Raw genomic sequence first — 72,089 nt, 5'->3', positions numbered from 1 at the left:
ACCCCATTTTTGACCGACCTTGAGACTCAGACGTCACCAATTGAGCGCTTGGTGATATTGCATAATGTGCTCGTTCAGAAGTTTCAGAGTCTTGGCCGTGAGCCCTGCCTCCGGATTTCCGAACCCTCTTCTGTGCCTTGCCTCGGTTTGCGAACCAGGCTCGGTTTTCTTTGTTTCTTTTCTTGAGGGGAGGGAGAAGTCCCGTAGACCATCTCTCAGTGGCCATGGGCTACATTTTTTGGCTGTAGGCCATTTTTTCCATTTCGGAGCCCGGTTCCCGATTTTCGGAGCTGTCAGGCCGTGTGCCTCGGTTCGGGACCGCTTAACCATCTCCTATTGCTCCGGTTTTTGGCGTACTTCTTATTTGCTCCCTTTTGAGGGACGCTGAGGTCTGAGAGACCCACTTCATGGCCGAATGCCACTTTCGGTGCTTAACAGGCAATTTTCGGGGCCCCGAACTGCGTGTTCTGGCCCCCAAACATTTGTTTTGCATCGGTTTTCGCTCATTTTTGGCAGGTACCTCTGTTTCATCACCAGGAAGGCCGTAGAAGGGTGGGAGGCCAGCAATTGTTTCAGCAACCAGTTATATTCCTCCGGCGCCCTCCGACGCCCGTTTTTCTCACTTCCGAGCCAATGTTGAACACCCTTGGACCATTTTCTTGAACTTCTAACCACATATTTGTGTTGTACACACATGGGAGGACACCAAAAGTTGGTGGCCGGCCAGTAATTCCACCTGACCCTTTTGAACCCTTCCTAAAATTGGCCTATTCTCTCTCCTGTTTTACAGTTGACAATTTTGAACCACAAGGTTGTGTTGAGGGCACCTGGGAGGACACTAATCTGTGGTGGCCGGCCATTAATCTCACCTGACCTTTTTGACCCTTGGCCGGCCGGCCATGGGAGGTGGCCGGCCGGCCACCTGAAGCTCCAAAAACTAGCCGGCCATTATCCTAAGGGTGTGTATATTCCAGCTGTACATTTTTTCCCCCAAAAAACCTGTATCCGGGGGGACAACTTTTGGGGGGAAACTTGGCTTGTTTTCCCCCCATTTCTTTCCCTCCTTTTCCCCCCTCTTTGGTCCATATACTTGGCTGGCCAGCTCTGTCCTAAGGGTTAGAAAATTTCCCTTCAAACCCTTTGCATTATATTTCTCTCCCTCTCCATCTCCAAGCTTCCATTCTTCAAACCCTACACCATTTTACACTACACCACCAAGCCCTACCCTTCCATCCTCCACTCCAGCAGTTTGAGGGTGTTCTCCAGAGCTTAGGGGTGCTGCAAATTCAAGCCAAGAGTTGCTAAAGACTTGTCTTCAAGGGTAAGTTCTATTTCCCCTCTTTTGAGCTTATTTTTGTATCATTTCTTAGCCACACATGCTTACTGTTTTGAGCTCCGGCCCTGACTGAAAGTGGCATTTTTTTTGAGCTCCTTTTCACTTTTGCTTAAGGGCCTTTCACTGTTTAAGGCCCCCTTGATGCACTTGCTTTATTATCCTTCTTAAATGCCATTATCTTGCATAGTATTTTTAGCCTATGTGTGTTCTTTTTTGGAGCATGATGTAAACTGTAGATAAGCTTATTTTGAGCCCTTCTTCAACATTGAAGAAGGGCTCATCACCATTTGGGACCTCCATGTGCCACTTGTCATTATACCCCTCTTTGGTCCCCATTCTTGCATGATTTGGCAGCCCATTGTGCTTCTATTTTTGGGTTATTTTCAGAACTGAAAATAGTCTTATTTTGGCCCATTCTTCATGTTTCATTAAGGGCCTTTCATGGTTTGAGGCATCTTTTATACACTTCATGTTATATCTCTCTTTTGGGCCTCATTTTGCATAGCATTTTGGACATATTTGCATACTGTTTTGGGTCCAGCCATCAACTGTAAAATGCTTTATTTTTGGTCCTTCTTCAACATTGTTGAAGGGCCCCTTTATGTTTAAGACCAGCAACCACTACTTGCTTCTTTGGCCATCTTTTGACCCATTTCTTGCATGAGAGTCTAGCCATACCTGTGCTGGTTTTTGTGGTTTTCCATAAACTGTAAAAGATCATATTTTGGGCCCCTCTTCAACTTTGTTGAAGGGTCCTAATCTGTTTGGGGTCAGCAGCTACGAGTTGTTTCATTATCTCACATTTAGGGCCATTTTTGCATGCCATTTTTTCCCTATTTGTGTTTTCTGTTTGGCCATGCTTTGAACTGTAAAAATGCTTATCTAGGGGCTTCCTTGCTTCTTTCTTTTCATCTCATGTTCAAATTATGCATGCATTGCATAGCTATAGGCCATTTCATGCGCCAAAATCCATGTTTCAGGGCTCGTTCCATGCATCGGGTTTCATTTTACCGGGTTTTGGGGCTGTTTTGCATCTCATTTTACCTCTGATTTTTGCATTATAGTGTGCCATATTCCATGTCTTTGCCATGTCTCATTAGAGTGGCATTTCGGCGCCTGAGGGTCGGTCCTCGGTTTGCGTGCACGCATGCACGCATTTCGAGTTGTCTTGTTTTCATCTGATGGCCTCCTATGTGAGTGTGGCTGAGGCTCTCTCAAGTTGGTGTAAGCCCATTATTGCATTGCGTATGCCATTTCATCCATAGCATTGTGTATGCTCGGTTGTGTATTACCTTATTGCATTGTGTATGCCATTCCATAACATTGTGTATGTTAGGATTGTATCTTAGTTGCATTTCATGCATGTCATGCATATTGCATCGTGTTCGGGATAGGAGTTAGCCCGGGCACGGGAAACGAGGTACGTTTCGTACTCCGAGTGACGGAACGTGTCTCAATTTCCAGTCACCGACACTCCGGATTATTCATGATGGAGTTAGGTTCTTGTTGTGTTTATATGTGCATTCATTCTACATTGAATTGCACAATTCGACCCCTCGGCCATCATGCATCGATATGCGTGATTGGTGGCACGAGGATCGAGGCATGCATATATCTGTGAAAATACATTGCCATGCCCCTTTCCTGCTCTCTATTGCAGTAAAATGAAGAATCAGCAACTTTTCAGAGCTTGGCACGCATTTCAAGAATAGGTGCAAACAGAGGCTAATTGGGGCATCGTCATGGATTTCCGCGCAAAGGCAACCCGGGTATGCATCATTCATCATCCGGAATTGAATCAAGGTAGTCCCTGGCTTGCATGCCAGTTTATTTATTTTCTTAGTTAATTTGTTAATTAATTAGGAATTTGTACATTATTTGGACTGTATTATTTACCTGCTTATGATGGTTAGATTAGGGCATATTTCAATTAGCATACAGTATGACAGCATGTTTGCATCATTCATCTGTTTTGCATGCACCGGGCTCAGCGCATCATACTAACTGCATTTGTATTTCAATTCCAAGTTGAATACATGTTAGCTGTAGCATTCCATATGCCATGTTTAGAATAGCCGAGCCTGCTATAGTTTGCATTCTTGCATGTGTTGCATTAGGCATTTCTGTATACTTAGGATTCATGCATGATTTCTAATGAGTTTTTGTTTTGGCTTGGAGTACTCGGTGAGTTTTATGCTTTAGCATCCTTGCATGCGTGTGAGTGACTGCCATGATAGCATGCTTACCATGAGGCTAATTGCTTATGTGATATAACTGCCTGAATGCCTGTGGGTGAAGGTTGGGTTACTTGGATTGGAATAAATCATCAACTGTTTGTTTTATGCCCACTAGATAGTGGCAAAACCATCTTTTCTAAGCCCACCCGAGGGTGGCAAAATCTGCATTTTAAGCCTACTTGCGAGTAGCAAACCATTTTTCAAAAAACAAACATGAAATGTTTTCTTCCAATTCGGGCGATCCAGTCTATACTTGTATGCTGTGCCCATCACATAATAACCTAGGCTAATAACCGGAATAAGGACACACAATGTTTTCAAAACTTGATATCACGGTTAGTAGAGGCCGATCTTTGATCGGGCGAGCGGGGGTGCTCATGAAGTGACCTTCCCTAATCGTACCCAAGTTCCCGAGCCGAGGCAACTTTGGTGATGACGGACACGTGGCCTTTGGCACCGAGTTAGGGTTTCCTAAATTTCCCCAAAATAAAATATTTAGGTGGCGACTCTGTATCTGGCAAAGCAGTCCATGTTTGGCACTTCTTTCAAAAATCAGTTTTCTCAAAATGATTTGCCGGATTTGGACTCTTTGGTTCAGACTTAGAACCATGACAAATTTGAGAGTCCTGAGCTGTAGTGACCCCAAATGAACAGAACGGGAGCTCAACCCTCCCGGGGCGTTCGGGGACGTCTACACCTTGTTTGCCACATTTGAAACAGGCTCCTGATGCACGGTAACAGACTCCACAGTGCCTTTTGCTGCAAATGTTGCACATGGGAGCTATGTCTCGGGAAGAACTTGAAGTAGTTGAGGAGCCCATGTTTTGTTTTTTCAGAAATTTCTTCTTCGAAAAGAAGCCTTGCCTTTTGTTGCATTTCTATTCTGTTGTTAGCTTAGCTTGTTTAGCTATGTTAGCCTCTGATATGATGGCCCTGTCAAGCACCCCAATGTAGGTCTCCAAATTCACTCTCTCTAAGATGTCACTTCGGAGCCCACCCTCAAAATGTCTTGCCTTCTTATAATCAGTGTCAATTACATGTGGTGCAAACCTACCTGGCCAATTCAGTGAATTTGGCCTCATACTCAGCTACAGTCATGCTGTCTTGCTTGAGTTCCATGAACTCGGCTACCTTCCTATCCCAAACATATTGCGAGAAGTACTTGTCATAAAAGATCTCCAGAAATTTTACCCAGTCCACCTCTTTATGATTCTCATGCATTAGCATCCACCATCTTCGAGCCTCATCTTCTAGCATAAAAATGGCTAGAAGCACCTTCTATGTCTCTGAACAGGGGAACACTTCAAATAATTTCTCAATGCCGAGGACCCATGCTTCGGCTTTCAACGGATCTAATCCCCTGTGGAACTGTGGTGGTTTCATTTTCTTGAATTCCTTGGTGAGAGCTATTATCCGGTCATCATTTTGATTATCTAGCACGGGTGGTGTCGGAGGTGGAGGTGGCGGGTGTGGTTGCTGCCACTGTTGTTGCCACTCCTGTTACTGTCTCAAAACCTCTGCCATTTCCTGAATCAGTCTTTCCATTCTATCCAGTCTGGCAGTAGAAGATTCTTCTATCTCGTCACATCTGGTTCTCACCATCTGATTAAACTTGCATTATATTTCATACAAAAGGTACATAAGTATGCATACATTAAGAAGCACATATTTCCAGATAATTTGCAATGCAAGTAGTTCACAACTTACACATATAATTGTTCATATCAAAACATTTAAGCATATAATCAACGCTTCCTAATTCATATTTATCACATGAATGCATCCTAGATCTTTTCTAGACGCTTATTGCTCTTTTTGGACAAGTGTGTGAGTTATTAACTCGTGCTCTAATACCACTCTATCATGACCCGAACCCGCCCCTATGGGTTAAGGACATAACCAGCCAGTAATCCTGAGATTACCTACGGCCTCAAACCAAAATCAGACATAACTCAACAGAGTAAAGGGGCCCAACGAAAGCAATAATTAAAAACTTTGTCCACAAAGCCGTGCTTATATGCACTTTAAAACAAATCATACATATGTACGTTAATAACCCACATCAAAATACATTACCATAAAATCCTTAACAGACAGGATCATCCAAACCGAGTCAACCCATAACAAAACCATTTACAGATATACACAAAGTCCTTGTCAACAAGACAAAATATAAATACATAACAAAGTGGCAGTGATGGGTCTCGTGCGTGAAACACAAGGGCTGACCCTCCAAAAATTTTGTTGTTCCTGACAGACTTCACTGGAGCTGGGTTTGGACTTCTCTTGGCTCACCTACAAACACATGAATGAGCGTGAGCGATAGCCCAGTGAATAATATCAAATACAGAGGTTACATAATAATATGTAGAACAACATGCTCCAAACGGCCTTGGGCCCAATTCATACTTTTATTTAACAAATATATAACTATACAAAATTCAAATCAAGTGACTGTAGTTCCAAACATTCTGGCCTTTGGCCCATTCAGATTTCCATTCATGACAAAACGGCCTTTGGCCCATTCACTTATGTCAAAATGGCCTTCGGCCCACTCATTTCTGTCAAAATGGCCTTCGGCCCATTCATTTATGTCAAAACAGACTTTGGCCCACTCGTTCATGTCAAAACGGCCTTCGGCCCACTCATTCATGTCAAAACGACCTTAGGTCCATTCATATATGTCAAAACGACCTTCAGTCCATTCATTTCTATCAAAACGACCTTCGGTCCATTCATTTCTGTCAAAACGACCGTCAGTCCATTCATTTCTATCAAAACGACCTTCGGTCCATTCATTTCTGTCAAAACGACCTTCGGTCCATTCATTTATTCATGTCAGACTTTTGTCCACAATCCTAATTAGCAACTCATAAAGTTTATAAGGGAATAAACAATTGGACATTGACAAGCTTTCGAATATTGATATTACTCACAGTGATCGGCTTGCGGATTTGCCCTGGAGCTTAACCCTACACATTTCATAAACACAAAAGGGTCACTAATAGTTCAATCCATTCTTTAATTCACATATTCCTCTTTAGGCTTTGTTTTTATCTCATTAACTCATTTACAATGTTTAACACATGCCTAAGAATGCTTACAAGTGAAAGAGAACGGAAAATGAAACACAGAACGAGCATACAAAATTTCAGAAAATAGGGTCCCTGCTCGAGCGTGGACTTCGCCGCTCGAGCGGACCCAAGAGGCCTGCAAAAGTACTGGTTACTTCAAAATTACGCTCGAGCGTGATTTAGGGCACTCAAGCGGAAGGCCTGTCTACAAAAGCTCCCCGCTCGAGCGTGAAATATCCCGCTCGAGCGGACATCCAACTCTGCAAAAAGTGCTGGGAGCACGATTTTCTCGCTCAAGCGGCAGTCACCCCGCTCGAGCGGACATAAAAAATCTGGGTTTTCCAGATTAAGTTCTTGAGCTCCAATTCGATTTTTAATCAACAAATCATGCATGTTATGGCCCAATTCTCAAATATAATCATACTAACATGATGTAAACCCCAAATCACAACCCAATGGAGCTCAATTCACAAATAATTCACATGCATGCCCCAGTCTCCCATCAAACTCATTCTAACATAACAAATTCATACATTCAAGTTCATATCTTCATAAATTGTACATGCATGTGATGAATTGCCACATTCTCAACTTAGACAACACAAATGGTGATCAAAACATGAGTTTCAACCAAAACTCTACATAAATCATGTGTTTCAAGCTCAAACATGCAAATCCAAGGTAATTTCTTACATGTATGAGTTCTAAGACTTCAAATTTAACAAAATCAACTCATTGCATGCTTTTGATCACAAACAACCCTTGAACTTACAAGATCACAATTTCAAACTTATGAATTCAAGACCAAATGCTTACCTAGAGGCTCAATCTTCCAAACTATAGCAATTTCTTGAGTTTAATCCTCCAATTCTTCACAAATTTGAGCCAAACACCCAATTCTCCTCTTTTCCCTCTCTCTAGTCGACTTCATTCTCTATTTCTTGAGTTTAATTCAGCCAAGAAGAATAACAAAGAGGGTATTTGAGTGTATAATGCCCCACTAAGTCATACTATAAATAATATAGAGTAATTGGACATTAATTCATCGATTTAATCAGCTTAATCTGGTCCGAATCAATTTTTCAATTAAACTTCACCGTAGGCTCTAAAATTTACGCTATTCACAATGGCATAATCAATTTCGGGTTCCATGGCCGATAAGGCCTTCAATTTAATTTCTAAAGCAGATTATTCAGACAGATATTCCTACGGTGAACAGATAGAAACTCAAAATCACATACATTCACATAATGGCATACAAAATCATGTTAAACACATAATCATATTCAAATTAAGGACCAATTAGCATATTACGGAATAGGGGTATCACAACACAAGTATAGACTAAGTCACCCACTTTGAAATGCTTTGATTTCATGTTTGTTTGCAAAGAGTTTTGGATATGTGCCACTTAAAAAAGTAAACTCATATGTCCATTAATCAAAGTCATCCCAATTTAAGTAAAGTAGCTTTCATCCACCGGCATTCAAAGAGATATATCAAATAAGCACTTAGCCTCATTGTAAATATGCTTGATATGACAACACAGACATTCATGTAATATGCTAAAGAAAGAAATGCTCAGCTAGTACTCAACCGAGATAAGTCAAAATAGAAGATAATAGTTAGAAAAATGCATGCTCTAATAATGCAACCACTAGGTTCAGTTTATGAACATGACATATGGCTCAACTCAAAGCATGCGATAGCGCACGTATTCAAGTAAGTAGGAAATGACAAAGATGTTAGAATAATGAACCGAACCCGATGTATGCAAAAATGGATATTTACACATGGTAATGATACGAAACCAAAATATGATACTACATGCAACCATCGTAAGCAAGTAAATAAAAGGGAGAAACAATGGAGGTTGGAAGACATACACAATATTACAAGTGTGCCCTCATACAAGAAGGTCCGAATGAATGTCCTAATTAAACTAAATATTACAACACCAAAATTAACTAAACTAACTAATTATTATAAATTCAAATGGAGCAAACTAGTTAATTACAACACATTAATATTAAAGCACTAAATTAAAGGATGAGAGACGAGGAGCCACATACACGCAACTGAGAACATCCTCTCGAAAACCTCTCTATTTGCTGCCAGATTCTATTTTGTTCGCAGTCAGAAATTTTTTTTTTTTTTGACTCAATTTTTGCTCTGTTCTGTCACAAAAATGCCACTGCATGTACAAAAAAATGTGGTCTGCTGGCCTTGAAAAGTGGTCAGCCGGATAGAAAAGTGGCCGGTCGGCCACTGTTTTTGGAGATTACCCTGCTGTAACAGATCTGAAACATAGCAAAACAGAGTGTTTCCAGGAGATGTTTATCCTCTCTACCATTCCCTATCATGAAGATGATCAAGAAGGAGTAGATTCGGTTCACAGATCATCAATATTTGCTCGTTTGTTGCTTAATGATCCTAGAACCGATAGGACAAAAGTTTAATAAAAAAAATAAAAAACCAACAACACCTTCTCCCTATCATGGAGTTACCTCAAGGAAAGGGGTGGGCATTGCTTCTTGAATCACTAAACATCACTAAAAAGTATGTAATGATTCAAAACGCAATGGGTTCAATATAACGTCCGATTGAACCCAACTTAATTTTATTACCTTTTTTATATTACCTTTCCATTTCCTTATTTTTTTCTTCATTTTGTCCAAAAGTGATAATTACGTCCACTAAGTACAAAAAGCGATAAAGAGTAGTGTCAAACAAGAGGTTGTGCTTAGCATGAGAGAGATGTAATGCCTTGGTAATGAACCTTCGAAGAGACTAAACCATTAAGCATGGAAAGTCTATTTCGTATGCTTTGAGCAACAATCTAGTGTTGGACACAACTCTTAATCAAAGAAAGCAAAGAAATAAGGGAAATTGCAGAAGTGATTATACAAAGGTGATTACTTACAAGTGAGACTATATGTATGAAAACTATGTAGAGAAAGCTATCAACTCAAATAGATTAGTGTCTATGGCCTAAACAACCAAATCTATGAGGACTTACAACAATACAAGCATAGTATTCAAAGCATAAATTAAATAAATACATTAAAAAGCCCCTAAATAGCACAAAACGATGTAGAAAGTCAATTTGAAAATGGGAGAAAACATGAACAAAATAGAATGAAAGAAGCCTAGTAAACAAACCAAAGAAAGGGTGGCTGACCCCTTCTCATTTTAGGACTTAAAATCACATTTTTAAGCTTAAAAACACTCTGAAAAACAGTGGCTAAAAAGCAAAGAAACAAGTGGAAAGAACAAGAATATAAGCTATGGGATAAGGTTCAAGAAAGGGTGGTTAATCCCTCCACCTTTGGTAGCTTTATATCACAAGTTTCAACCCTTAAAACCAGTCCAAAACAGTGTATATACGACAAGAAAAAGAGAAGAGAAGTGTAGTGTAAACAAGGCAAAAGATAGCAAACGTTATACCTCTTGAAGAGAAGATACTCTTGGTTAAGCAAACCACAAGGTGAACACTCTCAAGAGCTTAAATTTAGGGTCAAGAATCTCAGCAAGAAGCCTCAAGTTTTGTATGAAGTGTATGGATAGTGTATGTGTAATGCAAGAGTGAGAGGAAGTGTGTTGGACAAGTTTTTGGTTTTGGCCAAAATTTTCTAACCCCAAAGCATGAGGGGTGGTCATCTATTTATAGAAAAACATTAGCTCACGTCAGAAATATTTGTAATAAGCCAGTTGGTGCAAGACATGCACTGGGGGGGATAGCTGGCTGCAAAATATCTGTCTGACACTAAATATGGCTAGCCAGCCATGGAGAGGGACGATCGGCCAACCAAAAATGGCCTGCCAGCCACTTGTTGCCCAACAGTTTTTGGTTCAAAGGGGGTGCAAAGTTTAAGTTCTGAAGCTTGAAAACCAAAGCTTTTTGTTGAAGAATTTGAATGATTTGTACAGTGTAACATTTCATTATCGAGTGTTCAACATGACGCACCCAAGTCTTAAGGGCAATCAAAATAAGGTGTCTACAGAGGGTCATCTTGAAGGGCTTCAAAAGATAAATGAGAAAATGTAGCAAGCAGGGTCTAGGCTTTATACTGCTAATAAGAAATTAGAGGAACTGAAACCTGATAGAGAGCAAAATGCTGGCTTTCGAAGAGGGTAAGTTTCAATTCCTCTATTCAATTAGGATTGGGAGGAAGAGAAAGAGCAGTGGGGTCCTTTCCAAAAGAAGGTGGAAACTAAGGTTCATTCACACACTCTAGCCAGTTAGAAAAACAAAATTTTGATCTTTTAGCCAAAAGTGAGGGGCTCATTCCCAAAGCCTCAATGGGGTAAGGGGTCTTTCGCACTATTTTGGTTGACAAGGAAGTAGTATACCATGCCGAAAGCAAGTTGTCTTCGAGACAGCAAAGACGGTCGAATAGGATAGAGGGATATACCACAGAGCTACGCGAAGAGGGAGGAATTGCAGTGGGGTCATCAAATTCAACAAATTTGTGACGAATTCGCTCCCTTGTTTGAGGTTAGGTTGGTGTTGGCCAAGCATTCCAACCACTATTTCTAGTAGAAGATAAGACAGCTTTATCCCATGTAAAAGGTTTTTGAGCAGATGAAGAACTTCCAAGATCCACTTGGGCAAGTTTTTGGTCTAAAGGCTCATATTTTGCGAAAGCCTCCATAACTTGTATAAATGGAGGAGGATAAATATGGCTAATAAATACATGGAAGTTCTTTCGAGATTGATCATCATTGTCCAAAACCTCTTCATATGCTTGATCAATGAAAGAGAGGGTTTGATTAGCCATTAGCCATCAGAGATGTATCAGTCCCTTTGTTTACATAGATAGTGGAGGTAGTGTTCAAGCACAAGGGAGAATTTAATGAAGTTCAGTGTTTCATTGCTTGGAGACAGTCACACTTCCAAGATAAATAAATTCCATGCATGTCCTAGGACGTGGTCAAAGCGCATTGATCCACTAATATTACCAAGTATTGGCTATATTAGTGCGAGGGGTAATGTTGGCTGTATATTTCGTGCAAACCTATCACAGCTTGACACGTGGATCATAAAGGGCAATTTGGAGAATAAGTAATGGTCTCCAATCATCAACAGACGTGTGGCAACTTATAGTAGTGGCAATGGATTCGCAACATATGGGAACAGTCAGGATACTTAATGTGACGTGGTCAAATGGTTGCTTATAGTTTAAATTCAAATTCATGAGGGAAACGCAACCATGAGAGTGGAAGAGTAGAAGCAAACTGTTCAAGGCCCCACTCAGTGATCATGGAGATCATTTTGACAGTTATCACCTACTTCGAGGGCTATCTTCAGAGCCTATAAATAGAAGGACTGTTGATAAACACTTCAAATTTCTAGGAGTAATTCTAAGTTAGTCTGTTACTATAATCCCCTTTGAAGCTGTGAAAGTGTAGAGGTACAATTGTAAACTTTTGTTTACTTAATGAAAGATTGATTTCTGACACTGTTGTTCTCTCTTTCTTTTATTTCACTTAGTCTTCTTAATTTTCTCCTAAAAACTAAGCCACCAATGAAGTCCTCTTCATTGAGGCTGAAAGAACTTCAAAGTAATCGCCTGACTAATTGGTTGGCATTTATTAATTTTTGTAAGGACTTATTGATCCTTGCTAGCAAGCTCAAATTACAATTCTAACCTTCGAAAGCCAAAAAAACCAACAGATGCATAACCAATACTAGAACTACTGAATATTTACCCTTGAGAGCAAAGGCAATCAAGGCCAACTTAAAAGTTGTTTGTTGGAGATTCGGAAAATAGAACTTGGTGAAGATGTACAATTTACAACCCCAATTCTTTTATTAGTAGAAGTCCTTGTTCTTTTTCTTTCTTCATCCTTTGGTGTTTTCTAAGTCTACATGATGTTCATGTTCTGTCATTGGGAGTTTTTCCCTTTGGATTAGCCAAAGATCTAGTAAATATATGCCAAGATGGAACATTGTACCATCAATCTTCAACTCTCAATTCTTTTATCCATGGAAGTCTGTTATTTCTGCACATGATTTCTTTTCTAGTTGCATCTTGTTGAGATACTCCTTTAAATTATGCAAAGATTGAAAGTTGTGTTTGGATCATGAATTTTGATAAAGATTTGGAAATTTCCTACTTTTTTTTTTTGTCTTTTTTTGTTCAAATTCATGATCTAGCCTTAATAGTGTTTGTCCAAACTACAAAAATCTTTTCCTCAATAGGTTCAACTAATTGGTAGTGACATGCTTAATTGTCTCAAGGTATGTACTGGAATCCTTATGAATATTGCTAATCTATTAATAGTACCCATCCTCAATTCTTGATAAAATCAAAACATTTTAATTTTGTGTGAACTTGTTCCATTTCTTTAGTGACATTTCTACGAATATGCTACATAGAAGATGTGTGTGGCCATAAGAAATGTCTCGAAATGGAATTTATCAAAGCCAACTGTCTGTTGTAACAATGATTTCCGTAAAAGGACTCTCATCCATAGTAGTATACAATATACCTAAAGCTTGTGCATAGTTATCCTCTCGCTCATACACTTTGATGTATAAAAGCAATTGAAAGTTCAAGTCAGTGGGTGTCACTCTAAGAGAAGCAAGCAATACTTGTTGATCTTGTAGAGCAATCCATGATCAACACATGTGAAAATACATGTAACAAGTCCAAACTAAAAAGTTATGCCCAAAACAAGCCAGTGACAGTCTCTCCGTATGATTGCACTTGTATTAATATACTTATATACACCAACAATTGCTCCAAAAGTTGTGGCATATTTGATCTCACAGTTTTCTATACCACTTTGTACGAATGATGAGTGTTATAGATTGTCTTCGTTGTCATTAAATTTAAGGCATTTCTTTATTTCAAAATAACAAATATCTTTTTTGGTTGCGCTATATTCTTTGACATATCAACTGACAACGATATTTTCTCCTAAGATTTCAAAATGTCGGATAATTGTGCACTCTACACAAGACATGTAATATTTAATCATCATTTGTGGGCAATTTTTTGCCTCTTAATACACAAATGGGCATCGACACTTTTTAAAATTGGTATGACTTTCAATTATTTTCTCTTGTTCTTCTATTGCCTTTATAGTAACCAACCCTTTTACAATTACGATTAAGCCTTGATTTTTACAATCACAAACTCATTTTTCTTTCCAACCATGCAGGTACATTTGATTAAGAACCAAATATTGAGGCTCGGTTTATTTTTATCTTATTCAATAGAATATAATTTGTCGTATCAAAATTGACCAAAAAATCACTTAGATCATCTCTAATCCAGACTCAAATCTTTCATCAAATTTAAATTTGATAAAAATTTGGTGAAAACGATGTTCCAACCATTTCACCAAATTGGTATTAAATAAATGGAGTCCAACTTTTTTCATCAAATTAAATGAGCGTTTAACCTTTCATCAAATCTCGTAGGTGACTGTTGGTAGAAAAATAAATTAAATTTTTTTTTTTTTATTAAACCAAACCAAATCAAGCCTTAAGTCTCATAAAATGGGGGTTGGCAACAAGAATCATTCTTCTCTACTCGACTCTATCTAAGGCTATTTCGTTAGTCAAATTAAGAATATTTATATCTCTATTTACTACACTAATCCACGTCAATCTAGGTCTACTTCTTCTTCTAACACGACCATCTACCATCACTGTATCGTATCTTTTCATTACTGCTTCTGTTGGTCTTTATTGTATATGACTAAACCATCACAATCTATTCTCTCTCAACTTGTCTTCTATCAATATTATTTCTATCTATTCCCAAATATATTCATTCTTAAGGTATGTGTTTGTATTTTACCCAAAAAAAAAAAAATGAAATTGGTTCACTATGATTTAAGTGTCCATTGCACAATATTTATTTATTTATTTTCAGGTAATTTGGAAATGTTCAAAACAGTAAAAAGAAAAACTAAATACTGTATTTAGGCCTCGTTTGGGGAGTGACTATTTTAGCTAAAAAGTCAAAAAATTACTAAAAGTTGTCACATCACCTCTCTACTTTTCTGCACATCTTTTCGTAAAAAGTCAAAAAATTACTAAAATAACATGTTCCCAAACGAGGCCTTAGTTGAAAATTTTGAAAAAAAAATTGAAAAAATATAATAAATAAATAAATAAAATATAAATAAAATATATTCACATTTTAACTAATTTAACACTTCTTCTCGTTTTTTCCTTATTAAGGATTGGTTTGGCATAAACTAAATAATACAAAAAGTCAAAAAGTCACTATCCTATTTAAGTCGCATCATCTTATTTAAATCACATCACCTCTCTAACACATCACATCAAATCCAACCCAAATCCATTCCATATAAGCCAATAAATCAAAAAATACACTTTTTTAAAACATCCCAAACCAATCCTTAGGCCAAGTTTGGGTACTTCCAAAAAAGTCAAAAAGTCAAAAAGTTACTCAAAAAGTTAAAAAGCTAACACTATTCACCAAAAGTCAACAATTACGGCTGCACAACTCCCAATTCAAATTTTTCCTTACAAATCAATTTTTACAATTTTTTATTACACATTTTTCAATAAAAAGTCAAAAAATTAACCCAAATATCCATATTTTCAACCTCAATTTTTTAGTCCAAAAAGATAAAAAGTACACTTTTTTAATCTTCCCAAACTTGACCTAAATCGCCTAGCCAACCGTGACTTAAAAAAAACAACAAACAAATAATAACGGTGCAATCCGAGGGGTTTAGACCCTCACCTCTCATCTGAGCCATCTAATTACATCAGGGGGTTACTTATTTTTGTACGAGGAAGAAAGAAGATTCACACATGGACGGTCGTGGTGTAGCTGTCATAATCCCAAAGACTGATGGTTGCTGTGAGATTAGCCTAACGGACCATTAGAAAATTCAAACTTTTTTTATTTTTATAGCCGTTACAAATCCAACTCCAACATTTCAAGCAGATCATAGTAAGTCTGTTGATTTCATTCGAAAAAGAAAGGGCAAATTACATATACACCCCTCCAGGTTTGGTTAAATTACAGATACTCTTGAGATTTCGGAAATTACATTCCGCCCCCTGAGGTTTGTATTTTCATAACAATTTACCCCCTGAGGTTTATATTTCATAACAAATTACCCCCTAATTTCTTATGCAAATATAGCATTCAGGGGGGAATTCGTAATTTCTCAAACCTCAGGGGTATCTGTAATTTTGTCAAACCTGGAGGGGTGTATATGTAATTTGCCCAAAAAGAAACAATGGGAAGGCTTAAATCAAAGAACCACTATGAAGCCATCAGAACTGCTCAAATTCTCCACAACCAAGTCCCTCTCTCTCTCTCTCTCTCTCTCTCTCTCTCTCTATATATATATATATATAGATATATATCACTTTTTTGGGGTTTCTCTGCATTTTGATTGTGCGATTGTTGATATGAAATGAAGAACAGGCTCGATTGGCATCGATGGGATCGCGAAAGACGATCTCAGAGCTTCGATCCATGAAGAAGAGTCATGTCAGGAAATACCAAAAAGTCGATTATGGAAGCACTCCTCAGCGCCGTTCTGCTCGGTTGAATCGATTAATCGATGACTCAATCGCAACATCTGATCACATTCGATTTCGACGATCCAATCGGTTAAGAGGAACACATGGTGAACCAATTTCACCCCACAAAGGTATACATACATGTATATTTTGATTTGAACTGAGAGATGGGTTGTGTTGATTTCAAAATTGTTTTTTAGGCTCATTTCTTCTTGTTTTTGATTTGTGGGTTAGGTAAATTGGGGCTTTTTGGTAAGAGTGAAGAAATGCCGAGTAGTGAAAGGGAAGAGAAGAGGCCGGAGGTGTTGGATCGGCCTTGCGCAAGCGAAACCAGGATCAGTGTCTACCCCTCTGTTTCCAGGTTATGCTCCTTCTCTTATGTGGGTTTCAAGGTACTCTTAATTTGGTCATGCCATGTCCACTACTCTCTCTCTCTCTCTCTCTCTCTCTCTCGGTCAAATTTGAGTGAAACTTTGGTTAAAAAAGTTTAAGATCTTTTGAAAAATTCAAGAGCTCATCACAAAATGACCTGTTAACCAATCATTGCTCCTTGTAAAATTTCATCAGATTTGAGTAAAAAATATGACCTTTGTAAATTTGATTTATCATTTATTTGATTTGATGAAGGATTTGGGGCTCATTTTTAGCCCCTTTTCATTTGATGAAGGCTTTGAGATTTTCTTCTATAGTCTAGTTGAAGGTTGTAAACATCAGATAACTGTTCATTTTTAGCCCCTTTTCACTTCTTTTTTCCTTTGTCTTTGCTCTCTCTCTCTCTCTCTCTCTCTTTTGGGTTTGGGTTTGGGGGTGAGATCCAAAAGGAAATGACTGTTCATTTCTTGATTTATAAAAGTTTGAACATATTGTTTTGGATGATTAGAAATGGCCACCTTGAATCAGTTAAGCATCTCTGTCTTTCTCTTTTTAATGAATTAATTAGTTATAGTTTTCTTGTTTACAAGTTGTACTGGATCATTTATCTTTTATGTTTTGTCTCTTTTCTTTTAATTGTTTTATAATGAGCTATGTGTGTGTTCAAGGTGTTACTATTTTTGACTTCATTGTAGTGCGGTCATATGACCTGGTTTCTGGTAAATCTCTCGGTTTGCAAAGATGCAACATCTATGATTGCAGATATATTATAGGTGAAGAAATGAGAGGTGATCGCACCATAATTTGGTGGACCCTCTCAAACCCTTGGGGTGGTAGGAACCTTCCTGTAACATTGATGGGAAGGGCTGGGGATGGTTTGAAATAAAACAAACTTCACATGACACAACTCCTGTTTCTAGCACTAGGACAAAATTTTACATTCCTTAATGAGCTAAGATTAGCTCTAATATCACCCATTTCTATCTTCTTGACTCCTTTCCCTTCCAAACATGATACATAGTACCAGCAAGGGTCAACCTGTAAACATAATCTGTAATAGCCTTACCTCCACACTCTTCAGCAAAAGTCAGGCATTCTTCTACCAGGAAGAATTCTCCTCAAAAGAACAGTCCAAGTATATGCTGAAAAATCTTAACAAAAAAATAAATGATCGTTATCAACCCATTGCACAATACACACTTGTTTTCAGAAACAATCCCCCACTTAAACAACCTATCCATTGTAGCCAGTCCCCTCTGAACAGCAACCCATTACACAAAGCTCCACTTAGGAACATTTTGAGGAAACCATGCCAATTTATGTCAAGGGACGATAGGGTATACTGTTTGAATTGCTTGCCAAGCTATTCACCATTACTAGAGGGTAGCCAAAACACGGATTCAGGCCTATTAGGATTCAATACAAAGCTAGCAGGGTATTAGCTTCAATCTCAGAACAGCAACCAATTGCACAAAGCTCCACTTAGCAACATTTTGAGGAAACCATGCCAATTTATGTCAAGGGACGATAGGGAATACCATTTGAATTGCTTGCCAAGCTGAAGCCACAGTATATTCACCATTACTAGAGGGTAGCCAAAACACTGAGTCAAGGCCTATTAGGATTCGATACGAAGCTAGCAGGGGTATTAGCTTTAATCTCAGTAATAACCACTCTTCTACCTCTAGGCCACTTCCAATTCCGAAAATTAATGATAAGAGGAAACTCTGCTATTCAAAGCCATGCCCATATGAAAAGCAACCCTTTCCCCATATTTCTTATTCAAAGGACCCAAGGGATGCCAATTATCAAATCGCGGAAATGTAACAGTCCCATCACCAATGATATATTGATCAAAGGCTGCCCCACAGCTCTTAGTTCAAAAAACTTCCTGACAGTCCAAGATGCCCCAGTAGGAAGACACTTACCCTTAATTACACAAGTATGGACCCACTTAACCCACAAAGAATCAGCTTTCTTACTTAAAGCCCACAAAGGTTGTCTTAGCATAGTGGCCTTATTCCACTCTCTCAAATTTCTGAATCCCAAGCCCTCTTCAGCCTTTGGTGCACAAATATGCATCCACTTCACTTTTGCACTGTAGTACCTTAACTCACTCCCTGTCCGCAAAAAATTCTTCAGAAGTTTGTCAATACTACACAATGCAGTCTTTGGCAATAGAAATATAGAACTCCAGTATACTTGAATGCTGAATAAAATGGAGATTACAAGTTGTACTTGGCCCCTATATGATAGACATATTTAGTGGTCCAACTCTTAACTCTACCTAATATTTTGGACTTCAACAATTCACAGTCCTGGGAGGTTAACCTTGGAGATACAAGAGGGACTCCCAAATACTTAGTAGGGAAATGCCCTTCAGGAATTGTTAAGATATTTTTTAAACTAACAGTCATAGTCTCAGAAACCCCAGCAAAAAATATAGCAGACTTCTGAAGGTTAGGCTTCCACCCTGACATATAGAATAATTCCTGCAAAGTATCCTGAATTAACTGAAAATAATTCTCATCGGCACCACAAAGGATGAATAAATCATTAGCAAAAGCCAAATATGATGTTTCAAGCCTCACAACAGAAAACATTACACACTGCCTGATCCAATCCACAAACAGCTCAGGAAACCCCATGGCCACCAAAGTATCAAATAAAAAATTCCAAGCAACTGAATCATATGCCTTCATGATGTCAATTTGAATAGCACATCGAGGCATACCATCATCTCTAAGATAGTTCTTCACAACTTCCTGCCTTTAATAAAAGCTGATTGGGCCACACCAACCACACAAGGCAAAACCTTATAAAACTCTGAATTGCTAAAACTAAATCCCCTCCAACAACATCCCAATTTTTCTGTTAAAAAAAAAAAAACAGCATTATACCCATCAGGTCATGGGGCTTTATCCCAGTTCATTAGGAACTTTAGACTGAACAACTGTAGCCAAGCAACTTCTAGCATCCTTTTTTTGCTCAAAAGGAGTACCCAAAAAAGATTCTTATAAAAATCAATGATGCCATGCTTAATCTCTTTGGGATCATCCAGAAGCACCAACCAAACTTAGAATCCTGTTTTGCATCCTATAAATATTAACTTTGTGATGAAAAGACTTGGAATTTTGATCCCCCAAAGCAAGCCATTTTACCCGAGCCTTTTGTTTTCTAAAGGACTCTTGAACAACCAGCAATTCAAGGTATGTGCAAAGAAGGTTTTAACTTCCAACCCTTTCTTATCTATTTGAGAATATGCCCCGTTATTTAAATTTTTAAGAACAGGCTTCAACTGTTTCAATTTGAGATATAGTCTAGCCATAGGAGAACCAGCCACATCAGCCAACCAATGAATTAGCAAGTAAAGAAGGAAAACTCCAATGTCTCATTTAAAAATCAAAGAATTTAGAGGGTTTCCTTCTGTTTGGATCATACAAAAAACAATCACAGTGATAGGGCAATGATCTGAAATACCTGGAACATGCATAACAGCTTCACAAGTAGGAAATTGATCCATCCAAGCCATATTCACCAAAGCCCTAAAATCCTACTTTTATTATGACCCGAGCCACCCCTTTTATTTGACCAAGTAAACCAGCACCCTTTAGCAGCCAGTTCTTCCACTTCAATAGCCACGATACATATATTAAAATCAACATCAGCAACAGCTTCAAATCCCTCAGTTCGGTATTAAAATCACCCGAAGTTATCCAAGCATTGTCCCGAAAACAAACATGTAAATATCGTAGCTCAGACGGCAATCGTCTCCGATCCACAATAGGCAATAGTCACATAGACAATAGTCACATAGACAATGTTCTTAAAACCATAGACAATAGTCACATAACTAAGTTTTTTACTAACTAAACTCTAATTCAAAACAATAACGACTTGGTCAGACTTCATGAATTCAGAAACTTATCAGGTTCCAAGCCAAAATTACTCTAGCAATAGGAAGAGATCCCATATTATGAACATTTACCTAATGACAAGGAACACAATGACTAATAGTAGTATCCAAGTTCGCAGACCGAATTTTGGTCTCCACTGTACCCAACAAATCTAATTGATGATCAAGAATCAAGGATTTAACACCTTGCTGCTTAACAGGGTCATTAAGAGACCCCTAATATTCCAAGAACCAAACTTCAGCCCCACGTTTAGGCACACCGCCCCCTCAACTTTAGGCTTCAATTCCTGCAACTGATCATTTTCAATCATCTGAGCGAATTACTTCAGCATTGGAATCCTCCAAAACATCTTCTCCTTCCACAAACCCATGAGAAGGCCCACGTGTAAGGACGAAGATTCTCCATTCAAAATAATTCAAAAGCATAATCATTTTCCCTCCTCTGCTTTATATCAATCATTCTGAAAATATCTTTACTTTACAACCACGTAAACCACCAGAAACATGACACGTGTATAGCACTATCCGGCAAAGGAATCAAAAGTACTCACATCACTCGCACTTGGGCCCCGGGTGTGACTTCCTTTTAACCCCATCCATACTCATGTCCACAAGTACAATAATGGACGGTCCAGATCAGCACCAGGCCCCTCCCCCCCCCCAAGTCACACCACTCACACCAGGTTTTTTAACTAACGCCCTTGTACGGCCGGTGTGAGTTTACTGTTTATCTCTACAAAATGCCTCGCCAAGCCTCTTTCCGTTTCTATGCCAATAATGCTTTCCTCACCTACCCACAATGCCCTTGCCCAAAAGAACAACTCTTAGAACTCCTTCAATCCCTTCTCCAACTAGCCTGTTAGCCATACTATATACTTGTCACAAGGAAGCTCCACGAAGATGGAAACCCTCACCTTCATACCATGGTTTACCCCCAAGCATCATGATTAAGCATACAATCAGAAGCACTATCCAAACAATTGTCATCTTGCCCCATAGCAGACACAATAATAGGTAGAGTTGGCAAAACCTTTGCACCAGAACTAGACACATCTCCAGCTACCACATTCAAAATTTCAAACATGTTAGAAACCTGGGACATGCTTTGCTTCTTGCCAAGAGAAGCAATAGAACCAACTAATTTCAACATAGATCCTTGCCAAATATCACATGCAGATTTAGGACAATCCAATTTGAATCCCTAGCCGCAAGGGCCTCCCCTTTACCTGTACCTTCTTTCCTAAACATTAGAACCTCATTATGCCTAAACACCTTAGAACCTCATTAGAACCTCATTATGCCTAAATATCACATTAGAACCTCATTATGCCTAAACACCCTTACACACTCCACATCTACTAGGATGTCATGGATACTTCAAAGTAAGCTTAGCAAAACACAAGTCAATGGAGTCAGGCAAATCAACATTAACATCTACTTCAATGCAAATCATAGCAAAATTTAATTTTTGACAATTTTCCGTGAACATATCTACATACAAAGGCTTTCCAACTGCACTAGCCACATAACTCAGGCCCTTCTCATTCCATAGTTCCAAGGGAACATTAAAACATTGAGCCCACAAAGGTACGTTAGTAGATGACTCCTTCTCCAACTTCATATAAGGCTACCATTGCTTCAGAATTATCAATTTCCCTCCAAAGTGCCATGGACCAGCTTCAACTTGTCTGTAAGCTCCATCCTTCTTGAATTGAAAGAAGAAAGAGGACTGCTCATTAGAAAAAACCTCAGCCAAACCATACTTAGCTCATATTTTAAAGGCAATGCTCTTCACAGCAAAAAAATGCAACTTCTTATCCAAAAAGTAGCCCACTATGCATTCATTCCATCTCTCAACACCAAGGTTTTTTACTTCCACCAGAAAAGACCATGGACCAGCATCAACAGCTTGTCTATAAGCTCCATCTGTAAGCTCCATCCTTCTTGAATTGAAAGAAGAAAAAGCCTTGCTCATTAGAAAAAAACCTCAGCCAAACCATACTTGGCTCATATTTTTGAAGGCAATGCTCTTCGCAACCAAAAAATGCAACTTCTTATCCAAAAAGTAGCCACTATTCATTCCATCTCTTAGCACCAAGGCTTTTTACTTCCCTCAAAAGAGACACAACCACCTTCTTATTCCTTAATGAAGGAGGATAATAAGAGGAGGACATTCTTTCATACTTCTGTTCCTTTGTAAACAACTTATTTTTCCATGAAACAGCACCAAAATCTTGACCAGTCGTGAACTTATCAGGTTTATCAAAACCTAGACTCCGGTTCACTTGCAAGTCGTAACACTTTGCTTGAGAATTCTGTTAGTTCTCACTGGGATTTCTTCTCTCACTGTTCTCTTTAACAACTTTCATCTTATGCATGATCAATACTCTTGCAGGATCACTTACCATGTCCATTGTTTACAATAGGGACATTGTTAGTGATTATTATCCAGAATGAATTAGTCCAATCTTAAGGTTGTGACCATTGGAACATAGAAAGGAATAAGTAGAGCATGAGAATTCTGCTAGTTCTCACTGGAATTTTTCCCCTCACTGTTCTCTTCAAAACTTTCATCTTTGTTCGTGATCAAAATACTCTTGCGGGATCACTTACCTATTCTCCATTGTTTTACCGTAGAGACATTGTTAGTGATTATTATCTAGAATGCCCAATCATTTGATCCATTCTTTTGAAGGCGAACAAATGGTGACTCTTAGCATCCTGAGGAACTCCCACGACACTGGCAGATGGAAAGATATACCCATCTTTACTTCGGGGTTATTAATCTAGCTCTTTCATTCCATAGGCATAAAGGATATAACCTGTTGTTTCAAGAATGGCAATTCTTGACACCAAATTCCTCGAAATACCTAATGTGGGTATCTATGTTATGCTTGACACGTGGCAAGCCCTACAGGCATCACGTCATCACCATCACACTTCCACGTGGCAAACCCCTGAGGCACTACAATGAGTTGGGGTTGTATGCCTAGCCTAAATGGGGGCATTCACACCACCAAGTATGAAACCAAAGTCACAATTCACTTTGATAGCTCTCTATGGTCCTTAACTCAAGAAATATATTCTCTACCCACTCACCCCAGCTCCATAGCAACATAGTTGGACTCTTGGCTCACGTATGTTTGGCTCACCAACATTTACTTAGCTGCTTAGGATGAGCCCTTGGCTCACTCATGCACTCACTCTCTTGGTTGCCTAGGTTGGGAGCAGGAGCAGGACCTAGGCACTCTTGCTTGGGATCATTGGAGGATTATGGATTAAAAGGCTAAGACCTTGGGATCGTCAGGGTCGTGTAGTTGTCTCCCTGCAATGACAACTCCCCCCTTTTGACCTGGCTTAGAAAAAGGGACGTTGACCTTACACTTACACCTGATGCACATATGATACGCCTCTCAAGATATCATACCTACAGCTGCAGCTCCTATGATGCAACCTTCCCAAGGACTTGAATCATAGGACACAGCTGATATCACCCTCCTGTCGAGTCGAGGAGAACTCACCACCACCTATCTAGAGGTTGTTTGGGCTCCAATACTCTTGGAGTTAACGGCATCATAAGTGCACCCAAGAACAACAAGAATTGATATACACTAAGTGTTCAAAGTCTCTTACTGCCACCCCTTTCCTCTCTAAGCCTGCCTTGGTCTTCTCATCATCCTCCCCCGGTGATCTCAAGCCATTGAAATGCCTACCATCTTCCCAGAGGTCAACGACCAATCGCCTCTAATCTCTACAACCCACATTATACACCACTGGGGAAGAGTCGTGCCCCCTTTACATAGCACCCAAAAAGAACACCGAAACCAGCACAGCGGCATCCCAAGGTGGCAGTAGGGAGGGAGACTCTAGTGGAAACCTTGGAACACAACCCCGATGGCTTTCTGGAGGAACAATCTTCTCAACCGGCCATAGTGGAACAACTCCGTGCATTAGTCTCTCCAACAAAACTAACAACACTTGATAGATGCCCACACTAGCCTTACAAAGGGCACCCACACTTCAATCATCATCTAACCCCCTTTCATCATCACAAAATGGCATTCCGCCATCTGCTCAGAATGGCTTAGAGGCTAACCCCCGCTCCTCGAAACAACTTGCAAAACCAAGCAAAAGGACAGACAGCTGCTCCGCACCCCTCAACGGCTCCAACCCAAGCACCCTCGCCATAAGTCGGTTTGGTCAGCAGAACTCTCACCGCTCTCCCGCCAGACCAGGTTCTTTCAGTCCAACCCCCTTACCATTGGACGAAGTGAAAGAACACATATACAACCCCCCTACCATTGGACGAAGTGAAAGAACACATATACAACCTACTTCAGACAAACAAGGGTCACATCCCTACCTCTCCAAAACTAGACCTCTGTCCCCCTTACCCTATTCATATTTGTACCAAAGTTTATCTGTTTTGACGCACGAAAAGGAAACGCTAGGGAACATGTTTTGCGCTTTCTCGACACCCTTGGTGCCTACCAAGAAGACCGAAACCTCCGCATGAGAGAGTTCTCCATGTCCCTCACAAATCGGGCATTCTCATGGTATGCCAACTTCGCCGCTGGCTTCATGGGAGGACTTGGTGAAAAAGTTTTATATCAAGTTCTTTTACGTCGAATAAAGGCTAACTTCATCTTATGAGGGAAATACAACGACTTAGGGAGGACATTCTTGTTTATGTCCACCACTTCAAGAAAAAAGTAGTGGACATTTAAGACCCGATAGAAGAACATCAACTGGTGTCAATGTGCATCGAAGGGATGCTCACGCCTTACAAGCTCTAGTTGGTCAACCACCACTTCCCCGACTTTTCCGCCTTATGTACTACAGCTCAAAACACAAGTGAAACAGTAAGATCGGGGTACGAAGGGAAGCTCCACAACCTCATTCATGGCAAGCAACGGCACCTCCACCTTCCTCATGGAGGCCTAACTGACGCAACCACAAAAAAGAGAAAATTTGATCAAGTTCCCCTACCGTTGCCCGCCTCGGTCGACGAGGCACAAGCACTCCTCCCTGAACCAAGGTCGCCACCAAAAAGGATCAAGCGCGGGCAGACTATTGCATATAACACGTTCCGTCAAACAAGCCTACCACGGAATGTTGGGCGCTCAGATCCCTAGTTCGAAAGATGATGGCTGGCGCTGCTTTGGAGCTACCTTACAGAGGATGTCTTAAAAGATCCTCTCCCCCCCCCGTCATAAAGACAACAGCAAGACGGTCATGATGCTTTCGCATTATGATGAGATGGAAAAACCAATGGTGTGTGAGCTCACCTCTGAGCTCACAACTCACTTGTCCAAACTTCGAGACCAGGAATGCGATAGCGCTCTTAAGAAATCGATAAAGTTAAAATGGTTCTTTGGCCAATTCAGCTTGTCTGAAAAAGCAACATGGCGCTGCTTTGGAGCTACCTTGTCGCCAGACAGAGGATGTCTTAAAAGATCCTCTTCATAAAGACAACGGCAAGACGGTCATGATGCTTTCGCATTATGATGAGATGGAAAAACCAATGGTGTGTGAGCTCTCTGATCTCACAACTCACTTGTCCAAACTTCGAGACCAGGCATGCGATAGTTCTTTGGCCAATTCAGCAAGGTCAATTCAGCTTGTCAGAAGAAACAACATGTTTCGAAGCTACCATGGTCTTTTTAAGACTTGCGCAACAAAATGGTAAGGCATGCATGAGTGTAAGTGGATCTGTTAGGAAAGTGTTTTGAGATAACTCCTTGGCAAATAATAACCTTTACCGAGGCAAATATGCAAGTATCGTTCCCACATAACCGTCCCCTTTACGTCCCAGTGTTCATCAATGGGATGGAGTTTCAAAGAGGATTCATGGATGGAGGGTATTCACTCAATGTAATGCCCTATTCTACTTTTTAGGCAGTTGGGATCTCACAAAAACACCTAGTCAGACAAACCATTTTCATCACTGGTTTTGGAAATCAAAAAATCAAAACCATAGGGCATGTTCAATTAGACTTGGCAGTAGGACCAATCCGCTCCACCACTTAGTTCCATGTCATAGAAGTAGAGACGACCTATCAGGCCCTCTTAGGGAGAACTTGGCTCCACAAATACGCCACAATTCCCTCCACCTACTATCAATGTGTCAAAGCAATTTACAACAATGAAGGTAGTAGTCATAACTAGCTCTCAAAAACCCTTTCAGGAGGGCCCCTTGTCGAGTTAATTAAGAAGTATTCGGATGTTTTTGCATGGACATATGAAGAAATGCCAAGCCTAGACAAGTGGGGAAGAAGCTTTCAAGAAAAGCATCAAGAAGTTACCATTGAAGAAAAGCATCAAGAAAAGTTGTTGTGTGTCCATTGAAGAAAAGCATCAAGAAGTTACCAACTAAGGCAAGTGAGGAAGAAGCTTTCGAAGTGCCAGCACTGGTTCCGTGCTCATTACTTTGTAGTTGGGGATAAGTTCTGGCAAACAGTTGGACGACAATGGGACTATCAATCTATCTAAGATTTTGTTGGGAGTACCCGAGGCAGAAAAGGGGGCGGAGGGGATAATAACTCCCGAGTCTGTTATGCGGTTAGAGTGCGACCTTTACGCATATGCATTTCCAGTTCATGATAGTTACGCTTTCACTAAGAATGGTGAGGGTTTTGATACTTGGGCTGAGAAGGTGCTAATCGATCCTTCTTTCAAGGAGATTTTAAAGAACGCCGGCGTGTGCCATAGTAGCAAGTATTGGGCTGAATGTGAGGAGCGAACCATCATGGTTGAGTGTAGCATTTTCCCGTTGGAGTTCCAGTTCTCACACCTTTGTTGCTTGGTGGGGGGAATTGACACCTACATTAGAGGATGTTTGCGCTTTGACGGGTTTACCTCTGTATGGTATGGCGGATCCTCTTGCCAATACATCTGCCCTAAGTCATCTAAAGATTATATCCACTCTGAAAGCCTTGTTTTTGAAAACGGGATTCCTATTGAGCAGCTATGACAAAGGAGGGGAGTACATTGGTTCGCATGGTCCGCAGCGTCGAGAACATTGTAAGAATACTTTCGGGAGGTGGCTACGATGCTGGTATTGAGACTTGAACCCATCTCCGAAGGAAGAAACCGAGATAGGAGAAGAAGAGGTAAATGGGCGCCTTGACGGGTTTACCTCTGCTTGGTATGGCGGATCCTCTTGCCAATACATCTGCCCTGAGTCATCTAAAGATTATATCCACTCTGAAAGCCTCGTTTTTGAAAACGGGATTCCTATTGAGCAGCTATGACAAATGAGGGAAGTACATTGGTCCGCATGGTCCGCAGCGTCGAGAACATTGTAAGAATATTTTCGGGAGGGGACTACGATACTAGTATCGAGACTTGAACCCATCTCCGAAGGAAGAAACCGAGATAGGAGAAGAAGAGGTAAATGTGCCCGGATATGAGAAGTATAAGCACAGTTCCACTTCTCCATCAGTCGGGCGTCTAGGAAATCGCTCATATAAGAACATCTGAAGGAAGGAAGTCAATACATAGCTAATAACATTATACTGACCCTTCAACTTTTTTACCCAACCTGATACATATCCAGCCGCCTGTATATAGTCCCCAAAAATAGTGGCCCAAGTACAACCGAAAGACCAGTGGCCAGATAAGTGGCAATATCAAACACGGATGAGTCTGTACATGCTATCCTTGGGCGGCCCCTCCACAATATACCAACTCAACTAGTATGAAAGGAAAGCGACAAGGTAAGTGGAATTGTGTTTATACTTCTCATATCCGGGCCCATTTACCCCTTCTTTCCCTACCTTGGTTCCTTTCTTCGAAGACAAGTTTAAGTGCCGATACCATTTACCCCTTCTTCCCCTATCTTTGTTCCTTCATTTGGAGATGACTTCAAGTCCCTATACCAATATCATAGCCACCCCCCAAAAGTATTCTTACAATGTTCTCGACGCTGCGGACCAATGTTCTCCCCTCCTTTGTCATAGCCGCTCAATAGGAATCCCGTTTTCGAAAATGAGGCTTTCAGAGTGGATATAATCTTTAGATGACTCAGGGCAAATGTATCCAAGCAGAGGTAAACCCGTCAAAGCGCAAACATCCTCTAATGTAGGTGTCAATTTCCCCCACCAAACAACAAAGGTGTGAGAATTGGAACTCCAACGGAAAAATGCTACACTCAACCATGATGATTCCCTCCTCACATTCAGCCCAATACTTGCCACTATGGCACTATCGTTGGCATTCTTTAAAATCTCCTTGAAAGAAGGATTAGTTAGCACATCCTCAGCCCAATTATCAAAACCCCCACCATTCTTAGTGAGAGCATAACTATCATGAGCTGGAAATGCATACAGGTAAAGGTCGTGCTCTACGTGCAACCGCATAATAGACTCGTGAGCTATCATCCCCTCCGCCCCCTTTTCTACCTCGGGTACTCCCAACAAAATCTGAGATAGATTGACAGTCCCATTGTCCTCCAACTATTACCAGAACTTATCCCCAACTCCAAAGTAAGGAGCACGGAACCAGTGCTCGACAGAAGGTTCGGAAGTTTCTTCTCCACTTGCCTTGGTTGGTAATTTCTTGACGGCTTTCTTCTACGGTACACACAATAGCTTTCCCTTTCATCTTGAACAATCAATCTCTACCTGCATCATGCCAAATTGCAACAAGGAAGTTTTGTATACATGAATCATATTTACACCAAAAAATAAATAAATAAATAAAAATCTCCCTTTAACCCAAAAGAAATCAAATTTTGTTAATTGCATGACTTATATTTTCAACATCTTTGTCATACATGTACACACATTCTCATGAGAATATCTATATAGAGGGACATTAATGTGTATATTACGCTTGACACATGGTGAGCCCTACAAGCATCACGTCATCACCATCACACATCCACGTGGCAGACCCCTGAGGCACCACGATGAGTTGGGGTTGTATGCCTAGCCTAAATAGGGGCATTCACACCACCAAGTATGAAAACAAGGTCACAACTCTCTTTCATAGAGCCGGCTCACCTAGAGGTCTCCATGGCCCTTCATAACTCAAAAAATATATTCTCTACCCACTCACCCCAGCTCCATAGCAACATAGTTAGACTCTTGACTCACCTACGTTTCACGATAAGCCCTGGGCTCACCCATGCACTCAGCCTCTTGGCTGCCTAGGTTGGGAGCAGACCTAGGCACTCTCGCTTGGGATCATTAGAGGATTGTAGATTAAAGGCTGAGACCTCGGGATCATCAAGGTCGTGTAGCTGTCTCCCTACAGTGACAACTCCCTCCCTTTGACCTGGCTTAGAGAAAGGAACGTTGACCTTACACTTACATCTGATGCACATATGATACGCCTCTCAATACATCATACCTATAGTTGCAGCTCCTATGATGTAACCTTCCTAAGGACCTGAATCATAGGACACAGCTAGCTAGTAGGGCTTATATCACCCTCTAGAGGTTGCTTGGGCTCCAATACTCTTGGAGTCTATATAACGGCATCATAAGTGCACCCAAAAACACACAACAAGAGCAACAAGAATTCACATAACATACATTGCCACCCCTTTCCTCTCTAAGCTTGCCTTGGTCTTCTCCTCTTCTTCCTCCGATGATCTCAGGCCATTGAAGTGCCTACCATCTTCCTAGAGATCAACGACCAATCGCCTCTAATCTCTACAACCCACGCGTCTAAATGCTTTGAATTGCAATAGTTCATACAATTTTAAATGTTGACACTCTTCTCCCAAATTTCAACATGCCTTTAGTTGATCCCCCATCTTCTCTAAACTCTTAATTGCAATAGTTCATACAATAGTTCATACAACAAGCTAACCAGGCCAGTACTGCAACTCTTCACTACCAGGTGGCCTATCGAGTGTGTAGAATCGTGCTTTTGATCAATCTTCTTATCTAGCTTTTCCCAAAAATTAGGAAGAAGCTTTGCTTTGATTATTGATTCTCTCTAGAACTCCCATCTTGTGTCTCTCTCCTAAGACATATCCACATATCCAAGCTCCTTAGCTTCTTCCTAATTCTTGGGTTATACAGACTATACAACTCACTAAATTAGGGAGAAGCTTTGCTCTTGATTATTGATTCTCTAGAACACCCATCTTGTGTCTCTCAAGACATATATCCACACATCTAAGCTCCTTAGCTTCTTCTTGATTCTTGGGTTGTACAAACTATGAAACAACTCACCATATTCCTTGTCCGATCCGGTCCACCAATCCTATATTTATTTGAAAAAACAAGATGGTTTTATAGAGATTTCCTACAAGAAAGTAGGCATTGCCTCTTTGGTTTTCACTACAAAAATCAACATGGAACCTATTAACTCTTTTTTATGCTTATGGTTCTGGCAAACTAGTTTATGTGTTGTAACAAGATGGACACTGCTCCTTTGATGCATGTGATTGTGGATGAATCGACAGTTATGACGTAGAAAACTCTTCCAGAAATAAGAGACAGAACAAGTCTTCCATTTAGAATGAAAGGTTAAATTGCCTTTAACAAAAAAGAGAATTTTTTTACCACCAAAAACAACCTAGGATCCCCTTGCCTTGGACCACTTGGCCCCTGGAAAATATCTCTCCAAATCACAATTAATCACAACAGAAAACATTGAAATAGACACACATTGCCTGATCCAATCCACAAACAGCTCAGGAAACCCCATGGCCACTAAAGTATCAAATAGAAAATTCCAATAAACTGAATCACATGCCTTCACTTGGTAAGATATTGGAAAATGCCTTAAATATTCTTCCATTACTATTAAGATAATTGTAGTTGTCAATAGGTGGTTTTGCCTAAGCTCTCATGGTCTTAACACTGTTTTCTGCCTAAATGACCTTAACTATTTATAGACCTCTACGACCTGGGTGCTACTTTGGTTATCTTAGTAATAACTTAAACAACATTTATGACCCCCAATATAAAAATGGTTTTGATACCTAAAGGATTCAAGAGCATTTTGATTTCTAAATGACTCTTGAGCCATATTATATCTTTTGACCCTAACTTCCATAAGAATCTTTTGAAATTTACCAGAAAAAGGTCAGCCATCCTTTCCCTCAAAAATCTATATTTTATTCTTGACTTAGCAATACAATGTTCATATCCTCATGATAATTTCTTGGATCATGGCTCAGCAATACACTATTTCATAATACAATGTTCTTAACCTGCCAATTTGCTACCTAATGGTGGAAGAATTATTCCATTATAGACAATCATTATCCTAGGTCTCTCCTTCAATTTTGCGAACAGCGTGAAAAGGAAACATCAATCCATCCTACCCTATATATGACTTCTTAAAGTCCAAAATCTAAAAATCATTTGCTTATGATAATTTTAAGTCAGAATTAAAACAAAAGTTAAATGAGAAATATCCCTCAATTTCTAAGAAAGATTTAGATCAAGTATAAAAAAGCAATTAAAATGAAGATGATCCAGCTCGTTGAGGCTGAACAAGTTTCCTCAGAAGAAGATGACTTATTGGACCCAATCTCTTAATGTTACTTATGTCCATTACCCTCCAAACTCACCACCAAAGATACCGACTCAAAACCTTGATGCTAACTACTTTGACACGTGTCAAGGTGTTGATCTCAATAATTTGTGATTTCAAACCCAACGCAAATATCTCACATGACAACAAATAACTTAACTTTCGGGTACCAACACATTCTTCATCAAAAACATATTCCTAACAAAAGCAAGTTATTCCAAAGCAAAACTAGCAAACAAGACCATGTGATAAAAAGACTAGCGCATTATCTCTTCGGACTTCAAGCAATCTTCAAAACCAATTTATTTCTTAGGTCTATATAGCGATAGCCCAAAAGAAGAGAGGGACATAGAAAAATTTTAATATCAATTTTATATTTGTGAAATTAGTGAAGTGTGAAGCTTGTGAATATATGTTGTGTTTGGTTTGCTTAGAATAGTGTGATAGTTTGTAAGTATTTTATGTACTATTTCTGTTTTGTGTATAAACGCAAATATCTCACATGACAACAAATAACTTTCGGGTACCAACACATTCTTTATCAAAAACATATTCCTAACAAAAGCAAGCTATTCCAAAGCAAAAGTAGCAAACAAGACCATGTGATAAAAAGACTCTAACATTATCTCTTCGGACTTCAAGCAATCTTCAAAACCAATTTATTTCTTAGGTCTATATGAGCGATAGCCCAAAAGAAGAGAGGGCATAGAAAAATTTTAATTTCAATTTTATATTTGTGAAATTAGTAAAGTGTGAAGCTTATCTGTATATGTTGTGTTTGGTTTGCTTAGAATAGTGTGATTTTATGTACTATTTCTATTCTGTATAATATAATTATGTTTTATGCCAGTTCTTAATCATTTTTACTGTTTACGTAGATTAAGATATTATCAAGAATTATTATAAAAATTAGAAATTCAATATCCTCAGTTACGCATTTTACCTATTGAAACTTGGGATAAACAGCAAAGAATAATATATCAAATTTGGAAATGTCAAGACCTTTTAGATATGTTGTCTTCAATATTAAGATTTTATTTTACAATTGTTAAGATTGACTACATGGGACTCCTTTTGGTATCAGAGCCATTTCTATATTGGAATTCTTAAATGTTCTTTAAATGATTAATAAGATAACCAGAGTAACACACAAGTCACAGAAGTCTGTAAACCATTAGATCATTTAGGCAAGGAGCCGTGTTAAGATCGTGAGAGCTTAAGAATATTTAAGATGTTTTCCAATATCTTAACTGGTGAAGGTTCCTCTAGTAAGCCCTTAGTGGTTAATCAAAGTGATTTAGAAATAGAACACATTGAAGAACAATTATTTAAGGGAATTGTCCCACTATGTTGGGCTCGAATTCAACTGCTTTGGAATATCAGATGAATTTAGAAATCAATTGGAATCAATCTTACAAAACAATTATTATATTAACTATTCAAACAAAAAGATATAATATGGATTCAACTGCTTTGAATTTAATGGATATTGATCGTATTTACTACAAAGCTATGACAACTTCTTGTCCTAGATTCAAGAATACAACTAGTCTACAAGGATCTACAATCCTTTTCCAATCACATCAAGCTAGATCTGAAATTATAGTCCTTAGAGTTATAAAATGGAATGAAGTTTTATTAACAGATGGTGAGGATGATGACACTTGGCTCATCGATAATGCTATACACATACATAATACTCACACACAAACTAATCCCGACCACATTATACAAAATCCAAATGGATCTGTAGTATTGCAATTTTAGAAGTCTCGCTTCTTACGAGCTAGATCATTAAGATCTTCAAAGTCCACCCAATTTCACCTGCACAAACACCGTTTACTTTACATCATCATTCCATAAACACACACCTCTACAGGTTACTAGGCCACAACCAAATCACATTGCTCACACTGTCTGCCAAGACTTTAATCACTTCACAAATGATATTGGTTTTGATATCGAATTCCCTATCAATTAATAATATTGAAGAAGAATTTCAAATAAATCACAAGACACTAAATGAATATAATGCACCATATAATTCAAAAAATTAATTATTTTTCAAACGATCCCACGCTCAATAGGAGTCCCAAGTAGTCAAATCTTGATATTTCCAAATTTGATATAATATAGTCAACCTTAATGATTGTAAAATAAAATCTTATGTTGAAGAAAACACATCTAAGGTCTTGATATTTCCAAATTTGATTTTCTTTGATGTTCATCCCAAGTTTCAATAGGTAAAATGTGTGCCTGAGGATATTGTATTTCTAGTTTTTGTAATAATTTTTGATAATAGCTTAATCTATGTAAATAATAAAAACGATTAAGAATTGGCATAAAACATGATTATATTATACAAAATATAAATAGTACAAAAAATACTTACAAACTATCATACTATTCTAAACAAACCAAACATAGCATATACAGATATGAAATTGAAAGTAAAATAGCATACTATTCACACCCACTAATTTCACAAATATGAAATTGAAAGTAAAATTTTTCGATGCCCTCTCTTCTTCTTGGCTATCGCTTATATAGACCTAAGAAATAAATTGGTTTGTTTTGAAGTCCGAAGAGATAATGCTAGAGTCTTTTCGTCACATGGTCTTCTTGTTTGCTGCTTTTGCTTTGGAATAAATTGCTTTTGTCAATAATCTACTTTTGATAAAGAATGGGTTGGTACTAGAAAGTTTTTTGTCGTCTTGTGAGATATTTGCGTTGGGTCTGAAATCACAAATTATTGAGATCAACACCTTGACACGTGTTAAAGTAGTCATCATCATGGTTTTGACTAGGTATATTTGGTGGTGAGTCCGGAGGGCTAGTGGACATAGGTATCCTGCTTTTGGGTAAACACTGAGAGATAAGTCATCTTTTTCTTCTGAGGAAACTTTTTCTGCCTCAGCGAGTTAGATCTTCATTTTAAGTGCTTTTTTATACTTATGATTTAAATCTTTCTTACAAATTGAAGGATATTTCTCCTTTAGCTTTTGTTTTAATTCTGACTTGAAATTATCATAATGAAATGATTTTTGAGATTTTAGACTTGAAGAAGTCATAGATGGGGCAGTCATATACTGTTCATAAAATTGAAGGAGAAAACCAGGATAATGATTGTTTGGAATGGAATAATTCTTGCACCATTTGGTAGCAAATTGACGGGTTAAGAACAGAACATTGTATTATGAGGATATGAAGTAGTGTATTGCCAAGCCACGATCCAAAGAATTTTAAAGTCATGAATAAAATATAGAATTTGAGGGAAAAGAGGGTTGACCTTTTTCTAGTTAATTTCAAAAGTAAAGGTTTTTCTAGGAGAATATGGAAGTTAGGGCCAAAAGATAATATGGTTCAAGAGTCCTTTAGAAAGCAAAAGACTCATGAATCCTTTAGGGTATCAAAGCCACTATATTTGGGATTCTTAAATGTTCTTTAAGTTATCTCAAGTCACTAAGATAACTGGACTAGTACCCAAGTCGCAGAAGTCTGTAAGCTGGTCATTTAGACAGGAAGCCATGTAATGACCATGAGCTTAGACAGAACCACCTGTTGGCATCTACAGTTATCTCAATAGTAATGGCAAGAATATTTATGACATTTTTCAATATCTTAACAAGTGAAGGTTCCTCTAGTAAGCCCTTAGTGGTTAAGAAATAGAACACATTGAAGAACAATTATCTAATTGGACTGTGCTAAAGAAAAATATAGAACAATTATATAAGAAAAAAAATTGAGTTAAAACAAACATATAAAATTAAAACAGGTGAACAAAATTTACCTGTAACACAGAATAATCAAACTTTTCAACTATTGGATACATAAGTATAACAAAATTAAAACAAAAATTCAATTATTTACATTTAGGATTAGTACAAGTTAACAAAATTCAATCATTTACATTTACATAAGTATAACAAAATTAAAACAAATAATTCAAAAATTCAATTATTTGCATTCAATTAAACCATTAACTAGAAACCAATTAAATAAATGAATAGTATGTAGACATCATGATTATGAGGATTCCTTATTGGGGATTAAATGTGGCTTCTTGTAAAGAAAAAACAGATTCGACGTCAACATCATGATCAACATCATGATTATGAGGATTCCTTATTTGGATTAAATGTGGCTTCTTCTTGTAAAGAAAAAACAGATTCGATGTCAACATCATCAAGATCTTCAAGCTGAAACGATGAATTGGCTAATTTGTCCTTTATTTTTATTTTTTTCCTTCTTTTCTCTGAAGACATCGCTTTGCATATTGGTCTTTTTGCCCCTAAATGTAACAACGGTCTGACTTCCATTGACCTTGCTTTAAAAAATAGCTCCATTTTTTTTCTTTTGAGAAGAAGAGCCAGAAAAGAGTTCATAGCGGTGGATTTAAGCTACCATTTCTTGAAGTGGTTTTTCTTTTTCAGTCGGCAATAAAAAGATTGGCTACCTTTACATTTGATCTTGAAATCAGATATTTCACAAGCAGAACTAAGAAGTTTGCATTGTTATTCTAGTTGCTTAGGAATTTATGATGATTACACTACATTTCTAAGTTTTCTTCATTTCTCAAGCAGCAAGTGTTTTTTATTAGTGCTGCAACTGGAATGTGGATGACATTGTTCTTACAAGAAATAATGCTCAGTACCTTCATTCATTCAACAGCTCAATTCGGCTTTTGCAATGAAAGATCTTAATCTCTTGGTATTGAAGTTCTCAGATCCTTTTCAGGCCTGTTTCTATCTCAACCTAATATGATAAGGACCTGCTGTGTAAAGCAGCTATGACTGATTGATTGTAAGCTTGTTGCTTCTGCTGTCAAAATTAGTCCCCAATTGGATTGTGATGATCCGTTTCCTGATTTAGAACTCTATCAAAATCTTGTTGACTCTCTGAAATATCTTGCTTTGATTAGATCTGAGAAGATATCATTTTGCATTCAAGGCTATTTACATCAAGGTGTGTCCCTTTGTTCCTGGTCCACTCCATATTTCTGCATTTTTGGATGCAGACTCCGCTGCGGATTTTTGTGTTTATTTTGGACACCATCTTGTTTCTTGTTCTGCAAAGAAGCAACCTACAGTGGCAGATTATCTTCACTTTTCATCGGTTGCTCCTCCAATTCGTTGGTGTGACAAATATCTATGTGATTTCTCATCTCATAATCCTGTTTTTTCTTGCTTGCACAAAACGGATTGTGGTTTCTTAAGTTGCTTCTTTGGAGCAAGTTGCAAGCCCTTACATGTCTCCTGGTTCCAGATGTTGGTTAGTAGTTAGTTACTCCTCTTCTTTAACTGTTATGTGTGTGTTTGTGTGTGTGTGTGTCTAGTGTAAGTGAATGGCCTTAGAGCTGAGAAATGAACATTCAGTAGAGTCTGTTCTTTTGTTCATCTTAAAGTTCAATTTTCAGAAAAAGTTTTCAGTATTCTTATTATGAATTTGGAATATTAAATTCAGGCGAAAAACATTAAAAGGTGAACAAGATTGTAAGCAGCAGTGTGGTAATCTAGAAATGGATCAACGAAGCATTGGTTAGTGTCATACTTCAAATTCATTTTTTTTACATTCTGAAGTTACTTAAATAGCTTTAACATAAAAACATTTCCTAGACAGGCATGACAGACTGTTCTAGTAATGGTGTTGTCTGCCAAGCTTTTCTTAAGGCTACAAAAGCTCAGAAATGCTCAAATCATCATGAAACAAAGAGTGACTATGAAAGTATCAGAACTGCTCGAATTCTGGAGAACCAGGTCCCCCCCCCCCCCTTCTCTCTCTCTCTATATATATACACATATATCTCTCTTTATTTCTTTCTTTTCCGCCTTTTTTTTTTTTTGGTTCTATCTGCATTTTGATTATGTGACTCTTGATATGATGAGCAGGCTCGATTGGCATCGCTGGGACTGCACAAGACGATCTCAGACCTTCGATTGGCTTCGCCAGTGAACACTTATGTCAAGAAATACCAAAAAGTCGATTATGAATGCACTCCTCGGCGCTGTTCTGCTCGGTTGAAGGGAACAACTGCTGACTCAATAACATCTGATCAGTACATTCCATTGCAACGCTCCAATCGGTTAAGAGGGACATCTAGTGAACCAATATCACCACGGAAAGGTATGTGTAATGTACTGAGAGTAAGAGAATGGGTTGTGTTGCCTTGAACTTTTGTAATGAAACTCGACTTTCTTGAGAAAATAAGAAATATAAATACAGAAGAATCATTCTTCTTCTTTTTTTATGATAAATACAGAATAAGATAGGGAGAGAAGAATCCAACCAAGACATTCCGCTAACTAACTTTCTGTTGTATCTGAGGTTAACAGAGAAAGTGAAGCTTTTTGGAAAGAGTGAAGAGAAGCTGCATAGTGAAGGAGACGAGAAGACATCTGCAAACAGACCTTTGGTGAGGCTAGCGGTGGGTACAAATATGAAGCTAGAGCTGTCACCCGATGTGTTGGGTCGGCGTTGCTCAAGCAAAAGCAGGGGCACTGTCTACCACCCTGTTTTCGGAATTTGCTGCCACTTTTGCAGGTTCTGTGCCTTTTCTTATGTGGGTTTCAATTTTTTTTAGCCAATTAATAATACTATATTACTATCCCACCTGACAATTGTCTGCATCAGATGAACAATAAATCAGAATACAGTTTTGCTCTATTTTTCCAATTTTCTATTTACTTCTCCCCACCTTTTTCTCTTTGGGTTGGGCTGAGATTGTTTCTTGTTACTCTCATCATGTTGACATATTTTAGAAGGAAATGACAGTCAACTTGATGATTGATTTTGTAGGGAAATATTGCACATCGATGTTACTTGTTTTGGATGATTAGAATCAATGGCCAGCATAAATTAGATGAACATCTCTATGCAACCTTTTATTTTTTTTTCTCTTCTTTTAATTGTTTTATAATGAGCTATGTGTGAGTTCAAGGTTTCTATTTTCGAATTCTTTCAAGTGTGTCAAGCTTCAATGTGAAATGATTTTAGGTTTAAATCTCTTGGTTTGCTAAGTTGCAACAGCTATGCTGGCAGTTTGATTACAGAGACATTGTTAGTGATGCTCATTATCAGTTTGAAATAATAAAATGCAGGCAAAAGACATTGTGTGTTGAAGAAGATTGTAAGCGGTGTGGTGATCTAGATATGGATCAACCGTGCTTAGGTTGGTGTTATACTAGAAGTTTTTTTTTACATTTTAAAAATACTGTAGATGTGACATTTACAAACATTTCGTACACAGGCAAGACAGACTGTTCAGTATGTCATTCTAGCAATGGTGTTCTCTGCCGAGCTTGTCTCAAGGTTAGATACGGTGAAGGTAAGCTGAAAACATGACTCAAGAAATGGTTAAAGCCACATTCTGATCATGATCACATTATCCTATTATATTATATAAAAGCTCACAACTCAGCACAATTTTTTGATGCATTGTCTGCCACAATTTTGATTTCAAAAAATGCCCATAGAATTGCTAATTGAATAGATAAGCGTGTCCCAAACCAATATTTCTCATCCCATCCAAAAATTTAGATATAAAATTACACATGCATAGCGTATCTTAGGGCTGCAAAAGAACCGAACTGAGCCGAGCTTTGCTCAGGTTGAGTTTGGCTCGTTTACTTATCTAGCTCGTTTATTAAGCTCGAGCTCGGCTCGTTAACATTAATAGAACTAGAGCTTAGCTCGGCTCGATAATTTTTTTTTAATATTATTTATATTGTTTAAATAAAAATATTATTTATATTATTTAATATATAAATAATTTATTTATATTATTATTTATATATATTTATTTATTAAATATTATTTAATATATAAATAATATATTTATTATATAATTTAAATAAAGATAAACGAGCCGAGCTTGACGAGCCGAGCTTATGCGAGCTCGAGCTCGGCTCGTTTACTAAACGAACCGAGCGAAGCCAAGCTGAGTTTGTTCATGAACAGTTCGGTTCATTTGTAGCCCCAGCGTGTCCCATCCAAAAAGATAACTAAGAATCTACTATTTTTTTTTTACTTGACTTGATTATCTGCCAGAAATGGAGGTGGTGAGAAGAAATAAGCAATGGATGTGCCCTCACTGCATAGAGGATAAAGGAATTAAACCATATTGGATATGTAACAGGTACATCTATTTTGCCGTACAATCTTGCACTGTGTATTTGTGGAATTTCTTGAAAATCTCCATGTTTTTATGCTCTTTTGTTGAATAGTTCATTGTGCTTAAGGAAGAGAAAGAAGGTTCCAACTGGGGTTGCTATATTCAAAGGTGTGTCCTAGTTAACATTTTTCAAATTCATGTTTTTGCCATCATCCAAATTCAACTCCTATTAATTGTATAATTTCTGTTTGGTTGGATTGAACATGTAGCTCGTGAGATGGGATACAAATCAGTTGCACATCTACTAATGGATGAGCTTCAACGAACATTGTAGATGAAGAGGTAGATAACTATGCGCATGGGCGGTGGGGCCATGCATGAAGTAGTGGGTTCAATTGAAACCACTGGACTTTGAATTTTTTTTTTAAGAATTATGTAGCAGTGATACCATTAAAATTGTTCAAATTAATTCTATGTTTATTATATTTTTATACTATTTTGTTTTGCACGCATAACTATTAATGGTTGAAGACACTTATATGGATACTATTACAACAACCATTATCTATGTCACACATTAAATATCATGTAAAAATATGGTAAGTGTAGGCCTTATTGACATAATAAATATCATGACATCATTTTTTTTTAATAATGATATAAAAAAATACATACATAATTTTTGTATAAAATGATGTAATTTTTGTATATAATGATGTAATTTAATATTTTTGTGAACTTTTTTTTTTTTTTTTTTTATAAATTTTATCACACACTCTCTCTCTAACACAGTAACTGCCTCGACTGCCACTACTAAAAATTCAACTAATTTGAGCTTGGTCATTCTTCACACATTCATATATACACATAAGAGAATCAATATACCTGTAATTGACTCTGATGTGAATTGACATGATGATAAACTCTAGAAAAGAGCCAGAGAGATTAAGAGTTCCTTTTGAAAACTCTGATGTCTATTGCAGATGAAAGCAACATAATCGTTGCAGATTGGACCAAATTTGTTTCTATTTTCATTATCACACAGTCTCTAACCCTATTTTCATTATCATCATGACTAGTTTTATTCAATTTTGTAGTTCAATTTTCTCTGATTTGGTCAAAATACAGAAAAAAAATTGTGATCAAACTAGAGAAAATTGGTCAAACACAGCGAAATTTGTGAGGAAATTAGAGACATAGATCAAAATCTCTTTTAATCGAAATTCCTCTGGAAAAATATTGAGACCACTATGAAAATATTACATGTCCTTTATCCTATAAAATCTTAATATTAAGGACCTTAAAAAAAAAATTCCTAAATTTTATATGTAAATAGAGCTTATATGTGTGTATATATATATATATATATATCTTTGCTTGATTGAAAATCATAATCTCGTTGCCATTAATTTTATTGAAAAAAATAGTATATTAGTATACCTAAGTATTGTTGTGTAATTTGACTAGGTTGAATTATTTTATAATATTAATATATACAAGCAGATTCTCTCCAATCTAATATGGCACAGTTTGGGTCTGTGGGATCCATCATGAGCCTCATTTCAATGATTTAAACTATTCATTTTGTCAGATATTTCATGTATTTCATCCATAAAAAAAATTAGGTCGATCTGATAACTGTAACTTGTTTAGTTAACCATTTTTTCACCTTTTTTTTTTTTTGGGTAGGAAACACGATAAATTAGATTACCATGCACCTTCGATTCTTGTTGTGCCCTTACATAGTAACCACTGTTGTACAACCAATATGGCCCATTTCGATGATTTATACTATTCACTTTTTAGATTAAATCAAGTATAACACACTTGAAAAAAATTAACTTGACATCAACAACTCTTTTATTAAATTAGATATGTGTTCAGTTTTATGTTTCAAATCATATTTAATATTTATCATTGTTAGATACAAAATGCAATTCGACGAAAAGGCTACCGATATCCGTCAAGTTGATTATTTGCAAGTATATTTCACTTGACGTAATCTAAAAAAAGTACACGGTTCAAATTATCGAAATAGGCCCTGTCAATTGCACAACATTAATTGCTATGCGGAGCACTGTTGACACCCCAATTATGGATTCCTATTTTAGGAAAATGCAAATCATTTAAGCGTAAAACAAATGGAGAATTCTACAATATACATCCATTATCATATACATCCTTAATTATGTTATTTTCTTCTTTAGTTATGACCAATTTTATTATTTAGTTATGATAGTATTTTGATGTGTTTGATTATGCCTTATGTAGGGTTACGTTATATTTTTATTTTTTTTAGTTTTGACTTAAAAAATATGAAATTATATCTTTTTTTTAATAATAAAATGTATATGATACACATCCTTTAAAGGGTGTATACCGTAACATTCCCCAAAACAAATAGACACCCTTAAATTCATGTAAGCATACCAACATTTGATACAAAATTTTATAATCAAGGTCCCGTTTGGCATGGATTAAAAAGTTACTTTTTGACTTTAAATCTGAACTTGACCACCGTGCATGTAATTTATATAAAAAATTAAATTGATTTAATAATCATAATATTTTTCCTTTTATAGCGTTTGTCTCTGAAAATTTAAATAACAAGATGATTTGACACACACAAAAACAAGTGCAATAAAATGAAAAATATTATGATTATTGGATTGACTTAATTCTTTTCATAAATAATATATATGGAATATAACGATTCCAAGTTAGACCTTGTTTATTGTTTTGGATCTGGAATTCACTGTCTTATTTGGTTGTTCATATCCATACTCATCTTACTCTTGATTGAGTTTGGTTGCTTGGATGTCTTGGTTGCATTTGGAACAAGTCGGCAGGTTATTTTTCAATTGAACTGTTGCCTAAATTTTGGTTAATTCACTCGAGCGGTCCTTTGGTCACTTGAGCAGTCTTTGAGAACTTTTGCAAGTCTGCAAATATACTGGGCGGGTGTTTTTTTCGCTCAAGCAGTGTTTCTTGAGCTCGAGCGGTCTTGGCTCGAGCGATCCTTCTTGCGTTCGTGCGGTCTTTGCGAACTCTCAGTACTTTTGTAGGCTTGTAAAAGTAATGGAGGGTGATGTTCTTCGCTCGAGCGGTCATTTTGTTTGTTCGAGCGGTGTTTTGGTTGCTTGAGCGGTCTATGCGTATATCAGTTCTGAAAACTCACTTTTTGAGTCACTTTTTCATATATATCTCTCTAAACATTTTAAAATCTCTGATCTTCTTTCTCTCTCTCTAGAAGCCATCTCTAAACCTCAAATACACCTTGATCTGTTGATTTCTACACCATTGTCCTTTGGGAAAAAGAGTAAAGCTTGCCTAGAGCATCCTTTTGATCAAAGCAAAACTCGTTTTGGGCTTCATCAAGTTCCAACCTTTGATCTTCCTTATCTATAACTTTGAGGTAAGGGTTTCTCCGCACTTTAGTATGATTTTTAACTTAGTTATTTATTTTTCTTAACAATATGGCGATTTGGGGATTCTTTGATAAACCTAAGGTTTTAGTTTTGAAATCAAAAGAGGGGTTTTCAAAATGGGTTCTTAAATATGATTATGGGTTTGTAAATGCGGTTGAGTTGTGATAAAATGATGGATTTTATCCTTGGAATTGATTTATAAAGAAAATGAGATAAATTGCTAATATTTGATTTTGTAAAGAGGAAATGGAAATAATGTTAGATTTTATGAAATTGGAACGATGATGATGATGATGGTGGAGTCAGATATGTATTATCGCTCTCATCTTGAAATTTTAGAAAGTTTATCTTTATTGGAAATTATCTATCTGTTTAAAGATATCTGTTTTGGACTATCGGTGGAGGATAGCTATGATTATAGTAGAAATTGCATGAGAATTAGGAGAATGAAAACTAATTTCTCAGCCATTTACATTGAGCATTGTTGCATATATTAACACATTGAAAATGTATATCGTTTTGAGAAAAAATAGGTGAATACCTTGGTGAATTTGAATAGGGAGTGTGGTTGTGGTATTATTGTTGGCCTGTGTGTCCTTGGTGAAAGTCTAGAAACTCACGTGGTTAGGTGCCGAGCCTTTTGGTTAGTACCGGTAAAAATGGCAATTGGTAGTACTTGTATAGCCTACTTGCAGACACGTACCTAAAGATTCCCAATGTTGTATCTATTGCCCTATTTTCTATTGTAAAGGAAATGATTTCATGAATTTTGATATAAACTTGGCATTGCATGGTTTTGAAAAGAAATATAAAATGTTTTGACACGAACATTGCATATGCATTCACCTTATAGCTTTGTTAAGATTCATACACTGTATTAGAGTATCTCTACTAGGCTTTGGCTCACCCTATATGGAAAACCATTTTCAAGTACTGATGATATGCCTTCGCCAAGACAGTAGCTTAGGAGGACTTGGAGCAAAGAGCTTCTCTTTTTGTTATTGTTGAATTTATTTTGTACAAGCCTAGGGCTTTAGTTGTATTGAGTTTAAACTCATTTTTGTTGTAACCAAGCACCATCTTAGAAAGTTGTAGCCAATAGGGCATTAATTTATCTATTTTGACTTTTATTTCATATATTTTGTTTATGGCACATGCTATAGATTCAAGGTTAGGGCTTATGAATGTATAGTTACATGTGCCATCCTTTGTAATCATTGATTCATATGAATGTAAATATATCATATTCAGAACTATGTTATTTAATTAATATCGCAGGTTGAGTTATGGTTATTATTTTCGGGGTGTTACAACTTGATATCAAAGCTACCGGGTTTAAATACTTTGAGATCATAGGATGTGGTTTTTACCACAATAGGTTATCTTTCTAGTTGTGTTAGGAGTAAACTTAGTATGCTATGTGATAACATGCTTATATGACTAAGTGGGTATGGAATTTAATTTCTAAGATATTGACTGGGTTTATGAGTTTCTAGAAGTCTTGTTAGCAAAGCACTTGATCACTGTTATTTCTAACTGGAACTTTAGCAACATCGCAGGACAATCATTATCTAGAAAGGGAATTCGTATGTGCTTATATGACTACGTGCCTATTTGGAGTGAATTAAATGTTGTCCACTGTATTAGGACACGAGTGAGTTAGCTTCGACATTTTATAAATGTGTTAATCTCTTGTATTACCTTCATTAGGATGTTAGGACATAGACGTGATAGTGGTAGGCATGGTAGGCCTAGATGATAGGAAGAGCCGTTACCAGATGATATTTCGGAGTAGGATGAAGGGGTTAGTCAGGCCAATATGGTCAAACCAGTTGGTCAACAGACCATGGGTGCTTTAGCCCGTGAGATGGTTGGGGTTTTGCGGGAATCCATGGACATTCTCAGGGTTGAGAATCAAGTCTAGGCCCATGTTGCTGAGACAGGGCCATCGTTTCTTAAAAAGAAGTTCTTCCGATTGAATTCGGATGAGTTTTTTGAGGATCTGAAGGAGCCATTAACGGCGAGAATGGCTGCAGCAGATGGCGAAGACATTCGAGATGCTTGGCATCAAGGACAATAGGCTGAGAGTGACCTTGGCATCCTTCTAACTGAAGGGAGATGCGGGTCAGTGGTGGAAGTATGCTCGTGGACACATTGGGGTGACTTGGGAGGCCTTTTGTCAATGCCTTCCAAGACAAGTTCTTGCCTCCCATTGCTAGGGAGAAGTTAATAGAGCATTTTTTGAAGCTGAAGCAGCTTAATACACCAGTGGCCGAGTTTGAGACTGCCTTTACTAGTTTGTCGAGATTTCCACCAAAACTTGTGACAAGAACGCCGTTGCATTGAGTTTGAGAAGAGGTTGAGGATCAGGCTTCTTTTCAAAGTGACTAGGTTCATGATTAGGGACTACAAATGCCTTATGGAGGCGGCGATGGCTCATCTTGAGACTGTGGTTCAATTGGAGAAGGAGTAGATGAGGGGCTCCAAGCAAAGAAGTCAAGAGGTTCAAGAAGAGACTTGAGACAGTAAAAGACAGAGGGGTTCCACCCCACAACAGTCCCAGGGAGCACAGTGTAGATCCACTTTTCCTGTATTGAGTTCTGGGTCAGGGAGAAGTGGTCAGGGTGGGATTATATGTTTCAATTGTGGTCAGCTGGGCCACAAGTCTTTAGTTTGCCCGTGCAGAAGAAGAGAGTAACTGTGTGCACTGTCTGCAGCTCGTCTTCAGAGCCAGAGTCAGGAAAGAGGGCAACCGCCTACCTGTTATCAGTGTAGACAGTCAGGACACATGAGGAGGTTTTGTCCTCAATTGGGTGGCACATCTAGTGCATCTAGTTTGAGGCAAACACAGAGCCATCAGCCTACACCATCAGCTCAGGCCTTGAAGGCCAACTAGGGAGCCTCTTCGGCTTAATCAGTGTATTAGACTCATGCTTTGAGAGGTGGACATGTAGAGCAGAGACCTAACGAGCATTTGTATGTTGTTACCATGCCAGATTTGTTGTCAGCACCTTCAGTGGTGAGAGGTAACTTCTTGTTGTGTAATTCTATTGCCAATTTATTGATTGATACTGGTGCATCCCATTCTTTTTTTCGTTTGCATTCGCATTAACATTGGGATTAGAAGTAGTGCAATTAGCATCTCTACTCAGGATAGAGTCATTTGTTGGTGGTGAGATTGTGTTGGACCAGAGGTGTCGGGGTTGTGAGATAGAGGTTGCCAGTTGCCGACTTCTTTTTGCTTTTGAGTTGATTGATATGTTGAGTTTTGACGTCAATTTGGGCATAGATTGGTTGTCGTCCTATCAGGCCATTATAGACTGTTACCGTTAGAGAGTTACGGTGTGCACCTCAAGTGGTGATTGTTTTTATTTCCTTGGGGACCGAGTCGATAGAGCCTTGTTGCCAGTGTGTGATCCACACGATCGGGGTGAGCTTAGTCTCCTTCTTGCTATATTCTTGGGTGTTGAGAGTGATGTAGTCCAAGTTAAGTTGCTGAGGGTAGTTTGTAAATACCCGGGCGTCTTTCCTGAGGATCTTACAAGTTTACCACCTCACCGTGAGATTGAGTTCTCCATTGATTTAGTGCCTAGCACGACACCGATTTCCATGGCACCATATAGATTTGCACCAGTCGAGTTAAGTAAGTTGAAGATTCAACTCCGAGAATTGCTAGATAAGGGTTTTATCCATCCTAGTACTTCACCTTGGGGAGCGCCGGCTCTCTTTGCCAAGAAGAATGATGGTACTTTGCGACTTTGTATTGATTACAGGAAGTTGAACCAAGTAACGGTTAAGAACAAGTACCTATTGCCTTGCGTAGATGACTTGGTTGACCAGTTGAAAGGGTCATGTTGCTTTTCTTAGATAGACTTGAGATTGGGTTATCACCAATTGAGAGTGAAGGAGAAAGATGTCCAGAAAACAGTATTCCATACGCGGTATGGCCATTATGGGTTCCTAGTGATGCTTTTTGGGTTAACCACAGCATCGATCTTGTTTATGGATTTGATAAATCGAATCTTCCATGAGTTCATAGACCGTTTTGTGGTTGTCTTTGTTGATGACATCTTGATTTACTCACCCTCTAAGGAGGAACACGAGGAACATTAGCGGATTGTGCTTGAGTTTCTTAAAGCCCACAAATTGTATGTTAAGTTCGGGAAGTGTGAGTTCTAGTTGAAGAAGTTGAAGTTCTTAAGCCACATGGTATCCAGGAAATGGGTGACTGTAGATTCTTCTAAGATAGAGGCAATGCAGGATTGAGAACAACCTAAAAATGCCTTTGAGATCTAGAGTTTCCTGGGATTAGTCGGTTATTATCAATGTTTTGTGAAGGATTTCTCTAGATTGGTCTCACCTTTGACTAGACTGACGAGGAAATGAATCAAATTTGTGTGGAGCGAGACTTGTGAGAAATCATTCCAAGAACTTAAGGTTAGACTTACCACTGCTCTAGTGTTGATTATTTTGGAGAGGAGTTTGGACTATTCTGTGTATTGTAATGCATCTCGGGAAGGTTCGGGTTGTGTCTTAATACAAGAGGGGAAGGTAGTAACTTATGGCTCACAGTAGTTAAAAACACCTGAGAGAAACTATCTTACTCATGACCTAGAGCTAGCAATTGTGATCTTTGCCTTGAAAATTTGGAGACATTATCTTTATGGTGAGAGATTTGATGTCTTTTCCGATCACAAAAGTCTGAAGTATCTATTTTCACAAAAGGATTTAAATCTGAAGCAAAAAAGGTAGATGGAGTTTATGAAGGATTACGACTTTGAGTTGTATTATCATTCCGGAAAGGCCAATGTAATGGCTGATGCCTTGAGTAGGAAATCCATTAGCAGTGTAGCTAGTATTGCCATCTGAGAATGAGAGATGTTTGGTGCTATTGGCAAGTTTGACTTGCACCTTGGCGAGTCTATCAAGTCTACAGCCTTGCTTACTATAGTTGCATAACCTACACTTGTGAGCCGAGTTATAGAAGTACAACAGGGTGATCATGAGGTAGAACCTATCCAAGAGAAGATATCTATTGGGAAGGTAGAGAAGGGCTTGAACGTGTATTCTGATTCAAGTGTTAGATATCTTGGCCGACTTTTCATGCCAAAGTCTTATAGAGATGAGGTACTCCGAGAGTTTCACCATTTGTGCCTTGCGGTACATCCGGGAGACACAAAGATGTACCACGACCTTAGTTGCCAATTTTCGTGGAGGGGAATGAAGAGAGACGTAGCCTTGTTTGTATCGAGGTGTCTTACTTGTCAACAAGTGAAGGCAGAGCATCAAAGGCCAACGGGTTTGTTGCAACCCTTGCCTATAGCCGAGTGGAAGTGGGAGCATGTCACGATGGATTTCGTTGTGGGTCTTCCGATGACTCAATAGAGTAATGATGTCGTATAGGTGATAGTAGATCGGTTAACTAAGTCAGCACATTTTGTACCTATGTGCACGAGTGACTTGGTAGATTACCTTGCCGACCTTTATGTTAAGGACATAGTTCGACTTCATGGCATCCTTGTGACTATTGTTTTGGATAAAGATTCGTGCTTCACGGCTTGGTTGTAGCAAAGCCTACAAAATGCCTTAGGCACTAGGTTGACTTTTAGTACCGCTTATCATCATCAAACTGACGGGCAATCAAAACGTACTATTAAAATCCTAGAGGATATGCTTCGGAGCTGTGTTCTTGACTTTAAGAGGTCGTGGGAAAGACACTTGCTTTAGTGGAGTTTGCCTATAACAATAGCTTTCAGGCGAGTATTGGCATGGCACCATTTGAGGCCTTGTATGGCCAACCGTGTAGATCACCAGTGTGTTGGGCCGACGTGGGTAACGCACCTATGTTCAGTCCTGAGTTAGTCCGGAAAACAACGGAGAAGGTTGCCTTATTTGTAAAAGATTGGTTTCGGCTCAAAGCCGTCAAAAGAGTTATGCCGACTACAGGAAGAGACCATTATCATTTGAGATAGAAGATCATATCTTCTTGAAGATATTGCCGAGATGGGGTTTGATGAGGTTTGAGAAGAACGGGAAGTTGTCTCCTAAATTCACTAGGCTTTTTGAGGTCCTAGAGTGCATTAGGGAGGTAGCTTATCATTTGGCCTTGCCGCCACAGCTTTTCAGGGTTCATGACGTGTTTTATATCTATATGCTCCGAAAGTACAAACTGGATCCGACACATGTGTTGGATTGGACCGAGTTATGAGGAAAGACCGATTAGAGTCTTAGATACACAGGACCAAATCTTGCAAAACAAGACAATTCCTTTGGTAAAAGTGTTGTGGCGACGCCACAGGGTTAAGGAGGCAACTTCGGAGTGCGAGGCGGAAGTCCGTGAGAAGTATCCAGACCTTTTTGTTAATGTTTGAAACTTGTAATGAAAATCATGTTATGTTGATTAAATGTGAACATTGCATATGTTTTGAGAAAAGTGAATTGCATATTCAGTATTGAAAACTTGTTTATCATTGTTATGAGAATGAATGACTGGTGGATGGGTCATCGACTTGTTATCATTGTTGTAATTGATGTAACACGATGTTGTTATTGATTTAAAATTTCGGGGACGAAATTCCTTAAGGGAGAGGTTATAACTATTCCAGTTTAAACCCGATATGTTTATTGTTTTGGATCCGGGATTCCCTTTCTTATTTGGTTGTTGATGTCTTTATTCATCTTATTATTGATTGGGTTTAGTTGTTTGGATGTCTTTGTTGCATTTGGAATAGGTCGGGAGGTTGTTTTTCAATTGAACTATTGCCCAAATTTTGGTTAGTTCGCTTGAGCAATCTTTTGGTCGCTTGAGCAGTCTTTGAGAACTTCCAATATATTTGCAGGTCTGCAAAAATACTAAGAGGGTGTTATTTTTTCTCGAGCAATGTTTCTTGCGCTCAAGATGTCTTGGCTCAAGTGGTCCTTCTTGCATTCGAGCGATCTTTGTGAACTCTCAGTACTTTTGCAAGCCTGCAAATGTACTGGGGGGTGGTGTTCTTCGTTCGAGCAGTCACTTTGTTCGCTCAAGCGGTCTTACTCTTTGTGAATGGTTGCTCGAGCGATGTTTTGGTCGTTCGAGTGGTCTGCGCGTATTTCAGTTTTGAAAACTCACTTTTTGAGTCACTTTTTCATATCTCTCTCTCTCTCTAAACATTTTAAAATCTCAAATCTTCTTTCTCTCTCTCTAGAAGCCATCTCTAAACCTCAAATACACCTTCATCCGTTGATTTCTACACCATTGTCCTTTGGAAAAAAAGGTGCAGCTTGCCTAAAGCATCCTTTTGATCGGAGCAAAACTCGTTTTGGGCTTCATCAAGTTCCAACCTTTGATCTTCCTTGTCTATAACTTTGAGGTAGGGGTTTCTCTGCACTTTAGTATGATTTTTAACTTGGTTATTTTCTTTTCTTAACAATATGGCCATTTGAGGATTTTTGGATAAACCTTGGATTTTGATTTTGAAATCAAAAGAGAGTGTAGACGCGCTCCCGGGAACCCCCCGACATCCGCGCGCGCAATTGGCATCAGATCTCATTTTGTTCCGAGCTACTATAGTTCGGACTCAATGTCACGGTTCTGAATCTAATCTCATAATGTGCGATGTGAGACTGATAAATCACCAAAGAGTCCAAATCCGGCAAATCGTTTTGGAAAACTGATTTTTAGAAAGAAGTGCTAAACATGGACTGCTTTGCTAGATACAGAGTCGCCACCTAAATATTTTATTTTGGAGGAATTTAGAAAATCCTGACTCGTGCCGAAGGCCACGTGTCTGTCATAACCAAAGTTGTCTCAGCTCGGGAACTTGGGTACGAGAGGGGAAGGTCATGCAATGAGCACCCCCGCTCGCCCGATCAAAGATCGGCCTGTACTAAGCATGATATTTCGTTTTTGAAAACACGTGTGCTCTTATTCCGGTTATTAACCTAGAATTACTATGTGATGCGCGCAACAAACAAGTATAGACTGGATCGCCTAATTCGGAACAAAACATTGCATATTTGTTTGAAAATTGTTTAAAGTTTGCTACTCACAAGTAGGCCAAATTAGGGATTTCAACGAATTTTTCCAATTCAAGCAATCCAACATTCACCCACAGGCATTCAGGCAATTAATCAACTAAGCAGTTAGCTTATGGCAAGCATGCTATCATGGCAACATTAACACACATGCAGTATGCTAAAGCGTAAACAATCACAGTGTACTCCGAGCCAAAACAAAGAACTAGTTAGAAATCATGCATGATCCTAGTTCATGTTAAGATGGCTAATGCAACACATGCGAGAATGCAATTAAGATAGGCTCGGCTAACTAGAATATCATGTGAAATGCAACAATTTGATACATGTATTCAAATAGGAATTGAAATACAATGCAGTTAGTACGAAGCGTCGAGCCCGGTGCATGCAATACAGATGAATGGATGCACGCATACAAGCATAAGGTATGCCAAATGAAATATGCCCTAAAACTAACCATCGTAAGCGATTAAGTAAAAAGGAGAAAGAAATGGGGGTTGGAAGACATGCATCACACACACACACGCTTATTACAACAATTGTGCCCTCTCGAATGAGGGACCAAATAGGAAGCCAACTAGCTAATCTAAGCTAATTAAACTAATTATTACAACACAATTAATTAACTAATCCTAGTTAACTAATTATTACAAAATAAATTGAAATAGCTAACGCATTAACTATTAAGGTACAAAACAAAGCAAAAGCTAGCTATCTAAGCATGGCAGTTAAGGAAAGCAGTAAAGCAGGAGGTTCTCAGAGGGAGAAGACTGAATGCATGGTCGCCTCGTTCGAAAATCCAATGCGATGCCCCGATTTGCCTCTGTTTTCATTTGTCCTCAGAAACTTGCACCAAGCTCCAGAAAGCTGAAACTTCACCTTGGGAATCCTGTGGGAGGGTGGCCGACCACTTTTGGTCTCTGCAACCACTTTCTTTGTTGAAAGCTAGAAAAAGTGGTCAGCCAGCTAGTTTTTCTGGCTGGCCGACCAGTTGTTGCTGCTGAATTCCAGTTTGCTGCAACAGAGAGTAAGAAAGGGCATGGCAATGTATTTGCAAGATATGTGTGCACAACCACCCTCCCTATCATGTCATGAACTCAAGGGAGTGTGGTTCTCGACCCTCAGGCCACCAATCGCGCATTTCAATGCATGATGGCAGAGAGGCGAAGTTGCACAATTCAATGTAAAATGAATGCACAAGTAAACACATAAAGCCTAAAACTCTGTCATGTATGATCAAGAACGTCGGCGACCGAGAATTGAGGCACGTTTCATCACTTTAAGTATGAAACGTCCCTCGTTTTCCGTGTTTGGACTAACGCCTATTCCAAACAACAATGCAACACATAACATGGCATACACAATGTGACTCAAGCATGCAAACATGCAATATGACTTAAGCATGCAAACATGCAATGCAACATGAACAACCTAACAAGGCTAATGGCATGCAAACAATGCTAATGCATGCATACTCAATGCAAGACAACATAAGCATGCAACAACTAGCATGCATAATGCAAATGAACATGGCATACACAAATTCAATGAACCTCATGGCATACTCAATGCAATGACTATCATGGCATACTCAATGCAATATGATCATGGCATATACAATGCAAATCAAGAGCATGGCATGCACAATGCCAACAATAACATAACATGCATGATGCGATGTAACATGGCATACACAATGCTCAATGGACTTAAACTAAAATGGATAGACCTCAGCCATGTCCAAAATAGAGGCCATAGCACCAAAACAAAGGCACCAAAAGGCAAGGCATGCATGCACAATGCATTGGCCAACCAAGTAGGCCTAAGAGCACAACCCTGAAGAAGGCTCAAAGAGTGACAAACATAGAAGTGTAACAACACTAAATGCACTAAAATTAAGTAAGAAATGATGCCAAATCATTCAAACAAAGTAAGCATAGCATGCAAAGGTCCTTAAAACATGAACCTAGTAAAGAGGACTACAAAGGGAGCATACAATATATGGCACATATGCATGAACCAACCATGGATAGAGCTGAAATAGGTCAAAACAATGACCAAAGATGGAGGCTCAAAGGCCTAGGTAAGATGGCATACATGCTAGGCCATGAACTAGGCAAGAATGCACAACACTCAAAGATACTTAAAGAGTGAATGAAGTAGGAACATAAGCATGCTATAAGCTCTTAAATGAAATATTAAATGATGCCAAATCATCTAAATAGCTCAAAGATAGCATGCATGAGCCAACAAAACACAAAGCTAGTAAGGCCAATTGCACTACAGCTATACAAAGCATGAAGCATGTGACCAAGGCAACCCAAAACAGTCCTAGATCATGTCAAAATGATACTAAAACATGCATGGAAGAAAGCCAAAACAAGCTAGCATGAAGGGCATAAGGCATGATGCATGCAAGGCAAATAAGGTGGATCACACTACACCTATTAAGACCAAGCATGGGATGACTTAACCAGAAAAATTAAAAGTTATATCATGGCAAGATAACCCCAAATAAGCACTGAAATGATGGCTCGCAAGCTAAGGCATGAAGGCATACGCAATGGTTCATGTTAAGGCATAAGGGGCCAACCCTCCAACGCATTGAATGGATAATAAATGCAAGTGCATGAGCATGAAACATGGACTGAAATCTCATAACAAATGATGCCAAATCATTCAAATAGTCCAAGTAAAGCATGCTAATGGACTTGGGGCACAAAGCTAACAAGCTAGATTGAACCATGGCTATACAAAACAAGTCATGCATGGTCAAAACAACCAAAATCAGAGCTAAGGCATGTTAAAACATGGACAAAAGCTTCACGAAGTTAAGCTAAAAGCATGCTAGAATGACATGTTAAAGCATGATGCATGTTAGGCTATTTTATGGAAATGCACTACAAGTGCATGGAGCATGCAAGGGCCGACCAAACCAAACCCTAACAGAGGTATGACATGAAAAAACATCACCAAAAACATGCTGAAATGGAGTCAACATAAGCTAGAATGACATGCTACCTCATGAAGCATACAAGACTAATGTGTGTGATTTATACTACAAGTGTATAAGGCATGCAAGGGATGACCAAACCAAGCAAAAATAGTGGTAAGCCTCAGCAAAATAACCACAAATATATGCTAAAAACAAGCTTAAAACACATGCTCAAACATGAGGCACATGAAGCAAGTAAACAAGACACATGGAGAGGGGATGACCCTCTCCTATTTAGGACTCCAAAACCACCTTTCCACCACTAAAAATCCTCTGGATTTCAGTGGTAGAAAGGTCATGCAAAGGCAACAATAAGAGCCTAAAGGGATGGCTCAAAATAAGGCCTAAGAAGGGGTAGATCACGCCCAACGAAAAAGTGCCCTTAAACAAACTTTTTAAGCACACAAAAATAGAAATTTTTCTAGTTAAGAGTTAAGCTTAAAAAAGTATGCAAGAAGGGCTAAAAGCTTAAGCAAGAATGGGGGATTTAAGGGTTAAAGGCTCACCCTTGAAGACCTTCTTTACTACTGTAACTCCAGCAACCTCTTTGAGCTCAAACTAGCCCAAGAACTTCAAGAACAACCTCAAGAAGCCTCAGCAACACAAGCAACGTGTTTGAGTGTGTGTTTGTGTACAAAAGTATGACAAATCTACACTTTTAAAGCATAAAAATGAAGTAAAGGGCAAGATAGATACAAAACTATATCTATATATCTTAAGGCAATTTTTCTGAACCTAGAGGAGGGAGGAGGAGCCTCCCTTTTATAGAAATGAAAAGGCAAAGCTTCTCCAAGAAGCTAAGGGCCAAGGCAATCCCTTCATACACGTGTATGGAGGATGGCTCTGGTGCCCTCCAACTGTGCCAGCTGGAGGAAAATATCTCCAAAAAGGTGCCAAAAAGCAGCCGACCACTTAAGTGGTCGGCTAGCTACTTTTTCTGGTCGGCTAGCCACTTCAAGTGGTCTCCCAGAACAACAACTGGTCGGCCAAGGTGGGAGAGAGTCCAGAGGATGAAAACAAACAAATGATGTGGTGGCCGACCACTTTTGATGGTCCCAAGATCAAGGAGACCAGTTGTCAGACCAGAAAACTGGCTGGCAGGAGGAAAAGTGGTCTCCAAGGGGAAATACTGGTCTCCCACCCTTGTACCACCTTCTAAACAAGGAAAACAAGGTTTGTACCAAAAATAAACCAAAACGGATGCAAGATGAAAGTTCGGAAGGCAAAGCGCGCAGCCGGGAGCCTTGAAAACTAGCTGACAAGCACCAAAAGTGGTTTACGACCACAAAAGTGGTCTCCCAAACCACAATGGCCCTCTAGGCCAAGGAAACAAGGTGTGGTTCAAAAACCACGCCAAACGGAGAACGTTAAGCGGTCCCGAGACAAGGCGCGCGGCCGAAGGCTCCGAAAATCGAAAACTAGTCTCTAAATGGGAAAAGTGGCCTACGACCACAAAAAGTGGTCTAAGACCACAAAAGAGTGGTCTACAAGACCTCTCCCTCCCTCAGGCAAGGAAAACCAGACTTGGTCCGCAAACCGAGCTGAAGCACAAAGAGTTCAGAGGCCCAGGGGCAAGGCACTCGACCAAAACTCCGGAAACTCGGAACGAGCACAACATGCGCTATCACCGAGCGCTCAATCGATGACATCTGAGTCTTAAGGTCGGTCAAAAATAGGGTGTCTATAGAGGGGTTTTCAAAATGGGTTCTTGAATATGATTATAGGTTTGTAAATTTGGTTGAGTTATGATAAAGTGGTGGATTTTATCCTTGGAATGGATTTATAAAGAAAAGGGGATTTGCCCTAAATTGCGGATATTTGATTTTGTAAAAAAGAAAAGGAAATTATAGCGATCCCGGTTGTCCCTTTACTATTTTGTTGTATTTTGGACTCGGTTCCGTGGAGTTGGTAGTTGTATCCATCTTGTTGTCGTCCTTTAATTCCATTTGTTTGAGTTTTAGGATGTGTTGGGCATGTTTCGAACAGGTGGGTTGAACCTTGGTCTATAATCTTGTTGCCAGGTTTTTGGTCGTTCCGCTCGAGCAGAGATTGCACACTCCCAGTATTTCGTATCCCTGCAAAACTTCTGCAGGTGTGATTTTTGCGCTCGAGCGGTCACGCTTGAGCGGGTACTCTAGCGCTCGAGCGGGTAGTACTTTTTGGTGTAAGTTCTGGGAGGGAGAAATCTACGCTCGAGCGGACTGGTTTTCGTGCTCAAGCGGATGTACTTTATTCTTGTGTCTTGGCGCTCGAGCGGGCCTTATTGTGCTCGAGCGTACCTAGTTTTTTGTTCTTGACGCTCGAGCGTTGTGTTCTCCGCTCGAGTGGGAATGTCGTATATCAGTTGGCAGCTGGGCATTTTAAAATCACTTTTTACATTCTCTCTCTCTCTCTTACTTTCTAAAAAGATATTTTGAGAGCTCCTCTCTCTAGAAACTCTCTTCTCTCTAGGGTTTGATCTAGTTAGAGTGTCTCACTATCCTCCGGCCTTTGTAAAAAGTGTGTTAATCGTCGAGGGCTCCATTTTGATCCGTGGATCTTTGAGTTTGGAGCATTTTGGTTTTCTTCAACTTCCCCGTTTGAGCTCTAACTTCGAGGTAGGGATATCCTACTCCTTCTCATGAGTTTTTTCTTTGAGTTTTAGTATTTTGATGAGTTGGGGGTTGTTGGGTAATTTTGAGAAAGTTTGGGCCTTTGTGTAATTTTACAAAAATTGGGGTTTTGTTTATATAAACTTATATGCATGTTTGGCATAGAGAAATGAGATTAATATGGGATTATTGGTGAAAATGGAACCTTAGGGTTGTGATGTTAATTATGAGAAATGTTCTAATTACATTGATAAATTATTTGGTATAATTAATTTGAAGAAAAGAGGAATTAAGTTGAGAATGTTGGAATTGGATGTGTATTGGATTAAAGGGTGTAGTAGATTCGTTCATCGCTCACCTAGTTGAAATGTTGATTATATATCCATTTGGTGCATTTATTTTCAGTATAGAAATAACTGCTTTGGGCTATCCGTGGAGGATAGTCTTGATTGTTGTTGACACTGCATGATGATTAGGCAAACTAAAACTAATCGATTGAGTATGCTATTGAGTATAGCGACTGGAATAATACATTTATTCTATGTATTGATTGATTGTATATGACCTATGTTTATATACATGTGTTGTGTGGAAGGAGATAGGGGATGTATTCCACGGTTTAGGGGAAGATAGGAGATGGACCTCTAAACCGGATTTTGTGTGACATTGATACAGCGCTACAATGTGTATCAGGTGTTGATTATGGAAGTGTTTGAATTGGTTTGATATAGCACTAAAATGTATATCGTTATCAATTGAGGAGTATAGAAGTGATTCTATGTTATGTTGATACAGCACCGAAATGTGTATCTTTCGCAAAGTGTGAAATGGTTTATGTGTTATTGATACAGCATAAAAATTTGTATCCCTCATGAATTTCGAAAGTGTTTTAAAGATGAGTCTAAATCTCATTAAGATATGTGGCTAGGTGTTGAGCCTTGTTTTCAAACTCAAAGTTGGAAAGACATGGGAAATAAATTATAACATAGACTTAATGTCATGAAACCGAAATGTAATGTATGTGGATGTAGTTGTGTTGACCATCTATCAATTGCTAATCTTTTAGTCATTGTTCATGGCTAGTTTAGTGTATTTCTACTGGGCTGTGGCTCACCCTTTATGGGACATCATTTTCAGGTACAGGTAGCATGCCACCTCCAAGGACATAGCTTGGGAGGCTAGAGGCAGACAGACTGCTTTGTTATTTGCTTTCTTTTGATGTATTACATGTAAATTCAAGCCAAGGGCTTAATATGTATTGAGTTAGCACTCTTTTTTTTTGTAACCAAGTGTTAACTTGGAAAGCTGTAAACCCGTAGGGCATTTGCTTTTGTTGTTAACATGTAATACTTTTGTAAAGAACTACTCTGATGAATAGAAGAATATTTATCTTTCATACCAATGCATGTCTAAGTTGATGAGTTTTAATGTTATTATTTTGAGGGCGTTACAGAAATAATGTTGGATTTTATGAAATTAAAACGACGATGACGATGGTGGTGGAGTCAGATATGTATTATTGCTCCCAATCTTGAAATCTTGAAATTTTAGAAAGTTTATCTTTATTGGAAATTATCTATCTGTTTAGAGATATCTATTTTAGGCTATCGGTGAAGGATAATTATAATTGTTGTAAAAATTGTATGAAAATTAGGAAAATTAAAACTAATTTCTCATCCATTTGCATTGAGTATTGTTGCATATTTAACACATTGAAAATGTATATCAATTTGAGAAAAATGAGTGAATACCTTGGTAAATCTACGTATGGGGTGTGGTTGTGGTATTATTGTTGGCCAGTGTATCCTTGATGAAATTTCATAAACCCGCTCAGTTAGGTACCGAGCCTTCCGGTTATATCGGTAAAAATGACAATTGGTAGTGCTTGTATAGACTACTTGTTGATACGTACCTAGAGATTCCCAGTGTTGTATCTACTGCCTTGTTTTCTATTGCAAAGGAAATGATTTCATGAATTGTGATGTAAACCAAGCATTGCATGGTTTTGAAAAGAGATATAAATGTTTTGGCACAAGCATTACATATGCATTCACCTTATAGCTAGGGATGCAATAATGGCCCCACTCGGCCCATCCGAGCCCAGGCTTGGGCTAGCCCAAGCGGGCCTCGCCGACTCCCACCTTTTTAGTAGGCCGAGCCATCCCATGGGCCAAAAAGTGGGGCCTAAGTCTAAGCCCAAGCCCACTCATAATAGAGCCTAGGGCCTGGGCCACGAGCCGGGCCTAGTCGAGCCTCTTTTTTTTATATTAAGAATAAAAAATTAAAAAAAAATAATTATACTACAATATTTTAGTTAAGATTAATGAGATGTTTTGTTTGGTTATGTTTCATGGTGATATTTAAATTTAATTATGTATGACATATGTTTTTTTAATTAAGAACTTATAACTAAAAAAGTATGTAATTATGTAATTTTTTTTTCTTTCGAAATGAATAATTTTATATATATAAAAATGAAACTTTCAATATCACAATATTAAATTATTTATATAACATTTATTGAATAAATAATTTTTATTTCAAAATGAAAGAAAATATTACAAAAACTAATACTATCAAATAAAATATGTGTAGATTATTGATGATGATAGAGTAATTGCATCACTATAGATCAAGTACATTCCAACTAGGTTGGCACCTACTAGCCTACCAATCATTTGCATTATACTCCACCTCAATAATCTAATACAAAAAATAATTGAAATGAAATAGTAAAAAATAAATTGTTGATCAATCATCGGAGGAGACAGACATTTCAATTGCGTTGCCCGAGGATGTCATCCAAATCATTTTAAATTCGCTATTTTGCACTATAATTTTGTCTTCTTGTAAGTGCATGCATATGATCTTTGCATATCATCAATGCCTCAACCATTTGGGGTAAAAGCCTGCTCCAGTAATAGTTCAGCACCCGTACACCTACACTAAAAGCTGTTTTCAAAGCAATTGTAGAAATAGAAATGGTTAGTATATCACGGGCCATCTGTGAAACCACAGGCCACATAGTTTCATTTTGTTTCCACTATTCCAAAATGTCAAAATCATCGGAATCATCCACTGACGAGCTTTCCAAAAAACGTTGTAGTTCAGAACTACTTACACTTGTATGTTGAGATATTCTTCTACTTTTTATTGCTGAAAAAACACTTAATCTCCCGCCTCGAGATGAAACTGCTAGTGTAGTGTGTGTAGGTGTATTTACAGATGTAGGTGCCCTGTATTCTTCAAATAATCTGTTGCATGTTTGCATAATAGGGGCAAACTGTATTTGATCAACAAAAAGAAGCTCTAAAAATTCTTGTAAACTAATTTCTTTACACCTAGGATCAATTATTATGGCTAAACCTAATAGATGAGACAAAGGATCAAAATACTTATCAAATTTTACTTTCATTGAAGTAATAATGGTTACATAATATTCATTACTCATATATTTTACGAAAATTTTAATTATTTCTACTAGTATATGTAAAAAAAATGGTGAAGTAAGAATATATATACAAGAAAATAATTTTGTTGAAGTATTGAAAACTTTTAAAAAAAATTTATACAATGCTACTTGGCGCCAATTAAGTTCTGTGGGAGTCAGTACTCCTCCTATTAATGTTGTTGCAAAAAATAAATCTATTGCTCTTCTTTGTTTACAAGCAATTTTTAACATATTATATACTGAATTTCACCTACTATCTACATCTAAAATTAATTTTCTAAATGACATATTTTCTCGTTGACAAATTATCCTATATTCCGAAATTCGATTACCAAAAGACATAATAGTAACAACTGGATTTTTTATTATAAGTACAAAAGTCTCGTATACATGCATAGCTTCTTTAACAATCAAATTTAAAATATGAGTACAACAACGAGCATGAAATAAATCACCATCAACAAGTAATTGTAAAGTTGATTTTAAATAGGCTACAATTTGATTATAATATGCTGCATTATCTAAACTAATCGTAAATATTTTATTTTGTAAAACCCACTTATATAATACATTTCTTATTTCTACACCAAGCGAATAACCAGTGTATGGAAGTTCAACTAATTTAAATAAAATAATTCTTTTATTTAATTTCCAATCATTATCAATAAAATGTGTAGTGATACATTGATATTCCAAACCATTATTTGACCACAGATCGGATATTAAACAAACTATTCTATTCAAATTTTTAAAGATGTCAAATAATTCACTTTTAACGTCCTCAATTTTTTTTAAAATCCTATTTCTAGTAGCATTTCTTGAAAAACTTTGATATTGCGGTGCAAAACTTTCATGAATCATTTTGGAAAAATCAGGACATTCACTAGTAGTAAAAGGTTATTCTTTTTTAATAATATAATTAACTACAGAATTTTATGTACGTATAAGATTGTAACGCCCTCAAAATAAACCCATTATATATATGTCATTGACATGCACTATTTAAAGAAAACAAGTCATTAATTCATTCATCAGAGTATTACTAAATAAAAGCATTACATGTAACATCGAATAAAATGCCCTACAGGCTTACATCTTTCCAAGCCAACACTTGGATACAAAAAGATGAGTTCTAACTCAATACAAGAAAAGCCCTAGGCTTGGATGTTTACATGTACTAATAAATAAAGACAATTAACTAAAGATAGTCTTCGAAATCCAAGTCCCTTCCAAGCTAAGTCCTTGGAGGTAGCTTATCACCTGACCCTGAAAATGATGTTCCCATATAGGGTGAGCCACAGCCCAGTAGAAAAATACTAAACCACATATAAGCAATGAATAAAGCAATAGCATTCAACAGATGGTTAACCAAGATAATCAATTACTCCATTTTACAGTCTCATGACACTATTGTCTAAGACACGTTTTACTTTCCAATTTTATCAACATGGCTCAAAACCTGGCCAAACTTACAACAGTGAATTATATATATCATCTTCACATTCTCCCAATATCAACAAACAAATGAGGCTCAAGCTCAATTCAAAACACTTCATACTTCCAGATTGATACACATTTTAGTGCTGTATCAATAAAACACTTCTATATAAATAAGCACACATAAAAGTGATGCTAATGGAGTCCATCCCCTATCTCCTCCCAAACAAAATCCGGTTTAGAGGTCCATCCCCTATCTTCCCCTAAACCGTGGAGTACATCCCCTATCTCCTCCCACACACAAAAACAATGTATGCAAATGCAATGCTCAATCAATACACGTATTTTCTGTATCAATGCAATAGTCAAAATTAATGACTTAACCAATGTGATTAGTTTCAGTTATTCCTAATCCACATGCAATGTCTACAACAATCACGACTATCCTCCACCGATAGCCCAAAACAGTTATTTCTAAACTGAAAATAACCATGTCAACAATTCAATAGACAAATGATTCAAATTATCTAACTACGCCATTTAATCAATGATTTCCTCAATTCCATGAATTAATTATACAAATTAATTTAATATTACAACTAGGGTTTTTCCCAAAATTTACAAAGTATCCCCAACATATCAAAATACCAAAACTTAGAACAAAACCTATAAAATGGAGTAGGAAATCCCTACCTCAAAGAAAACAACCCAAATGGTGAAGACAGAGATGAGTGCCCAAATACCAATATGCTCCAAATCGCCAAATATTCAGATTAAATGAAAGCCCTCGACTCCCTCTATACTTTTAATAAAGCAACTAGGGTAGAAACACCCTCTAAATAGATCAAATCTAAGAAAGAAGGTGAGTAGGGAGAGAGAGAAGTCGGACCTAAGGTTTGGAATCAAAAGAAGATGAAAAAGACTGATCAAAACCCGCTGCTGTGTATATAAACTGGACAGGCTCGCTCGAGCGAAGACTTGGTCGCTCGAGCGACCAGACACAAGAAGCTACGCTCGAGCCAAGGAAGCCTTGCTCGAGCCAGCAACCCAAAAGCTCGCTCGAGCGAAAGAAAACTCGATCGAGCGAAGAACTCAAACCCTCAGGTCTGAAACCAGACACACGCTCGAGCGAAGGAACTATAGCTCGAGCGAAGGATGAACTAACTCGCTCGAGCGAAGAAAAGCTCGCTCGAGCCAAGAATGCAAAGCTACAGGTCCATACTGGACGCCATCTCTCGCTCGAGCGACCAAACCCCAGCTCGAGCGAAGAACCAAAACGACATCTCGCTCGAGCGACCAACTCCTCGCTCGAGCGAAAAACCAAAAACCTGGATAGCAACACTTGGTTTCTAAACCCAACCAACCTGAAACAAACCTGCCCAACACATCCTAAAATTCCAAATGAGAAAATAAAGGACAACAACAACAATTATACAATGACAGAATCTACGGAACCTAAGTCCGGATACAATAATCAAATGGGAAAGACCGGGGTCGCTATAACCTCCCCCCCTTCAAAGAATTTCGTCCCCGAAATTAAGCATAAGTTTATAAAAAAAACAAGTTTTTTTCTCAATTCCCAAAGATATTATAAAACAATAATAAACAGCTTGACCCAATACTGGTCACTTCATCTCTTTATCAAGAGGCATCTCACAACATATATATAAAACAACATATATTTCAACCTGTATCAATATTATGCATTATTCCTTCCAATGTTAGCAGTCCCCATATCATATTCAATTGCGTGATATATATAACACACTCAGCAATGTAATCAACATATGCAATGCTATACTAAACTTCTATAATGAAGCAAGTTTCAAGATGCACCCATTTACCAAAACATACTCAACGTTTTACAACTTAAGACATATATAAAGCTCTTAAGTTTAACAATATAACAGAATCTAGTTATAAGATTACAAATCAACAAATATGTCCGGATATTTCTGGCGGACTTCCAATTCACGTTCCCAAGTGGCTTCCTCCACTCCGTGATGTTTCCACAAAACTTTCACCAAAGGGATGGTTTTGCCTCGCAAAACTTGCTCCCGCCTATCCAAGACCCGAACCGGTCTCTCCTCATACGAGACATCCTCATCAACCACTAAATCGGTCCAATCCAACACATGTGATGGATCCGGCTCATACTTCCGAAGCATACTCACATGAAACACGTCATGTACTCCGGACAACTGCGGTGGTAAAGCTAAACGATAAGCAGCCTCGCCAATCCTCTCAAAGATCTCAAATGGTCCAATGAACCGAGGGGACAACTTCCCACTCTTCCCAAACCTCATCAAACCCCGTCTAGGTGATATCTTCAGAAAGACATGATCACCCACCTCAAACACCAAAGGTCTCCTCCTACGGTCGGCATAAGATTTCTGACGACTCTGTGCTGTAACAAGCCTCTTACAGATAAGCTCAACTTTCTCCGTCGTTTCCCTCACCAACTCCAGACCCAACAGAGGTGCATCACCCACCTCGGCCCAACAAACAGGAGATCTACACGGTCGGCCATACAAGGCCTCAAATGGTGCCATACCGATACTAGACTGGAAACTGTTGTTGTAGGCAAACTCCACCAACGGCAAATGCCTCTCCCAAGACCCACTAAAGTCTAGAACACAACCCCGAAGCATATCCTCAAGGATCTGAATAGTACGCTCTGACTGCCTGTCAGTCTGAGGATGGTAAGCCGTGCTAAAGGTCAACTTAGTGCCTAAGGCACTCTGCAAACTCTGCCACAACCTGGCAGTAAAACGAGGATCTCTATCTGAGACGATCGTCACTGGGACCCCATACAATCTCACTATGTCCCGAATGTATAGGTCGGCAAGATGATCTACCGAATCTCTCACGCGCATAGGAATGAAGTGCGCCGACTTAGTCAACCGGTCTACGACCACCCAAATAGCATCACTACCCCGCTGAGTCCTCGGAAGACCCATAACGAAGTCCATAGTGACGTGTTCCCACTTCCACTCGGCAATAGGCAAGGGTTGCAACAAACCCGCTGGCCGCTGATGCTCGGCCTTCACTTGCTGGCAAGTAAGGCACTTAGATACGAAAGCTGCCACATCTCTCTTCATACCCCGCCACCAAAACTGGCGACCCAAATCCCGATACATCTTAGTGCCTCCCGGATGCACCGCAAGGCGTGAATGATGAAACTCTCGGAGTACCTCCTCTCGGCAAGACTCCGGCACAAACAGACGGTCTCGGTATCTCACACTCAGGTCGGGATACACCGTCAAACCCTTCTCACCCTTCCCCCCGGAAATCCTCTCACGGAGAGATTCTATCTCAAGGTCACCCCTCTGAGCCTCTAACACTCGAGTCACAAGTGTAGGCTGTGCAACAACAGAAAACAATGCCGCAATCTCAACGGATTCGCCCAAAAGTAAATCAAACTCCCCAAGTGCACCCAACATCTCCCATTCTCGGATGGCTATACTAGCTATGTCACCAACAGGTTTCCTGCTAAGGGCATCGGCCACCACATTGGCCTTTCCCGGATGATAATGCAACTCAAAGTCATAATCCTCTATAAATTCCATCCACCTCCTCTGCCTCAAGTTCAAGTCTTTCTGTGTAAACAAATACTTCAGACTCTTATGATCCGAGAACACCTCGAATCTCTCACCATAAAGATAATGCCTCCAAATCTTCAAGGCAAATATCACAGCTGCTAACTCTAGATCATGCGTAGGGTAATTCTGCTCGTGAATTTTCAACTGACGTGAGCCATAGGCAACTACTTTCCCCTCTTGCATTAACACACAACCCAGACCCTCTCGTGAGGCGTCACAATAGACTGTATACCCCAACCCTCTCTCTGGAATAATCAATACTGGAGCGGTAGTCAGTCTAACTTTCAACTCCTGAAACGACTTTTCACAAGTCTCACTCCATACAAATTTGACTCCCTTCCGAGTCAGTCTAGTCAACGGTGGTGCTAACCTGGAGAAATCTTTCACAAACCGACGGTAATACCCAGCTAATCCCAGAAAACTGCGGATCTCAAATACACTCTTAGGCTGTGCCCAATCCTGCACTGCCTCTACCTTGGATGTATCAACAGACACTCCTTCACCGGATACCACATGGCCTAAGAATTTGACTTCTCTCAGCCAGAACTCACACTTCCCAAACTTGGCATACAGCCTATGGGCTCTAAGTAACTCAAGCACCACCCTCAAGTGTGCCTCGTGCTCCTCCTCAGAAGGCGAATAGATAAGGATGTCGTCCACAAAAACGACTACAAACCGATCCAAGAATTCCCGGAAGATCCGGTTCATCAAGTCCATAAAGACTGCCGGTGCATTGGTGAGTCCGAATGGCATCACCAGAAACTCATAATGGCCATACCGCGTACGGAATGCCGTCTTCGAAATATCCTCTTCCCTGACCCTCAACTGGTGGTAACCCGATCTCAAGTCTATCTTAGAGAAACAACGGGAACCCTTCAACTGGTCAAACAGGTCATCTATACGGGGCATAGGGTACTTATTCTTGACCGTAGCCCGATTCAACTTCCGGTAATCTATACAGAGTCTCAAAGCACCACCTTTCTTTTTAACAAAGAGGGCCGGTGCTCCCCACGGCGAAACACTAGGACGTATAAAGCCCTTATCTAGCAACTCCTGGAGTTGGATCTTCAACTCAACTAACTCGGCTGGGGCAAAACGATAAGGTGCCATGGAAATCGGCGCCGTGCCGGGCACTAGGTCAATAGAGAACTCAATCTCCCGATGCGGTGGCAAATCAACAAGATCCTCGGGAAAGACATCCGAGTACTCACAAACCACCCTTGGCAACACAATCTGAGTCTCATTATCCTCACTAATCGAAAGGTTAGCAAGTAGCCCACTAAGCTCACTCCGTCCTCGCGGAACATACCCCGGTGGCAACACATCACCAACCCGGTCCCCCAGAAAATGAAAATACTCTCCACTCACGGTACAACAAGTGACCCTCTGGCGGTAGCAATCAATAACTGCCCGGTATGATGATAACCAGTCCATACCCAAAATAACATCGAAACCCCTCATAGGCATAACTACAAAGGAAAATGGGATTCTATGATAATCAACCTCTATATCACAACCCCTAACGCCTTGTTTCAAAATCAATTCACCCCCAAGAGGTGACACTACACAAATAGGAGATGCTAGCTGTGCTAACTCCAACTCCAAAACAGATGTAAATACAGCAGACACAAAGGAATGAGATGCACCCGTATCAATCAAAACATTAGCAACCGAGTTGCAAAACAAAAAGGTACCTCTCACAACTGATGGTGCTGGCACAAGATCCTGCGCGGTAACAGCATACACGCGCCCAGACGACCTCTGATCAACTTGCTCAACCCTAGGAGCATAAGATTGCTGCACCGACTGAGACGATGAAGCCCCCTGATTGGCCCTCGAGGCCTGACCCGACTGAGCTGGCTGCTGGCCCTGAATCGGCCTCAAACCAGATGCACCTGGTGTGCCACCCAACTGCGGGCAATACCTCTTCATATGCCCTGGCTGACCACACTGATAACACGAGAGTGGCTGGCCTCTACCCTGACTCTGGCTCTGGGATCAAGCCGAAGATGATGCTGCTCTCTGCACTCCTCCCCTCTGAGGACAAACTGGAGACTTGTGGCCCAGCTGGCCACACTTGAAACAGGTAATGTCTCCCTGACTGCCTTTCCCCGAACTAGCACTCGGTACAGGAAAAGTCGATCTAGAAAAGCTACCCTGAGACTGCTGGGGATTAAAACCCTTCTGTCTCCTACCATCATTCTGACCATCCTGACTCCTCTTGGAGCCCTTCTGTCCTTCCTCCTCCTCCTGCATCATGATTTCCATGTGGGCTGCAGCATCAACCATACGCCCATAATCCCGAATCATAGTTCCCCCAACTCTCAGCTTGAGGCCACGCCTCAACTTCTTTTCAAACTCAATACAACGGCGTTCCTCAGACGCCACCAACTCAGGTGCAAACCTGGACAAACTAGTAAATGCAGCCTCAAACTCGGCCACTGAAGAACTCGCCTGCTTAAGCTGACAAAACTGGTCTCGCAGCTTCTCCCTGACTGCCGGAGATAAAAACTTCTCCTGGAAAGCATTCACAAAAGCCTCCCACGTACCTCCTATACGCCCCTTAGTAAACTTCCACCACTGACCCGCATCCCCCTTCAACTGGAAAGATGCCAAGGTCACTTTCAACCCCTCGTCTTCGATGCCAAGCATCTTAAACGTCTTCGTTGTCTATTCGAGCCATTCATCTGCCTTAAGCGGCTCTTTAAGATCACCCACAAATTCATCCGGATTAGACCGGAAGAACTCCCTCTTCAGAAAGGAAGGTCCTGCATCCGCAATAACAGCCTGAGCTTGATTCTCAGCTCTGAGAATGCCTACTGACTCCCTGAATGCCCCTGCTATCTCTCGGGCTAGAGCGCCCATAGCCTGCTGGCCTACTGGCTCGGCCACATTGGCTTGGCCAATTCCCTCTTGAACTGCCGGAATCTCTTCTGGCACAGGCACCTCCTGCCTACCCGGCCTACCACGCCTACCGCGTCATCGTCCTCGTCCTGACATCCTAATAAAGGAAACAAAGACATTAGCACATTAATAAATGTGCCGAAACTAAACACTCGCGTCCTAATGCAATGGACAACAATAATTCATTCCACGTAAGCACATAATCACATAAGCACTTACGAATTTCATTCCCGGATAATGATAGTCCCAATGCGTTACTATAGTTCCGGTTGGAAGCAGCAGTGATCAAGTGCCTTTCCAACAAGACTACAAGAAACTCAAGGGTCCAATCAACATCCTAGAAACTACATTCCATACCCACATAATCACATAAACATGTTATCACATAAGCATATAACATTACACTAAGTCTCTATCAAACGAGACGAACCCAATGTGATACTAATCACTTCCCACATACCCAAAGTATTCAAACCCGGTACGCTCTGATACCAAGTTGTAACGCCCTCAAAATAAACCCATTATATATATGTCATTGACATGCACTATTTAAAGAAAACAAGTCATTAATTCATTCATCAAAGTATTACTAAATAAAAGCATTACATGTAACATCGAATAAAATGCCCTACAGGCTTACATCTTTCCAAGCCAACACTTGGATACAAAAAGATGAGTTCTAACTCAATACAAGAAAAGCCTTAGGCTTGGATGTTTACATGTACTAATAAATAAAGACAATTAACTAAAGATAGTCTTCGAAATCCAAGTCCCTTCCAAGCTAAGTCCTTGGAGGTAGCTTATCACCTGAACCTGAAAATGATGTTCCCATATAGGGTGAGCCACAGCCCAGTAGAAAAATACTAAACCATATATAAGCAATGAATAAAGCAATAGCATTCAACAGATGGTTAACCAAGATAATCAATTACTCCATTTTACAGTCTCATGACACTATTGTCTAAGACACATTTTACTTTCCAATTTTATCAACATGGCTCAGAACCTGGCCAAACTTACAACAGTGAATTATATATATCATCTTCACATTCTCCCAATATCAACAAACAAATGAGGCTCAAGCTCAATTCAAAACACTTCATACTTCCAGATTGATACACATTTTAGTGCTGTATCAATAAAACACTTCTATATAAATAAGCACACATAAAAGTGATGCTAATGGAGTCCATCCCCTATCTCCTCCCAAACAAAATCCGGTTTAGAGGTCCATCCCCTATCTTCCCCTAAACCGTGGAGTACAACCCCTATCTCCTCCCACACACAAAAACAATGTATGCAAATGCAATGCTCAATCAATACACGTATTTTCTGTATCAATGCAATAGTCAAAATTAATGACTTAACCAATGTGATTAGTTTCAGTTATTCCTAATCCACATGCAATGTCTACAACAATCACGACTATCCTCCACCGATAGCCCAAAACAGTTATTTCTAAACTGAAAATAACCATGTCAACAATTCAATAGACAAATGATTCAAATTATCTAACTACGCCATTTAATCAATGATTTCCTCAATTCCATGAATTAATTATACAAATTAATTTAATATTACAACTAGGGTTTTTCCCAAAATTTACAAAGTATCCCCAACATATCAAAATACCAAAACTTAGAACAAAACCTATAAAATGGAGTAGGAAATCCCTACCTCAAAGAAAACAACCCAAATGGTGAAGACAGAGATGAGTGCCCAAATACCAATATGCTCCAAATCGCCAAATATTCAGATTAAATGAAAGCCCTCGACTCCCTCTATACTTTTAATAAAGCAACTAGGGTAGAAACACCCTCTAAATAGATCAAATCTAAGAAAGAAGGTGAGTAGGGAGAGAGAGAAATCGGACCTAAGGTTTGGAATCAAAAGAAGATGAAAAAGACTGATCAAAACCCGCTGCTGTGTATATAAACTGGACAGGCTCGCTCGAGCGAAGACTTGGTCGCTCGAGCGACCAGACACAAGAAGCTACGCTCGAGCCAAGGAAGCCTTGCTCGAGCCAACAACCCAAAAGCTCGCTCGAGCGAAAGAAAACTCGATCGAGCGAAGAACTCAAACCTTCAGGTCTGAAACCAGACACACGCTCGAGCGAAGGAACTATAGCTCGAGCGAAGGATGAACTAACTCGCTCGAGCGAAGAAAAGCTCGCTCGAGCCAAGAATGCAAAGCTACAGGTCCATACTGGACGCCATCTCTCGCTCGAGCGACCAAACCCCAGCTCGAGCGAAGAACCAAAACGACATCTCGCTCGAGCGACCAACTCCTCGCTCGAGCGAAAAACCAAAAACCTGGACAGCAACACTTGGTTTCTAAACCCAACCAACCTGAAACAAACCTGCCCAACACATCCTAAAATTCCAAATGAGAAAATAAAGGACAACAACAACAATTATACAATGACAGAATCTACGGAACCTAAGTCCGGATACAATAATCAAATGGGAAAGACCGGGGTCGCTATAAAGATCATATGAAAATGTTTGCAAATTACCAATTAATGAAGCCCCTAATTGCATTTGACTTCAAATATCAGGTTGTTGACTTTGTAAATGTTTGTTAGCATGCCTTTTTAGATGACTAGTACCCCTTGCAAATGCAGCACTAAATAAATGTGCACAATATTTATATTTTGCTTTAAATGTAATTGTACCATCAGGATTATTTATAGATATTTTTTCATGATATCCTCAAACACTACTACTTCTGCTCCTAGATGATAATCCAACTATTGGAAGAGGGATATTAGAAGGAGAATCAACAGATTCATGTTGTATAGTATACGTATCAACATCGACATAAACATTAGGAATATTAGGATCCATAGTAATGTAAGTAAAACAATATATAAGAATTAACAATTAATTTAAATAATGTATAAATATAATCGGTAAAAAATAATAATTAATATATGTGCACAAATAATTAATGAAAAAAATGAGTTGCTCATAAATTTAATTAAACTAATTACTGTTACCGACTAACGGATGCGATACAGAAATTAACTTCTTCTGATTAAAGTTTCTTGTTGCACAATCGCCATTGTCACTTAAGGATGACATTTAAAAATTAATTGAGAGTTGAGAGAGACTGAGAGTTTAAGAGAGATTGATAGAGAGAGAGAGAGAGAGAGAATTATTTGTGAGATTTATTTTCAAAAATGAAGGAAATTTATAGTAGTTTTAAAGAGTGAAATAAATTTATAAAAATATATATATATTAATGTCTGAATTATGACCGTTTATATATATTACCGTTTGAATTTTTTTATGACTGTTCGTCTCTACTAATTTATGACCGTTTGAATTTTTTTTATTTTTTTTTTCCATTCAATGTATGAAGAAGAGTGTGAGCTGAGTGATTGATGAGATGCAACAGACCAGAGTAGGCTAGGCTAGTAGGGGCGAGGCAGCGCCGCAACGGCAAACTCTTCTTTTCTTCAATGCAATGTCATTTCGGCTGCTATAGCAGCTAGTGAGTCCCACTCTCATACTCCATTTCTCTCTCCCTCTCTCTCCTCTTCCTCTCTTGTTTCAGTTCAGCTACAATAGCAGCCACAGTGGGCCGTTCCACTCCC

The 72,089-nt window shown here is 38.9% G+C and overlaps 1 protein-coding gene across 1 annotated transcript; it reads left to right on the top strand.

Annotated features, from left to right (window-relative positions):
* Positions 1 to 15,879: 15,879 nt before the first annotated feature.
* On the top strand, positions 15,880 to 40,628 carry LOC114270111 (uncharacterized). The gene is made up of 12 exons (XM_082907636.1): positions 15,880 to 15,950; positions 16,076 to 16,304; positions 16,408 to 16,534; positions 37,424 to 37,497; positions 37,580 to 37,716; positions 37,849 to 38,083; positions 38,293 to 38,500; positions 39,058 to 39,128; positions 39,207 to 39,284; positions 40,007 to 40,094; positions 40,183 to 40,238; positions 40,340 to 40,628. The coding sequence occupies exons 1-12, from the start codon at positions 15,885 to 15,887 to the stop codon at positions 40,402 to 40,404; spliced, it is 1,434 nt and encodes a 477-aa protein (XP_082763762.1). The 5' UTR covers positions 15,880 to 15,884; the 3' UTR covers positions 40,405 to 40,628.
* Positions 40,629 to 72,089: the final 31,461 nt, after the last annotated feature.

The sequence above is a fragment of the Camellia sinensis genome, chromosome 15 (genome assembly GCF_055761805.1).
Source record: "Camellia sinensis isolate YWXY chromosome 15, ASM5576180v1, whole genome shotgun sequence".
NCBI classification, from domain to species: Eukaryota; Viridiplantae; Streptophyta; class Magnoliopsida; order Ericales; family Theaceae; genus Camellia; species Camellia sinensis.
Note: the sequence above shows the minus strand (reverse complement) of the source record. Positions and strands in the feature narration are given on the sequence as shown.

What these genes read in the sequence shown, in the direction of transcription:
- LOC114270111 (XM_082907636.1), top strand. Translation starts at nt 15,885, where the DNA reads ATGGGAAGGCTTAAATCAAAGAACCACTATGAAGCCATCAGAACTGCT. An exon ending in AATGGATCAACGAAGCATTG is followed by an intron (nt 37,498 to 37,579) that starts GTTAGTGTCATA and finishes TTTCCTAGACAG; the next exon opens with GCATGACAGACTGTTCTAGT. An exon ending in CTCGAATTCTGGAGAACCAG is followed by an intron (nt 37,717 to 37,848) that starts GTCCCCCCCCCC and finishes TATGATGAGCAG; the next exon opens with GCTCGATTGGCATCGCTGGG.